General features: G+C 41.0%; 2 protein-coding genes across 3 annotated transcripts; both read left to right on the top strand.

Annotated features, from left to right (window-relative positions):
- The first annotated feature begins 38,122 nt into the window (after positions 1-38,122).
- Positions 38,123-50,715, top strand: MMP8 (matrix metallopeptidase 8). 2 transcript variants are annotated; one of them, XM_065944189.1, is made up of 10 exons: positions 38,123-38,295; positions 40,006-40,250; positions 41,149-41,297; positions 41,385-41,510; positions 44,128-44,289; positions 46,210-46,327; positions 47,104-47,237; positions 47,816-47,969; positions 48,602-48,705; positions 48,864-50,715. In XM_065944189.1, exons 1-10 carry the CDS (start codon positions 38,185-38,187, stop codon positions 48,971-48,973), a joined length of 1,413 nt encoding a protein of 470 aa, XP_065800261.1. In that variant the 5' UTR covers positions 38,123-38,184; the 3' UTR covers positions 48,974-50,715. The 2 variants fall into 2 exon arrangements, with proteins under 2 accessions (XP_065800261.1, XP_065800262.1); XM_065944190.1 differs by having other exon boundaries at positions 38,225-38,315.
- Positions 50,716-54,616: 3,901 nt separating this feature from the next.
- MMP27 (matrix metallopeptidase 27) lies at positions 54,617-67,516 on the top strand. The gene is made up of 10 exons (XM_065944109.1): positions 54,617-54,747; positions 55,544-55,782; positions 56,890-57,038; positions 57,129-57,257; positions 61,712-61,873; positions 62,049-62,169; positions 63,946-64,076; positions 65,034-65,193; positions 65,694-65,797; positions 66,992-67,516. The coding sequence occupies exons 1-10, from the start codon at positions 54,649-54,651 to the stop codon at positions 67,231-67,233; spliced, it is 1,536 nt and encodes a 511-aa protein (XP_065800181.1). The 5' UTR covers positions 54,617-54,648; the 3' UTR covers positions 67,234-67,516.
- The last annotated feature ends 4,573 nt before the right edge of the window (positions 67,517-72,089 follow it).

The following is a 72,089-nucleotide window of genomic DNA, read 5'->3' as shown; positions in this document are numbered from 1 at the left end:
TGTTCCCCTCTGGTATTAGAGCTGTGTATTCTAGGGATCCCTCCCACGTGGACTCCGCATGCCCTTCTGTTGTGGTAGGGTCAACCATGGTGGTCATGCTGGCAGGCTGGGCTGCCCCAGGCCTGGTTGGCTTTGAAGTGATGCCTCATAAAGTGCCTATGGGCAACTAGAGGGTTAAGCCAGCTTCCTCTGCAACTGTCTGTGTGACTGGGGCCCAGCCCACTGGTAGGCAGGAATGGTTCCCTAGTGCTAATGGACAGGAGAGAGTACTCCAAAACTGCACATGCTAGTGACAGTGCTTCAAAGCAGAATGGGCCCTCCAAAATGAATGATTGTAGCATCTCTATTTCCAGCAGGGTCCCTGTTGCCTCTCACTTCTCCAGGAGACTCTCCAATACCAGCAAGTAGATCTGACTCAGGCTCCTTTCAAACTGAACTGGGACTTGGAGTATGCGAGATTTTGCACATGCCCTTTAGAAGCAGAGTCCCCACTAGTGTTCACAGCCAGATGTTTGGGAGGCTTGTCTGCTCAGTCAGGGGCTTCTGGGCTGAGAAGCCCAATATGGGTCCTGGACCCTTCATTCTTTGAGGAGGAGCTCTACAATTTAGATATTCCTTCTGTTACCAGCCCAGAGGTGTGGGTCCTGACTATGCTCCCTCTCTCCCTCTCCCACCCATCCCGTTTTCATTTCTTCCTATGTCTTTAGTTGTGGAAAATCTTCTGCTAGTTTTCTGGCCATTCCCACAGAGTTGCTCTGTAAATACAGTGGATTTGGCCTTTCTGGATTTTAGCTTTCTATCTGTGATAAAGAGAAAATAATACAAACTCTTAAGAGTTTCATGAGGATGGGCAAACCTAAATCACTTAGCTTAGAGCTTCTCATGTATACAAAATGTTGAATAATCGATAACTGGCTTTTCTTTGCCACATTCTCCTCAGGCCATAATTCTTCATCAGTATTACTCTCCTCCCTAACAAACTTCTCCCCAGCAAAAAAGCCCACTGCAACAATGAACCAACCTCAAATGAACCCTAAATCAAATTGAAAATATAGTAACATTACTTATGTATTCATCTACTAATAATAATAGTGAATGATTTAGGTTACAATATATAATCATAATTTCTTGTATTTAAAATGAGCACTGAAGCCATAATTCTGAGATATGTCTAACCTCTACATCGACATGTTTGCCTGCTTCAGCTGATAGTCTTTTTTATGGCAAGGACTGGTTACCTAAATATTTAGAGAAGTAGGAGAGAAAAAAAATAGGTAAAAATTCAGCTATAAACTGCTTCCATTCTAAGCAGTCAAATTGGTATTAAAGTCATAAAACGGAGGTGAACTTCTCATCTGTTTTCATTCTGTGACTTAGCACAATTACTCAACCTAAAATAATATCAAGAATTTCCAATGAAAGAAGTTGCAAAATATTGTAGTTAATATCATACCATACCCAGGGTCAAGTGATCATATCTATAATCTTAGGTTGTTGGATGTTGAAATTGATAGCTTACCCAATAATTGGACATCTATAAGTGAGAATCTGTGATACATTTCTCAATCTTAGTTACAGGTTGTGATGGACGATATTTCTGTCTGTATGGCTTTACAACATCTCTGCAGCACAGGCTGGAGCTTCAGGTGACAAAGCAAGTACGCACGGATCAGCGGAAGCTGAATGAGCCGTAATGACCAGATGAAGTAACATGAGCAGAAAGTTGCCCAGTCGTGTCCAACTCTTTGCAACCCTTGTAGTCCATGGTATTCTCCAGGCCAGAACACTGGAGTGGGTAGCCTTTCCCTTCTCCAGGGGATCTTCCCAACTCAGAATCAAACCCAGGTCTCCCACATTGCAGGCGGATTCTTTACCAGCTGAGCCACAAGGGAAGCCCACATAATCAGACAGTCAGGAGAAAAAGAACAAAACTAAAGAAGTAAATCAAAGGCAAAATTGGGGTCATTTTCAAAAATGAGAAAAATAAACAATGTCAAAAGATGAAACAAAAAAGTTGGCGGAGAGCCAAGTTTCAAACCAAGAAGCTTTTGATAAACATCTAAGTTGCAATGGTTAGAATTTTGGGTAATCACTTAACCACTTAATTTTGTGTAATCCCTTACCCCTGAGCTTGAGTTTATTACTTAATTTTTTGATCCTAATCTCTACTCTGTAAGGTTGTTCTACAGATTAGAAATAGCATATGTTTAGGGCCTGGCATACAGTAACAGCTCTAGACTTAGAAAAGTTTCACCTTTTTTTGAGAAACAATTGTATACTTGGCTGAATGTATATACACTCCAGTAAGTTTAGTAAGCAATAAATAACTTAAACACAGGAGTCTTCTTGCCCCAAGGCATTAGTTTCTTCAGAAGTGATGTTTTAAGTTTGCACACTAACATTATACCCAAGATATATACCAGTAATAATAATAGCTCTTAATATAACTTTAACTTTCATTGCATCATTACCACATAATAAGACCCACCGACAGGATATGTAAACACCAATAAAATTATGACTCAAACAGAGATGAAGCCCCTCAGAGCTTGCCAAATAAGTACCCAAGAGCATTGTCACATATATTTCAGGCCAGTAAGCTTCTTCTAGTAAATATATTGGAGTGAGTAATATACACCAGCATAAAACACATATGATAACCAGGTGAATGATGTTATATTCGCTGCCTTTTATACAGATGGCAAAACAATGGCCCACAGAAATGATAAATTTGTTCATAGTTCATTTGACTTTCTCTAAGTCTGGATGTCAGCTCCCCCTACCTCTGATTTTCAGCTAGCGTCCATTTTGCTCCATTGTGTGGAGCAAACTCCTTGGCTGCATTAAGACACAGGTTGACCTCACTGGTTCAGTGAGTACCCAAGCTTCTCTCCAGCTCTGGCATGGGGCTCTCAGAGCCTCCAGTTTCTAGAAATCACACCTTGTCCAATCTACTTCAAATAGGGTAGAAGTGGCATGTGGTACCCAGATCATTCCTGCACACTCAATTTAGTCTGCTGTCACTTTGAAGTTATATATTTCAGATAAAGTAGAGTTAATTCATATTTAGTGAGAGAAAAGTATAATTCTATACTATAATAATTTTAGGATCCTCTGTATTAATAAGTTAGTTTGATAAGACAGTTAGATGGACTTGGTATGTGAAAAACACTATACTTGGCTGAGAAAAAAAGAGAGAAATGCTACTCCTGGCAAAAGTGAGAGGTTAGGTGGAGAAGATTTTAAATAGTTCCCCATTACAAATCTCAATCCAATTTCCCCTTTTGTACTTGGGGAGGAAGAAAAGATGAAAAGATTTTTTTAAAGCAAGAGGATAGTTTCTTTTTCTTTAAACAGGCTGGACATGAATATTTAAATTCAAGTTTCCAGACCTATTACTTCATGGAAAATAGATGGGGAAACAATGGAAACAGTGACAGACTCTATTTTCTTGGGCTCCAAAATCAGTACAGATGGTGACTGCAGCCATGAAATTAAAAGACGCTTGTTCCTTGGATGAAAAACTATGACCAACCTAGACAGCATATTAAAAAGCAGAGACATTACTTTACTGACAGAGGTCCATCTAGTCAAAGCTATGGTTTTTCCAGTGGTCATGTATGGATGTGAGTGTTGGACTATAAAGAAAGCTGAGCACTGAAAAATTGATGCTTTTGAACTGTGGTGTTGGAGAAGACTCTTGAGAGTCCCTTGGACTGCAAGGAGATCCAACCAGTCCATCCTAAAGGAAATCAGTCCTGAATACTGATTGGAAGGACTGATGTTGAAGCTGAAACTCCAATACTTTGGCCACCTGATGCCAAGAGTTGACTCACTTGGAACGACCCTGATGCTGGGAAAGATTGAGGGCAAGAGCAGGGGATGACAGAGAATGAGATGATTTGATGGCATCACTGACTCAATGGACAGGAGTTTGAGCAAACTCCAGGAGATGGTGATGGACAGGGAAGCCTGGTGTGCTGCCGTCCATGGGATCGCAAAAGAGTTGGACACAACTGAGTGACTGAACTGAACTGAACAAACTAAATTGCAATAAAATGTAAAAAATAGCACAACAATAAAATATTAATGAGGGGTCTTCATCAAAAATAACATTGTTTCATACTAACTTTTGTTTCAATAAACTAGATAAACACTAAAATAAATTGTGAAATTTGGGGAAATGACTAAATATCACAAAAATGACCTTAAAACTATACTTCTTCCATCAACAATATCTGGAAAAATACTACAATCCTTAAAATTATGTGAAAGAATTTATTAGAGGAAAGGACAGTGGTCTTGTGGTTTAAAAAAAAAATACAAGAAATCCAGAGTCTCCTGGGGTTGGAGGTGACAGAGAGGCTGGATTCTGACACCCTGGAGGTGACACGCAAGCCCCGAGATGGGGTTCCTGGCATCGGTCACTTCTGTGTCTTTCCTGGTAAGCCCAAAGAGATGGAGGAAAACTCATCTCACAAGTAATGGGTCCAAAGAGATTTTAGACATAATACTGAGATTTTATAAATTGCTATCACAGGAGAAATAGTACTTTCAATTGTTTTTTTTCATACAGAATTGTGAATTATACACTGGATTTGCCAAGAGACGTGTTGATTCTGCCACTGAGAAAGCTCTGACAGTTCTGGCAGGAGGTGAGACACTTACGTTCTCCAGGATCTATGAAGGAGAAGTTGACATAATGACTTTGCACTCAAAGGTAATAAATAAAATAAAATGTGTTTGTTGATCTGGTGTTGTCTTATTGAAAAAGGGCATAAAGAAATTCTGATTGCCTATATTTCCATCAGTATTTTCCCTCTCCTAGAACTGGGAGACTTTGATCATTTTTATGTACCTGGAAAAGTTTTGGGTCACACCTCTCCACCAAGGCCTGATTTTTATGGAGATGTTCACTTTGATGATGATGAACCATGGGCTGAGGACGCAGTAGGCAAGTCATAAACATCTCTGGATGATTTCAGGAATAATGTCCAAAACTATCCAAGAGTAACCTGATTATCTAGAATGAGCAGTAAATGGAACATCCTAAGAAGTGAAATTTCTGAGTATTTGATGATAACCACCAGGAGCACTCTTTGTTTCAATCATTGTTCAAGAACTTTAGGAAATAAAGTTCTCTGCTGTCAGCATTTCAGAAATGCTGACAGAAAAGAAGCTGCATTTTCTTCTTTGCTGTCAGCAAGCACAATATTGAAGCATCATTTAATCTTATTTTCACAGCTTAGGAATTTGTGGAGGTTTTAGAATGAGCATGTTAACAATTCTTCTCTTTCCTTTTACTACAGATGATTAAAGAAAAATCAATTACATTGAATCAGGTTTGACCCTAAAATGTGCCCTGGGATTTCTTTTCTTACCATCTGGCTTCTTTTCTCTTAAAAATAAAGATCAGAAAAAAATGCCAGAAAATAAATTTCTAGTTCACCTGTTCAAATAAACATGCCAGTGGCTCTAGTTTAGGAGCTTCTCCTCACCTCAAATTGTTTCTAAACAACTTTACTAAATTTTAACACTATGACCAAGATTAACTGTGATTACAATGGTCCCTGGGCATCTGCACAGAATTTGTTGCAGGAGCAACAAAGTGTCCAGTAACTGACTGACTTACTGATGTGAAGCTTGAGAGAGACTTCTAGGATAGAAATTTAGATTAAGAAGTCACCACCAATTAGACAAAATAACTAGTACTGGTCACTGTAATTTATTGGTAGTAAATATAAGACCCAGAAAGGGAGTGGACCAGAGTTATCTACTCATTTATTTTTTCACTCATTCACTCATGCATTCATTCAGGGACTAAATACCACCTATGAAATGGTTGAGATAAAACCAAGACTTCTGTTTTCCACAACAATGTTCTAAAAGCATTTCTAAAATCAAAAATCTTCACTCAAATTTTCTTGGGCTTCTCTTTTCAATAGGAAATGAATTCTGGGCTGTCAGAAGAGTTGAGATACAAGCAGGTTATCTAAGAGACATCCACACCCTGGGTTTTCCTCCAACCATAAAGAAAACTTATGTAGCTATTTCTGATAAGGAAAAGAAGAAAACATGCTTCTTGGTAGAGGACAAACACCAGAGGTAAGTAGCAATAGGAATGACTTCATATGAAACCTAATTGGGAAAATTATTAATTTTTCTTTAAGGATATCCCCTACTCCCACAATCAAAGCTTCTCTAATTTCAAGTTTCCTGATTATGAAGACAACTTATAATCATTCAACTTCCCAGATATAACCAAAGAATCTCAGAATGGCTGATCATTGGATCATATATCCAGACACCTAATGACATCAGCAGAGACCAACTGAGGCCCAGACAATGCACCACCGTAGGAAGCCCAGGTGTATCAGGCCGAACAGCAAGCATGATAAAGAATTGAAAGTTTACTTTAGCCAATGATTTAATTCACTTTGCATCATATGTATACACAGTCCTCAAGCATCTGAGGTGGAAAGACACTTAGGCTCTGTGTGTTTAGACTTAGAAAATTGACCCCAGACACAGTGTATGGTCCCTCTGTAGAGGAGCATGATGTTCTTGTATCTGGACAAAGTTTTATTTTTTTTTTATTTTTATTTTTATTGTTTTATGTACTAAGCTTTTAAGCCCAAGAAAGTCACATATTTTTATAGTAAAAAAAAAAAAATGTAACACTTCCTTACACGATTTTAGAATTTTACCCAGGACTTCACACTGGGACATTAACATGACATCATCCTGTTGCAATGGGGCCTCTGCATAATGTTGAACTGTGTTTCTTCCATTGGTACAGATTTGATGAAAATAGCTAGTCCATGGAGCAAAGTTTTCCCAGACTAATAGCTGATGACTTCCCTGGAGTTGGCCTGAAGATTGATGCTGTGTAACATGCATTTGGTAGGAGGACACTCATTTCATTGCCAATAGGGACACTTCAGGGAATTTTATGGTGTCAAACTGAAGAGGAAACACAAAACAATTTTCAAATAATTCAAGTTTACATCTTTTTATTCTAAACTCTTGAAAAATTTCACTTTCTAATTTATGCAAATTGGGCTTAAACTTTTTTCTTGAATAATTGCTAAGTCGCTGTTTCATCCTGAGCCCTGCATGCATGCTCAGTCGTGTCTGACTCTTTGTGACCTCATGACTGTAGCCCACCAGTCTCCTCTGACCATGGAATTTTCCAGGCAAGAATACTAGAGTGGGTTACCATTTCCTACTCCAGGGGATCTTTCCGACACAGTGATCAGACTGGCATCACTTGCATCTCCTGCATTGGCAGGTGAATTCTTTACCGCTGTGCCACCTGGGAAGCCTCCACTGTTTCACACTTGCACATAAAATCAAGGGATACTTCCTCACATCATAGCCACTTCAAGTCACTGTTTTGGAATAAAAATGCAACCAAGTGTGAGGCAGGTCTGCTAGTGTCTGCTTGTCTTTCTCCTCCAGCGCCTCCTTGTCCATGCTCTTCTATCCCAAGGAGAGATTAGAAGAGTCTGTCTGGCTTTCTGCTGCAGGCTGTCATTGTCTACATTACATATTATTTGTAAATATATTGTAGTCCTTCCATATGCTCAAAAGAGACAAAAGTTGACTCCTGGTAATGAACAGATGAGAAAGCAAAAAGCATGCTTGCTTTTAGGGAATCTGGAGGGAGCTGCCAGGGTTTGACATGCTCAGCCCATAGGGCTATAGATCTTTTTACAAGGTAACTTGGCCTTAATGTTTGCAAAGCAATAAATGGACCTCCAGCGCATTTTATTGATGGCCTGTTTCTCTTGCATCCAGTTGCTTCCCAAACTGTGATTAGTACCTGATGGGCAAAAATGGGATTGGATAGAAAGAGGAAAATGAGAGAGGCAGTTCCTAAGCAGGCTGATAAGAAGTCCAGGGTCCCCAGGGAGGAGAGAGGGGTCTGGAATTCTCAAGGGAGGAAAGGACAAATGTCTTTTTGTTGTTGTTTACATTCCTTAGTCTTAGTCACATAAACGTTTTTGTCTTTTTTATTTAAGCCCAGAACTGATGATTACACAGCAAACAAGTCAATTTAAACTCTGTATTAAGGATTATATAACAACAATGTTTCCTGCTTGAGGACAGTTTCTCCTTCCAGAAAACCTTCTGGCTAATCCTATCATTTGAAAATGTATATTGTGGGAGTGGGTCTGGTAAAACCTTTCTATAGTTAATTCTAATCCCATTATCTTAAAATGTATATTGTGGGAGTGGATCTGGTAAGACTTTTACAACCTTCAGACATTCTTTTGATTTATTGAAATAACCAATTGAAAAAGTATATAATTCCCTTTTCTAAGACGAGTGAGGGGGGCACTCTCCATCCCCCTTCTGATGCCTATGTCAGCAGCATTCTCTGTCCTTTTTCACTTTAATAAAACTCCGCTACACAAAAGTTCTTGAGTGATCAAGCCTGGTCCCTGGCTCCTGGTCCCAAAGCTAAATCTTCTTCTTCAGGGATCACAAATCCGACACTGTTCATGGTAAGCTATCAAAAATAGATTAATGTTTTAAAAATAATCCTGGAATTTTTATTTATTTGAAGGTAGTATAATCTAATGATTTTAGATCACTGGCCTTGGAGTCAGATACTCATGTGCAATCAACAAGAGAATCTACATCCATGGGTGTTTTGTTTACTGTTTAATAAAAATTTTGATTTTGGACCTGTTCCTTACTTTCTAGGATAATTAATTTTCAATACAATGATCACACTGTGGACTGAGCATTTAATAGATGTTCTGCTGGTAAAGATGGGCTATCTTAGTGGCTCGAAAGGTAAAGAATCTACCTACAATGCAGGAGATCCAGGGTCAATCGTTGGGTCAGGAAGATCCCCTGAAGAAGGAAATGGCTACTCACTCTAGTATTCTTGCCTGGAGAATTCCATGGACAGAGGAGCCTGGCAGGCTACAGTCCATGGGGTTGCAAAGAGTTGGACATGACAGTCACTAACACACACATTGCTGGTAAGGGTGGTAGAAACATACTCCCTGGATGGGGCATATTCTGCCATATACTGTCTCCCAACCTCTCCTCCAAGAGGACCTTTATTTTCACCTCCCAGATATTTCAAGTGTTCCATATATACCTATGGAAGAAAAAGTTTAATCAGTAGTTGTCCTATTGGACTGGTTCTGGACAAAATTGGGAAGTAGAATTCTAGAGTGCTGGAGCTTAGGGACCTAGCAAATCACCTTGTCCACCTCATCATTTACAGGTAGGGAAACAAAACTATTTTGGAATCTAGCCCCCTCATTTTTAAGCCGAATGTTTCTTCAGCAGTGCTCCCTGATTGCCCTAGAGACCAGATTTCTCATAACCTTCTCATTGTCTCATTAAAATATTCTCTTATCAGTTTGTATCTGGCAGTTTCTGAGGATAAGAGTTTGTGTAGACATGCCAATGTATGACAGGTCTATCGATGCCAATTTTATGTATCACATCGTACCATTGCCTTAGCAAAGGGAACTCATTGACTCACCAACTAACAAGAAAAGTCTGGGCAGTTTTCAGTTGCAGTTTACCCGGTTTCTTCTGCTGTTCTTTTGGCTCTACATTTTGAATGACAGCTTTATCTTTTAGGCTGAATTTCCCTGTGGTGGCGCAATGACTGGAGCATTACATTTCTGTGGTATATGATCTCTATCCACCGAATAAGATTTCTTGCTCTCCTCTGATTGAAATATCTTTGTCCACATGCCACACAAAATCAACCACTGAGGAAGAGCGAACGAGACTACCACCACTGGCTTAGACCTTGGAAGGTGGGGATATGCTTAATCCCACTGAAATCGCATTGCTTGAATCCATATTCAGTGGAGGAGGAGAGAATTGATACAGAAGTAGCAACATCAACATTTTCCACCAAGAGTGACTGTGAGATGAGAAAGTGGAAAATGTGCACTGTCAATCTTGGGAAAGAAAGCAATCATAAAAATGTTTCTCTTACATTTGTGGGCTAAATGAGTGATTCTGCTGCTGCTGCTGCTGCTAAGTCGCTTCAGTCGTGTCCGACTCTGTGAGACCCCATAGACAGCAGCCCACCAGGCTCCACCCTCTCTGGGATTCTCCAGGCAAGAACACTGGAGTGGGCTGTCATTTCCTTCTCCATGAGTGGTTCTAATGATTGTATTTATTTCGTTGGGGAGGGTGGGTAAAGAAGAAAAAGAACTTCAATTTGTTAACTTTGTTCGAAGTGCTTTATGCATGCAATTCATTTAGTCTTCATAATAATAAATAGTAATGTCTTTCCATTTTATAATTTTGACTCGGAAGGATAAATCTTCCCACAATCCGCAACTGGTGAACAGTCACACCAAGATCCTACTTCAGAATTCTTTAGCTTTGAAGATCTTGCTCTTCTTGACATTAGGTTAACAGATCATAAATCAATCTAATCTAGTATAACTTTGTCTTCATTATACTCTAGTTAATGCCTTTGCTTTTAAGGACAAAAAGGTTTATTGAGACTGGTTCTCTGAGATTGCTATATAATCTCCACCAAGGTGATTCTGATTCTACAGAATACATACATGAAAACAACTGAAAACAGTAAGCACTAAAACTAAAAGAGATTCTCCCTTAGAATCTTGACACTGATTCAGGATTTCCCCTAAGAACTGATGGGGAAGGATTGGCTTCATGGCATTTCTTGCACGTTAGGAGATGTTAGACTCAGCATGATTAGGTGGAATCCTTTAGATTCCTGAAGACAGAACTCTGACTTCCATGGTTCTGTCATTCCCTCAGCATTATGTGACCCTTTCAAACTTGTTCTGTCTTCAGCGTTCCCGGTTCAGATATAGCACCACCTTCTTATATTTTCCTCTTGGAGCAGTCTACTTTGATTTCTTATTTGACTCACAGGCCGCATCCCCTCAGTTGCCATATCCTGTGTGTTCTGTCTGAGCCATGTCTAGGGAGACAGAAAGGGTTTCAGCAGGAGAGCGGCAGAGTGGACAGGAAGAGGCGCACAGAAAGATGTTACTCAGTCTTTGCAATTTTCCAGCTACGTGTCTGTGCCCACGAGGCCCCTACACTCACCAGTCTTCATCTGGATCATTTCCTGCCTCATCCATGAAATATTCTTTTACATAAAATTAACTTCTGGCGTGAATTTGGAAATTCTTGAAATTAATTTTGGCACAACCAATGTCTTAGAGCAAGAAACTCTTCCAGATGCAGGCGCTGATGAGATTCAGTCCAGGGCACAAAACACAGATTCAAGAGGGGTAAAAAAGCCAAGACTGGTTGTAATTTAGTTGAGCAAATGAAGTTTGAAGATTATTCATGGAAAACACTGTGAGGCAAGAAATACTGGGAAATTCAGAAAGGAGGCATGCAGCAGGAACTTGGAAGGTTGTATACAACTAGGTACCTGGGTCCCAACTTTTAGTTCGAGAGCAAAGCTCCACTTCCTTGATGGTTCAGTAGTTAGGACTCTGCACTCCAGTGCAGGGGCTGCAGGTTCAATCCCTGGTCAGGGAACTAATATCCATGCCACATGACACAGCCAAAAATTTCTTTTAAAAAAAGAACAACAACAACAAAAAGAAAAGAACAAAGTCCCAAATTATGAGGCTAGGGGATGAGTAAGGTAGCTTAAATCTGAAGAGACCAATCATAGCTGGCCTAGTCTTAGAACAAGAATTTCTGAGAAGGAACTAAGACAGATCTGAAGTTAAACTATAAGTTACCCAATCTGTAGTTAAAGACTATTGAACAGATTTGGACTCCCATGGTAGGACAAGACCAGCACTAACAGTGAATTGAGAAGAACGCTCAAGAAGAGGTGCAGCAGAGGTTTTAGTGATTCCCACCTCTGGTCAATATTGGTCCTGTAAACTGGAAAAGCTGTAACTGCGTCTTCAGGAAGGGATCAAGTAATGTTAGTGTTGGGGAGATGACGGGACGTTGGGATTGTGAATAGACTGGCACTTGTCAATAGGATGGTGATAACGAGGCAGAACTAGGTGATGCCTTGGGATCCTATGCAGGAAAGCCGTATAAGTCATTGAAGGCAAAAGAAGAGGGCAGCAGAGGATGAGATGGTTAGATAGCATCACTCACTGGTCATGAGCATGACCAATGATCAGGAATCTGAGCAAACTCTGGGAGATCATGAAGGACAGGGAGGCCTGGGTGCTGCAGTCCATGGGGTCATAAAGAGTCAGACATGACTTAGCAACTGACCACCAACAAAGACCCGCATCCCACAGAAACTGAAATAGCAAGGTGTGCTGTGTTAACCCACTAAGTTTGTAGTAACTTTAAAATCAGTAACACAAACCTAATACAGTAAGTGATCTTATGTGCAGTCACAGATACATAACAATTATCCAGATAATTCAGGTCAAAAATCATGCTCAAGAAGCCCTGAAGGCAGAAATATCTCACCACTGTTTGGAGTTCCAAATCTGGCAGAGACACTCAGGACATAGAGAGATGTGTGACTGTGTCAAGGGAGAGTTCAAGGGCAAAATTTTATAGTAGAAAAAATTGGCCATTGATGCCCTCACTTTATTTGGGGAATCTTTCTCTTTCTTTTTCTGTACCTTACCTTTTCATCCGGTCATAAAGTAGCACTGTTACATAGCATTTGTAGCCATTAATGAAATTATAAATGATAGCAAGTCTGATGTGTTTGAGTTACAAAATGTTTTTTTTGTTATCTGCAATTATTAGGGTTCAAATGTTAAATACGCTTGAAAGAGACAGAAAAGTGGTAGAATCAGAGCAGAACACACAGAGAGAAAAGAAAGCAGAGAGACAGAGGGACAGAGACAAAAGGGGCGACAGGAGATGAAAGGTGAGCTGGTGGCAGTAAGTACAGGTGTGGGCAAGAAGGTGCGAACCACACTGAGATGCAGGAAGATGACCCGGGCATGAGCAGACCTAAGGAGGAGAGGTGTGTGCATTGATGAAGGGCAAAGTGAAGAAGAAAAAGGCGAAGATGACATGATTAGGACTACATTAGGAAGTTACACTGGGGCAGGCCACCCGTGAAGCAACCTGGAAATCAGGGAGGGGAGAGTAGCCTGGAAAGCAGTGTTATCCCAAACCCTGAGGTGAGGCTGAGAACCTGCTGGGAGCAACTTTATGCCTTGAAGACCGCAAGCAGAGAGTTAGAGTTGGTGACCTAAGAAGCAAGCCCTGACTGCTAAGTGTAAAAAGAGGTGCTTGCCCGAAACAGTCTCCTGGAGACTGGCTGCACGGCCTCCACTCCTCATTTAACAGGCGAGTGTGAGGTCTACAGTACAAAGGTCGTGGACACAGAGCTTTACAGACGCGGCTCCACTCTTCCGGAGCTTATATCCTCCAGAGGGAGGCGGAGGAGTGAACAGTCTGTGTGATACGGTCCCAAGTGCTTTGGCCATAGCAGGGAAGCACACGGGGCTGTAGGATCACCCAGAAGAAGCTCCGTCACGACCATAACACTGACAAGTCATGGGAAACCACAAGCCATGAGCAGCCTCCTAGGGTTTTCGCCTAGGAGCAACCCCCTAAGTGAAAAATCAAAGAGCAAGAATTTAGGAAGCAAGTGGGCAGGAGGTGGTCAAGGTAGAGAGAGACGACAGTATTGAAAGGTGTTTAGACCTTGTGGTCTAAAGCAGTGTTTCTCAAACCACCGGTAGTGAAGGACCAGTTTCTTAAATTGCCAATAAATTATGGTCTGATACTTTGTAAAATACAATAAAAAGGAATTACTAGGAAAATGGAATGACAAAGATTTTGAGTGCCCGATTTTTAGATTTGACAGACATAAATCTCTCTGTCAAGCTGCTAGAAAAGAGGCTCAAAGCATTTATTCCCTATTTTTGTACTTATCTGACATAATGCAGATAACTACATGGGGTCCGTGGGGTCTCAAAGAGTCAGACATGACTTAGCGACTGAACAACAACAATAAACAATAGCAATATTGTAGAATAATAACAAATCATCCCTGGGCCAGCAGAGAGGACACTGACAAGCACTGGCATATAACATACTATACAAGCAAAGTCTTGCATTAGAGAGAGGAGTAAACATCAAGGAACTCTGCTGCCTGAAGCACTTTCTGGGTGATGCTGGCATTCAGACTACTGAAGGTCAGGTCTAAAATGCACCTGACTGTAGTGTAACAGTTGAATTCTCAACACTCCTAATTGTTAACACCAAGGCTAATATTCTGGTGGAGCTTCCAGGAACCAGAATAGGGATAATAGGGAAAACCTGGGAGAGGAGATGGGGAAAACTTCCCTTTCGGTCTGTTCTTCAAGGCAACTTACTTGTTGCTGTGAATGTCTTCGTACAATAAACTTTAGTTCAGTTTGATTGACTTGGTTAAAAACACAAAGCGGAAGTGAAACACACCACGAAACTCTTCCCACACTCCCCCCCCTCGCTTCACAGCTACCTCCTTGCACTCAGGACTCAGCTCAGAGCTGAGTCTCTGAGATGCTCGCTTTGTTCCCCCAGATGTGCTACGCCATCCTGGGTGCTCACAGAACGCTTTCACTCTCTGTTATAAGTAATGCCTCAGATTTGTCCCGCAGCAGGCTACAACCTCCTTGAATTATTTTCCACTCTAAATTGCTCAAGGGGCTTCCCAGGCGGCTCAGTGGTAAAGAATCCGCCTGCCAATGCAAGAGACACAAGGGAAGCGGGTTCGATCCCTGGGTGGGGAAGATCCCTGGAGTAGGAAATACCAACAGAGGAGCCTGGCAGGTTGTGTAATCCATGGGCTTGCCAAGAGTCAGGGACTACTGAAGCGACTGAACACACGCTCACACTAAATTGCTCAAGGGCACAATAGTTGACATGAAGTAGGTGCTCAGCAAATGAATGTTGAATGGATAAATAAATGGGTCACTAAGTCTTAGAAGGAAGTCGTGTTTGATGCTAAAATAAAGAAAGGGTAGGAGTCGTCAGGCCACCAGTTTGGAGAGGAAGGATGTTCTAAATGCAGAGAACCAGACAAGCAATGGTGTGGAGATATTAAATGGAGTGGCTTGACTGGGGACTCCCAAGATGTTTGGTTAGAGTCAAGAAAATGTAAAGCACTTTTGATGTATAGTTTGGAGAGAGGACTATGAAGCATTCAATTTACAATTAGGATCATGAGATTTTAGTTAATATATATGACAACTGAGTTAAATGCCTCCACAGAGTTCATGTTTAACTTTAACTTGTTTTCATGGTAAACTAATTAACCATGTTTTCATGGTTCATTTACACATTTATTAATTTAATACTCATTCAATCATGGCATCAAATCTAGTTTTGAAGCAAGCAGGATATAAATTTTTTAAAAATGTACTCAAGTCAGCTAAAAACACCAAATTACCCTGTACCACACAATACATTTCTTCAGCAACTCAGCAGACAAACATTATTTCAGTACATGAGCAGTGGAAGGAATGACTTGGCCCCCCAAAGAGTTAATCAAGGAAGATTTTCTGGTTATTTATTGTTATATAACAAAAAAATTCCCAAATTTAGTGGCTTAAACTGACACTCTTTCGTGACTCTTTACGTTGACTGTTTATATCTGTGCAGTTCTTGCTCAGGCTTTTGTGTGGTTGTAGACAGAGGACTTCCGGGGCTGAAGTCATTGCCGGCTCCTTCACTCACTTGTCTGGCACCTGGCTGGAAGGGCAGAAACAGGCTGACCCCACTCCATGCAGCCTCTGCATCTGGCTGACTTGGTCTTCCTAACAGCATGTAGCCTCTGCAAAGATAGATTTTTCCCCATGGCAGCTCAGGGCTCCAAAAGCAAGTGATTTGAGACAGAAAGTGAAGGTGGCCAATCTCCTAAGGCACTATGTCATTTTGGCTTTATTCTTATTATCAGAGCAGTCATAAAATTCACCCAGATTCAAAAGGAAAGGACACAGACATAAACTTTTAAAAGCTGGGGGAACAAAATGCTAAAAACTTGAGGCTACTCAAAAAAAAAAAAAATCTGTCACAGAGATATTTAAGGATCTGTACAAACTTGATCCCCTCAACTGAGAGGTTGGAAGCACAGCTCTTTGGGAAGAGTATTTCCTGGACCATCAACATGGCAGCGGTGAATCTGCTGATACCCAGAAGCTGACTTCTAAGTGATCATATCTGTAAAGCTTTCCCAACAAGATTAACCGGGTGGTATTGCACCATCATTAGTTAAACCGAACGTTTGGGTATACAAGATACTTGAATTTAGGGCAGTTTATCTCTCTTGGAAACATGCCTTTTTATCAATTATTCTTATCAACAGAATCACATTTAACTTGTAGCAATGATGATTGTGCTGGAACATCTGATCACATGGTTGTCTTTTAGGCAAGATTCCTACATTTATAAAGGACATGCTTCACTGTATAGTTTAAAATGTAAATTCAGTTGAAGATAGTTTTTCAGTTTTTTCCTCATTGCCCAGAAACAACTGCCTCAAGACTTACATCCCTTCAGGAAGCTGAAATCCACTTTGAATTTTCTTACTCTATTTCTTGGATCATTTCCCAGTTGTTTCATTTCTAAGAAATAAAACAACTTAGCATTTCTTGATTTTCCCATCTTTCATGTGAGAGGGTTTAATTAGATGACTTATTTTAAAAGCTCTCTTGCAACTCTAAGAGAGTTGGACATCACCAGATGGTCGACACCGAAATCAGACTGATTATATTCTTTGTAGCCAAAGATGGAGAAGCTCTATACAGTCAGCAAAAACAAGACCAGGAGCTGACTGTGGCTTGGATCATGAACTCCTTACTGCCAAATTCAGACTGAAACTGAAGAAAGTGGAGAAAACCCTTAGATCATTCAGATATGACCTAAATAAAATCCCTTATGACTATACAGTGGAAGTGAGAAATAGATTTAAGGCACTAGATCTGATAGACAGAGTGCCTGATGAACTATGGATGGAGGTTCCTGACATTGTACAGGAGACAGAAATCAAGACCATCTGCAAGAAAAAGAAATGCAAAAAAACAAAATGACTGTCTGAGGAGGCCTTACAAATAGCTATGGAAAGAAGGGAAATGAAAAGCAAAGGAGAAAAGGAAAGATATACCCATTTGAATGCGGAGTTCCAATGAATAGCAAGGAGAGATAAGAAAGCCTTCCTCAGTGACCATTGCAAAGAAATAGAGGAAAACAATAGAATGGGAAAGACTAGAGATCTCTTCAAGAAAATTAGAGATATCAAGGGAACATTTCATGCAAAGATGGGCTCGATAAAGGACAGAAATGGTAGGGACCTAACAGGAGCAGAAGATATTAAGAAGAGGTGGCAAGAATACACAGAATAACTGCACAAAAAAGATCTTTATGACCCAGATAATCACAATGGTGTGATCATTCACCTAGAGCCAGACATCCTGGAATGTGAAGTCAAGTGGGCCTTAGGAAGCATCACTATGAACAAAGCTAGTGGAGGTGATGGAATTCCAGTTGAGCTATTTCAAATCCTAAAAGATGATGCTGTGAAAGTGCTGCATTCAATATGCCAGCAAATTTGGAAAACTCAGCAGTGGCCACAGGACTGGAAAAGGTCAGTTTTCATTCTAATCCCAAAGAAAGGCAATGCCAAAGAATGCTCAAATTACTGCACAATTGCACTCATCTCACACACTAGTAAAGTAATGCTCAAAATTCTCCAAGCCTGGCTTCAGCAATACATGAACCATGAACTTCCAGATGTTCAAGCTGGTTTTAGAAAAGGCAGAGGAACCAGAGATCAAATTGCCAACATCCACTGGATCATCAAAAAAGCAAGAGAGTTCCAGAAAAACATCTACTTCTGCTTTATTGACTATGCCAAAGCCTTTGACTGTGTGGATCACAACAAACTGTGGAAAATTCTTCAAGAGATGGAAATACCAGACCATCTGACCTGCCCTCATGAGAAATCTGTATGCAGGTCAAGAAGCAACAGTTAGAACTGGATATGGAATCATAGACTGGTTCCAAATTAGGAAAGGAGTATGTTAAGAATGTATATTGTCACCCTGCTTATTTAACTTATATGAAGAGTACATCATGTGAAATGCTGGGCTGGATGAATCACAAGCTGAAATCAAGGTTGCCAGGAGAAATATCAATAACCTCATATATGCAGATGACACCACCCATGTGGCAGAAAGTGAAGAGGAACTAAAGAGCCTCTTGATGAAAGTTAAAGAAGAGAGTAAAAAAGTTGGCTTAAAGCTCAACATTCAGAAAATTAAGATCTGGTCCCATCATTTCATGGCAAATAGATGAGGAAACAGTGGAAACAGTGACAGACTTTATTTTTCTGGGCTCCAAAATCACTGCATATGGTAATTGCAGCCATGAAATTAAAAGGTGCTTACTCCTTGGAAGGAAAGTTATGACCAACCTAGACAGCATATTAAAACACAGAGACATTACTTTGTCAACGATGGTCCATCTAGTCAAGACTATGGTTTTTCCAGTGGCCATGTATGCATGTGAATTCAACTATAAAGAAAGCTGAGCATCGAAGAATTGATGCTTTTGAACTGTGGTGTTGGAGAAAAATCTTGAGAGTCCCTTGGACTGCAAGGAAATCCAACCAGTCCTGGGTGTTCATTGGAAGGACTGATGTTGAAGCTGAAACTCCAGTACTCTGGCCACTCGATGTGAAGAGCTGACTCATTTGATAAGACCCTGATGATGGGAAAGATTGAGGGCAGGAGGAGAAGGGGATGACAGAGGATGAGATGGTTGGATGGCACCACCCACTCAATGGACGTGAGTTTGGGTAAACTCCAGGAGTTGGTGATGGACAGGGAGGCCTAGCGTGCTGCGATTCATGGGGTCGGAAAGAGTTGGACACGACTGAGTGACTGAACTGAAATGAAGATGTCATTAGCAGTGCCTTGGTGGGCACCGCACTGGCCCAGCCTGCCCCTGGGTGGGGGAGAGCTCGAGGCTGTGGGGGATGATGGGGACCATCTGTCAGAGCTGCACATCTGGTGGTGGCCCAGGGATTTGGCATCAGGAGGGTCTGCTCCAGAGACTGACAAGGAGGGTGCTTTCCACGCATCAGCCTTTGTAGGATCCTCTGTCATTCCCCAAGGCTGGCTGGCTGTGGGGCTTCTGTTCTGTTTCTGTAGTTTTGGGGACACATGTTTCAGCCCATGTGGAAGTCTCTGCTGTGCTGTTACTCCAGTTTCCATGACTGTGAAATGAACACAACCAAACTCCCAGCTGAAAGATCATAATAAAGAAGAGTTTAGTCTGAGCAGCTGTGATCTCTTACTAGCTTTAGACATCTCTAGCCTCCTGGGGTCAACCTCCCCTCAACTTCTCATCCACGTCCACGTAGGACTTTTGTGAAATGAGATGTAAGGCAGGTAAAGGACTTATGTTGGTAGCGGTTACTTTTGTGAACGTTAGGCTTGTGTTCCAAACATAAGAACATCTGTAAGTCAGCCAGATTGAGGGCAGTCAGATAGAATCTGTTATCTTTTTTTAACACACACACAGATGTCTTCCACAAAATAGTTGATCTAAATTTCATTCCTGACTTCTAGACAGTGCTATCAAATGGAGTTGAGATTGCTTACAAAGTTGTTAAAAGAGATACATTTTTTTAAAGGTAAAGCTTCTGACTTTTTTTCTGTCAATATTTTTATGAGTTAGATTTTTCATTAGTTTTTTAATTGAAAATTAAGGGGGTACAGGATACTTTTTAAGCCATGGATTTCCCTTGAAAGCTAACAGTTTCACCTACCAAGTCTGTGACTCTGGGATGGTGATTAAAATTTATGGAGACTGTTTCTCAAAAATTTTAGTTACGTATTAAATGACTGCAATCATAACTTTCCTTACCTACTAATTGTGATACTAGAATGAGGATACTTTGCTCTCAATGCAAACTAAAAATGTATTTTAAATACATTTCACATTATTGGGTGTATTCAATTATATATAGTATATATATATAAGTTGACTTGGTCTGGGTCGGTATATACAAATATATTGATATAAATATTGATTATGTTAATAATATATAAAATGAAAACTTGGCTGGGTCAGTATCTATATATCTATATGTATAGCTAGATAAAGATCTCTATATCAGTATATAGACATAGATACAGACATAGATGTAGATACTGACTCAGATAAAATTTATACATGTATCTATAATTTATTATATGTATTCCGTTCCTTGCAAATGTAACCTGAGTCAATATATATCTTTATATATAAGCATGGAGACTTGTCTTGAGTAAGTATATGTATTTAGATATTTTTATCTATTTGTGTGAAAAAACAAACAATAAAAATATAGAGAGAATGAGAGAGGAAAAGAGTGAGAGAGAGTGAAACCAATTCAGGACATGTTTACAAGAAATATTAATAAAACATATACCTAGATGAACACTTGGCCTAGGTCAGTGGGTCAGTATATACAGATATATGTGTCAATATCTCTAATTCTATATTTATCTATGTCAAGTTTCCATATCTATAGGAATATCTATATACTACCATATCTATTAATATACCAACTCAGGCCACACAGGAAGTGGTGTATATACATATACATGTATATGTGGAAATTTGGTCTGGATCAGTATACATATCTATATCTATAGATCTGTATGCAAATTTCTCTATATAGATATAGATGTCACATTTATAAGAAATGGAACACAAATACTTGTTCTTTGGTGCTCTGAGTGAGTCCATAAATATGCATCATCATCTTAAGCAAGTCCATAAATATGCATCACATCTTAAGGGAGTCACTGTAGAGTGACTCCCCCACCCACTGCCCACATGATAGATGAGCTACAGTGAAATGATGGACTAAATGCTTGGATTTTGCCATATCCAGTCATTCTAATGACCACCTCTTACTTTGTGTTCATTATAATAATGTTAAGATCTTTAAAAGCATTCGGGAGTTTGGCTTTTACATGTACAAAATATAAAGACACTTTAACATGAATGATTTAAATAGTAAAGAATCTTGGAAAATATTGGCTTAAATTAGGACATGGAAGCAACCTAGATGCCCATCAGCAGAAGAATGGATACGGAAGCTATGGTACACCATGGAATATTACTCAGCCATTAAAAAGAATTCATTTGAATCAGTTCTAATGAGATGGATGAAACTGGAGCCCATCATACAGAGTGAAGTAAGCCAGAAAGATAAAGACCAATACAGTATACTAACGCATATATATGGAATTTAAAAAGATGGTAATGATAACCCTATATGCAAAACAGAAAAAGAGACACAGATGTACAGAACAGACTTTTGGACTCTGTGGGAGAAGGCAAGGGTGGGATGTTTCAAGAGAACATCATCAAAACATGTATATTATCTAGGGTGAAACAGATCACCAGCCCAAGCTAGAAGCATGAGACAAGTGCTCGGGCCTGGTGCACTGGGAAGGCCCAGAGGAATCGGGTGGAGAGGGAGGTGGGAGGGGGGATTGGGATGGGTAATACATGTAAATCCATGGCTGATTCATGTCAATGTATGACAAAAACCACTACAATATTGTAAAGTAATTAGTCTCCAACTAATAAAAATAAATGGAAAAAAATTATTTATCTTGAAAATCAGGATTTATATAGATGAAGTTTTTCTAAGGTGGTAATGTGTATTTGTGCAGGGATAATCTGTCTCCATGAATTAAGATTAATTACTATTCTGGGGTAACTAAATGAACAAATACTGAGTGTTTCGCCAAGACCCAGCTGAGTCAAGAGCTGAGCTGCCTTCCAACCAGATGTAGAAGTGTATGTACATTACCTGCCCACGTCTGACACTCCCCTTGCAGCTGGAGAAGTAAGCCGGTCACACTAGCAATAAATGCTCCACTCATGTGCACCTCACTTTGCATAAAGTCCTCCGTCGATTTCTTAGGTGAACATCAGGGGGAAACCCTGGCCACTGTCTTCTAGCATGCATGCTCCGTTGTGTCTGACTCTTTGTGACCCCATGGACTACAGCCCACCAGGATCCACTGTCATGTAATTTTCCAGGCAAGAATACTGGAGTGGGTTGTTATTTCCTACCCCAGGGGATCTTCCCAACCCAGGGATGGAACCCACATTTCTTGCATTTGCAGGCGGATTCTTTACGACTGAGCCTAATCTGTCTTCCAGAATCCCAGGCAAGTTGCTTTCATAGCCAATTTTTAAACGAATAGGCAGTAAATTCTGACTCTTTAAGGGAGATCAGATGCTTCCCAAGTTACCCCAAGGACATCCACAGTTCCTTTGACTTCCCTGGAAGGGTGAGGTAAATCAATGCTGCCGTTCAAGAGGAGGAAATTGGAAAGATGTACTTCTTTGTTGACAATGAGAATTGGAGGTAAAGACAGACCCTTGGAGATCTTAGCACATCAGATCCCTCCTTAGTGGAGGGAAAGTTGCCTTTTAAAATTACTCCCAAATTGGGATAAAGCTCCATCCTCTTCTGTGAATGGACAGAGCCAAGCTGAGTGTCATTTAGTTCCCTGGCTGTTGTCATCATGCCACACCTGTCCTTGGAAGGCAAGGGACTTTCAGGATTGAGTTCCAGAGAATTTTTAAAGGGTTGGAGCCTGAGATAAAATTTGAATCAGATTTTTTTTAGAACCGATGCCTCTTTAAGTACGGTCTAGGCTGTCTCAGTCTCCTATAATCCTGTTAAACCAGGACACTTTCCAGTTAAAATTCCCTATTTTATACCAATGATGAACCCACCCACAGTTGCTTTAACCAGCCATTGGATTTCCGTACAGTGGACATAAAGCTAGCACCTTCCTCTCAGATTTGTTGTGAAGATGAAATGAATTAAGTGTTCAAAGCACTTAGAACAGGGATTGGCACCTGGAAAGTTCTTTGTGAAGGCTAAGTGCTATTTGTTATTATATTAATCACACTCTCTGATATTTTTAATCTATTTTCTACTAGTTCATGGATGCAGATTATCCCAAAGAGATAGCTCAAGATAATTCATATCTCTGGGATTGGCAAAAAAGTTCATACTGTTTTCTCCATTTTTTACTGTAGAAATAACATATGTGCTACTACTTAGATATGAAAGTAAATTCCATTCATGAAAACTTGTATTTTTTTAAGAGTTCATGTGGAAAATCATTATTCATCTAATGTGATCATTATCTTTCATTTTATTTCCAAGATTTTTCTACTTCCTTCATGGAAAAGAGAAGTACAAACCTGATCCTAAAACTAAGCAAGTTTTGGTCTTCCTGAATACTAACAGCTGGTTCAACTGCAGAAATAACTGATTGATATCTCAGTTGATTGATTGATTCTCACAAAGGAGATGGAAAAACTATTTCTACGTCACCCAAGGAAGGTGTGTTTTCTGAGAAACGAGATATTTCAGTACTGTATTTGAATCTCTAGGTAATAACGAGGCACAGACATATAAACACAACCTTGTTTAACCTCAGTCTGGACATATTCCATGTTGTCTAGATTGTACTGGTTTGTGAACTTACACAACTTGGTTTTAATTGAGTGCTGAGCATGTCAAGGTCATAGTTCATCTTTAGGTTTTCATAGAGAAAAACTCTTTACCAATATTCTATGATAGTTCAGTAATTACATTTCTCATAGTAACTACATTTTCAAATATTATATCTCTGTGGTCGCTTCAGTCATGTCCAGCTCCTTGCAACCCCATGGACTGTAGCCCACCAGGGATTCTCTTCCATGGGATTCTCCAGGCAGTAATACTGGAGTGGGTTACTGTACCCTCCTCCAAGGGATCTTTCTGACACAGGGATTGAACCCGCATCTCCTGTGTCTCCTATGCTACAGGAGGATTCTTTACTGCTAAGCTACCGGGAAACCTAAGAACCAAGTAGGTGCTCAACGAAACATTTTACTAAATGTATGCAGAATTGATGCTGGATGCCAGCAAAACTGGGAAGCCAACAACAAAGTGTGTAGTCAGTGTGACGAACTATGAAAGGACTCCTTTCTCTGCCCTTCCTGCCGAGATACTAGAAAGTTACAGACATGGCAGTAACCCCAAAAATGCTTAGGAGCTGAGAGAAAATTTCTGAGTGGTCCCTCATGGGAGGATCCACTGATGAGAATGAGAAATGAGAGCCGCTGGGAGAAGCCTTCATTACCAAGCACCACGTTCCGAGCTGCTTCAATTCCATCCCAGGCCCTAAACCAGCAAAGAGAATGAGCCAGGACCCAGGTCTAACTCATCTGAAGAGGCCAGGGAAACTACAGTTCATGGAAACATGAAACCACCGGAGAAATATGTACTTGGAATGCATATGTATGACAAAGGATTTTCATCTAGAATATGTAAAAGGGCCCTACCAACTGTTAATAAAATGACAAATAATTCACTTAAAAATATACAGAGGTCTTAAATTAGATTTTTGTTGCAAAAAAGCACATATAAATGATCAATAAACACATTAAAAATGTACTTATCATCAGTTATCAAGAAAAAAAAATTCTCATAAGGTGCTATATAAGTGAAAGTCGTTCAGTCATGCCTGACTCTCTGTGACCCCATGGACTCTAGCCCGCCAGGCTCCTCTGTCCATGGGATTTTTCAGGGCAGAATATTGGAGTGGAAAGCCATTCCCTTCTCCAGGGGATATTCCTAACCCAGGTCTGCCACATTGCAGACGGATTCTTTACTGTTTCAGCCACCAAGGAAGCCCAAGAACACTGGAGAGGATAGCCAGCTGTAACCTGCTCTCTAGCCTGTAGCTCCTCGGTCCATGGGATTCTCCAAGGCGAGAACACTGCAGTGGGTTGCCATGCCCTCCTCCAGGATAAAGCCACTAAAACAACTAATATTAGTAAGACTGACAACACCAAATGTTGATGAAAAGCCAAAATATCTACAACTCTCATACAACATAGAAACTGCTCACAAAGTTAATTTACTGAACCTATGATCTTTTGCACATATTTTCCCAAGCTCAATGAGCACATAATATGCAAAAAGCTCTTTCAAGAAGGTCCATGACATTTTTATTCATGATAGCCCAAGTCTGAGTCATACAATAGAATATTATATAAAAATGTAAATGAATGACCCACTGCTACTACTGGCACACCTCCTTTTACTGCACTTTGCAGATCCTGTGGTTATTTTTTTTTTTTTTACAAACAGAACATTCATTACAATCCTGAATCAAACAAGTCTGTTTTCCAACAGAATTTGCTTACTTTGTGCTGCTATGTAACATTTTGGTAACTCTCAAAATATTTCAGACTTTCAAGGTATTACTATATGTGTTATGGTGATCTGTGATCTTTGATGTTACTATTGTAATTGGGGGCACCATGAACCATACCTATATAAGATGGCAAACTTCATTGATAAATGCTGTGCGTGTTCTGACTGCCCCAATAACCAGCTGTTCCCCACCTCCCCCTCTACTCAGGCCTCTCTATTTCCTGAGAACAACAATATTGAAACTAGGCCAGTTTCAATGTTCCTACAGTTTCATGTTTCCTACAATGTTCAATCCTAAGTGTTCAACTTGCATGGCCCTCACTTCAAATAAAAAGCTAGAAATGATTCAGCTTAGTGAGGAAAGCACATCAAAAGCTGACTTAGATCAAAAGGTAGGCTTTTTGTACCAAACAGCCAAACTGTGAATGCAAAAGAAAAGCTCTTGAAGGAAAATAAAAGTGCTACTCCATGAACACACAAATGACAAGAAAGCAAAGCAGCTTTATTCTATTATCACCATATAGCACGTGGGGAAAATTCGGTCACTTTCCTGCTAATTCTGAGAGTAACAGAAGGATGCCTACTATCACTGATATTTATTCAACATAGTCCTAGAACTCTGTCCAAAAATTAAGACAAGAAAAGCAGTGATGGATATAAAGATTAAAACGGAAGAGTCCAAATTACCATTATTTTCAGATAATTAGATCATTTGCATAGAAAAATACAAAAGAACCAAAACTGTTTAGACAGAAATTTCAACATTTTCAAATATAACATAAACATATCAAAATTATTTATATTCCTATATACTCACAATAAAAAAGTAGGTAAAATATAGAAAGTAAAATACTAATGGTTACAGTAAAATCTACAACCTATATAAATAATCTAGAAAAAAACAGACCTTAACCTTTTAAATAAAATTTTAAGAGTTGTTAGAGATACACTAGAAGCCCAAACACCATATTCATGAATGAATGACTTGATACTCTAAAGATAATCCTTTCCCAAAATTAGCTTATAAATGTAATGAAACTTCAATTAAATCCAAACAGTATTATTTGGAAAACAAAAACTGATTTTGAAGCTTTTGTGAAGGAATAGATACAAACAAATAGCTATGAATTTTAACAAAGCATAGAGTTGTACCAGACATTAAGACAGCTCACAAAACCATTATAAAACTAACATAGGAGCAGAAATAGGAGCTTATGGAGCCAAATATGAGTCAAGAAACATATCCTTGATATGATAGAGGAGGCATCACAATTTAGAAGGAAAACAAAGAGTAGTAAATAATGGTTGTAAATAATGGTTGAAGAAAACTGGTATACTATATGGAGAAGATAAAGGTGGATTCTCTCTCCCATTCAGTGTTCATGATTAATGCTCTTTACCACGTATTGGCTTGGCCAAAATGTTCCTTCTGGTTTTTGTAAGATTTACAAAAAACCCAAACACTTTTTGGGCAACTAATATTTCCAGCTCTCCACCTGCTGGCCGCAAGGAAGGATGATATTGATACTTCCTAGTCTACTTGCCGGAGAAGGCAATGGCACCCCACTCCAGTACTCTTGCCTGGAAAATCCCATGGACAGAGGAGACTGGTGGGCTGCAGTCCATGGGGTCGCTAAGAGTCAGACACGACCGAGCGACTTCACTTTCACTTTTCACCTTCATGCATTGGAGAAGAAAATGGCAACCCACTCTAGTGTTCTTGCCTGGAGAATCCCAGGGGTGGCGGAGCCTGGTGGGCTGCTGTCTGTAGGGTCGCACAGTTGGACACGACTGAAGTGACTTAGCAGCAGCAGAGCAGCAGCAGTCTACTTGCAGTAGGTGGAGCCACATCACTAGCTCAGACAATGAACTGTGAGTGGTGGTGACATGTGGCTCTTCTGGGCTGCACAAAATCCTTCGGGTCTCTTTTTCCATCCAACATAGGAAATGATGGAACTCAAAACTATGGCTCCTCTGGAAATTTGGGAAACGGGATTACTGCCACAAGCAGAGTCCCTCTGTCCAACCATGATGGTTGCATAGCATGAGCAAGAAGTAAACCTTTGTTGCTTTAAGAGACATTAAAGGATTCTGGGCTTACAATCACAGAATAATTTAACCTATCCTCTTTGGTATGAACCATGTATAAAGTCAAACTTCGAATGGATTTAGGAATCTCAGTTTTCTTGCAGGTTCTTCTGAACCTCGTTCCTGTTGATGGTAAGTAGTCATAAAGTATTCAACTGTCACTTAGCAGACTTAAAAATTTTCCTTTTACTAGCAAATTGTGCAAACTGTCCAAAGCAAATTGTGACATGTGTGACCACCAGTGTGTCCATAGATGACCCTATCCGTGGCCTTCTAAAGTTGCTCCCCACAACATCACATTAAGATGTTCCTCTGTTAATGGACGACAACACTCTGTGCTCAGGGAGTCTGTGGAGTTTCCCATTCTCTATGCTCACCTTCAGAAATTACACTCTACTGAGCCTTGGTGAGTCTCCAATGCTCAGTCTACCAATCAACCCACCTTATCCAAACCTTCACTAAAGGAGATAACGGCCACCTGTGTTCACATTTGTTTCAGACTATTGACCTGATAGCTCAGTCGGTAAAGAATCCACCCGCAACGTAGGAGACCCCTGGTTCAATCCCTGAGTCAGAAGATCCCCTGGAGAAGGGGTAGGTCACGCACTCCAGTATTCTTGGGCTTCCCTTGTGGCTCGGCTGGTAAAGAATCCACCTGCAGTGTGGGGACCTGGGTTCAATCCCTGGATTGGGAAGATCCCCTGGAGAAGGGAAAGGCTACCCACTGCAGTATTCTGGCCTGGAGAATTGCATGGACAGTTTAGTCCATGGGATCACAAAGAGTTGGAAACGACTGAGCGGCTTTCACTTTCACTTTTCACTGACCTGATCAAGCAGCTCAGTGCCCAGATGGACTCTGCATGCCCTCTAGTGGTTTCATACGCACATGACCACCACTGGCTTGGTTAAGAAGGACAGATCTGTCTTCCATCTTTATTAGGCCTTGTTTGCTACTCTACACGGGCTTCCTTGATGGCTCAGGCTGTAAAGAATCCACCTGCAATGAGAGACACCCAGGTTCAATCCCTGGGTTTGGTAAGATGACCTGGGTAAGAGAGCGGATACCCACTCCAGTGTTCTTGTCTGGAGAAGTCCATGGACAGAGGAACCTGACGGGTTACAGTCCCACGGGGTACCAAAGAGGCAGACAGGACTGAGCGATTCACACACACACTACACCACATAGCCTTGAAGCATTCGATACTTTACACTCGGGAAACTTCTTCTGTATCTAGTAATGACAATTCATCTTTAGCATTAGGACGTAGAAAATTATCTGGATGGAGACATATAAAAATGTTAACAGTGGCCTGAGGAGGGAAGTTGAACGAGTGAGGGGCTTGGGGAATTCACATTTGCGTTTCATACTTCTGAGTGTGTTTTATGTTGTTTGTTTGCTTGTTTAAACAAGTGAGCACATATTCCTGTATTACTTTTAAGTAAACGACCTTTAAAATAAGTCTTTGGAATAGCGCTTTATGGTTTATAGTCTGCTTTTGGTCTGTTATCTCCTTAGAACCATGGCTATCCTGCGAAGTGCTATCCTATTTAGTTGTCAGAGAACTCTTATTGTGCGCCATGTGCAGGCACTTGCCACGCAAATCTATGTTTAATCTTCACAATGTTCCTACCATGTAGGTGTTATTGCCACCATTTTACATAGGAGGAAATCAAGGCTTAGGGATGTGAAATGAGTTGTTCAAGGTTCACAGCTGTAAGTGTCCAGAGACATGAAATAGAAGCACAGAGATGAAGGAACCTGTCAAGTTCAAGCAAATGGAAGAAAGGGATCAAACCCGGGTCTCCAGACTTCCCCTCCAAATCACAAGATAAACTGGCTGCCTGTGGGGCCTTGGTGCTTCACTTAAGCTTCCTCTGAAGTTCTGTCTTCACATGCTAGGCAACCACGCTCGCATAATTTAAAGGAAAGAAGGATCAAAATATTCCTATGGGGACCTTAGTGTACGTTTAAATTAAAGAAGCTAAGGTGAAAGGTGACCTTAGGCTCTGACTTTATTGAGCTTTACTGGAAACAGTTTGAAACCAAACTGTTATGAAACCAAAACAGAATTTCCAAATCCACTTACATTACAAGCCTGCTAGCTATGTGACCTTGGGTAATTCACTTAACCTCTCTGATCTTCAATTTCTGTATTGCTTTAAAAACCCATATAAATAGATTCACATGAAAGTGATCTTGCAAAAGGAACTGCTATAGCCCCTGATTTAGAATGGGTGTTCAGTAAGTACTCACATGATATATTCTTGGTCCTGGAAGTCAAAACAGGGACCAAGGTGGGTGCAGGTCATCCTGGGGTCATAAGGCACGATCTCCTAAAGGACTTTAAAACCACACGCAGACCCACAGGTTCTCAGCTACCGTCCTCTGTGCAATCACCCTCCCCACACTAACTGGCCACTCCTGTCTCTTCCCACTGAGATTTGCTGCCTGTGGTGAGCATGGTGACAGCCCCAGAGATGTCCACACCTGAATCCCTGGACACCAGTGAATATGTGTATCTACACGGCAAACGAGGTTTTACACGTGTGAAGAAGGTTAAAGGCTTCGAGCTGGGGAGAGTATCAAGGGTTATCTGTGTGGGCCCAGTCTAATTACAGTAAGTCCCCTACACACATACGTTCAAGCTGCGAGCTCTCAAGAAGACAAACATAGGTTCACGTGTTCAATCATGTAAGTTAGTTCACGTGTGTGGTGCACATTTTCACACGCAGGCATCCTCTACACGTGGCTGTGCTTTTGTGCACTTTACTGCACAGTAGTGAGGAGAATACAGATTACGCCGTCTTTATTTCAAGCCTAGGATGTCTGGAGGCGAGCCTAACAGCAGCAGTGGTGCAGCTGGTCCTACTGTCCGTCTCAAGGTACTGTAGTGTAAGAGTCCAAAAACGTTTATGTGTTTGTTGTTTTTTGTGTACTATTTGTGTGGAAAGTGTTACAAGCCTACTACAGTACTATATAGCTAGTTGTGTGAGTTGGGGACCTCGGCTAACTTGTGGACTTATGAACAAAATGGACTTGGGAATGCACTCTCGGAACAGAGCGCGTCCACACGAGGGGACTTGCTGCTGCAGAGAACTCCCAGCTGCCGTCAGGGAAGACGTTGAGAACAGAAGGGTTAGAGAGGGCTGAAGGGTTTGAAGACGGAGGAAGTGGCGTCCAGGCCGCCTTGGGAAGCTGAAAGCAGCGAGGAAGCTGATGCCCCGGGGAGCCCCCGGCAGGAGACAGAGCCGCGCTGACTGCTGGATTTTAGCCGGGGAGACCCGTGTCAGACTCCAGACAACCAGACTCCAGGCACAACCGTCAGAGAACGCACTCTCGTCTTACGCTGTGGGCTGGCGGTGGTCGGTTCCAGCGGCGGCAGGAGGCTCACACGTGGCCAGAGGCGGGGAGCGGGTCCCCAGCGGGCGCGCGCGTGCTTCTGAGGCGTTAAATGGGGAGACCCCCGGGCCAAGGCGGGGGGATCAGGACCGAGTGGGGCCCTAAAGAAAGAGAGGTTCATTCAGGGGCGGCCTCGACTCCAAGGGCCCGGAGTCTGCGTGGGGAAGAGATGGGGGAAGGCAGCTGGTTTGCTCTGTCTCTTTCCATCAGGAAGCGTCTGCAGACAGAGGGGAAGGAGTCAAGGCAGGGACAGGAAGAGCGGGGAGAAGGTGGAAAGAGAACAGGCTCCGGGGTGGAAACAAGAGAGATCCGTGGACACGAGGAAGGGCCGTTATCAGGAGTCTGGGATGAGTGAGATCAGCTTGCTTTGGGTTTTTTTTTTTGCACAGAAATTGAAGTAACTTCCCTGTGGTAAGAAGTCATGTCTCTTGATGTAGCAAGATGGGATGTGAGGTCAGACCTCCGAGAGTGGAGAAGATGTGGAAATCACATAGCTCAAGAGAAACACAAACCCAGACACCCGATCACAGAGCTGAACCCCTTGAGAAGGGAAGAGAATTTGGGCAAATGCAGTCAGCAGGGATTCCTCTGGCGGCAGAGCGGTGAAGACTGTGGTCCCAGGACAGGCGGTTACAGTCGATCCCTGGTCAGGGAGCTGAGACCCCACATACCACACGGTGCGGCCGAAAACCAGAACCTTCAGTCAGCAGTTTCCTCCCTCCAGAAAGAGCCACTTGGATCGCAAATGCCTGTCTCCCGTCAAGGTCTGTCCTCAGGAAAGTGAAAGTGAAAGTCGCTCAGTCATGTCCCACTCTTTGCGACCCCATGGACATACAATCCCTGGGATTCTCCTGGAGTGGGTAGCCTTTCCCTTCTCCAGGGGATCTTCCCAACCAAGGGACTGAACCCAGGTCTCCCGTATCGCAGGAAGATTCTTTAACCAGCTGAGCCACAAGGGAAGTCCAACATGGGTCTCTGTCGAATGGTTTTGTGCAGTTATTGAGTATCATCGGGTCATTTTTTCTCCATCTTGTCTTATCCTCAACACGCTCAAGTTGGGAGGGGATGTGAAGTGGTGGCAGAGTCAGGGAGCTAAATGGGAATGTTTGCAATTAAAGCACAAGACGGAGACTGGACCCTAGCTGCCCGCTGTAACCGCCCTCTCGTGAGCCTGGGCGTCTCTGCTCTCAGCCGGGCTCTAGTGGCCTCAGCTGCCTGCTGCGCTCACTGCCCCAGCTTCTGTTTAGTTACCCTCACCTCCTGCAGGCTCAAGCTCTAACCTGGCTCTCACCTGCCATCCTCGAAACAACGGCTCTTCCTTCATGCAGACACCTGGTATTCTCCCCTGCGGATCCCCCAGCGCACATCTGCCACGTGAACGGTCGTCCTGGAGATGAGAGCTGTGATGGCCCAGGCTCCCTTAACCTCGTATCTCCACCACCCATCCTCACACAGAGCGATCTCTCCTCCGCATGTAGGAGGGCCTGTGGCCACCCAGCGTCAGGGCCTGTGGCCACAGCTCTCCTCCCACCCTTTCCACGCGCTCCTCCCCACCCCGGCTGTCCTGGGCACTGTGACCCGCTCAGCCCAGATCATCTCTAGGCCCTGCCACCAACAGAGGCTGCTTGTGGCTGACCTTTTCAATATTCAGCTCCTGTCCTTCCCCCATCTGGTTCCAGCCTACCTTGTCAACCTGCTTCTCCTTATAAATTCTATCCTTCCAACCCCACAACCTTGTTAGTCTCCAGCTATAATCCAAGGTTTCTGTGATGCTGTGATTTATAAGAAATACCTTTTAATATTTGATCATTTGGAGCTGGAGAAGGCAATGGCAACCCACTCCAGTACTCTTGCCTGGAAAATCCCACGGATGGAGGAGCCTGGTAGGCTGCAGTTCATGGGGTCGCTAAGAGTCGGACACGACTGAGCGACTTCACTTTCACTTTCCACCCCTACTACACACAGACATACACACTGAAACTGCATCTCAGAATGCTAAAGACTCTCTGGTCTCTGCCTTTGCTCTTTGTTTCTTCTAATCCCACCCCCGTTCACCTCACCATCGAGGCCGAAATGCAGTCCATTGTTTGAAACTTACTACAAGGTCACTCCCTCCGTGAAGGCTCTGCTGGTCTCTTCAAATGGGTTGCATTGCTCTTTCTCTTGAGCCCTTAACGTGTGAATATTCATGTTCTCTATCCTCTTGGACAAAGGGGTTCTTAACTCATTCTCAGAGTCACTTGGGATGCTCCCTAAAATTATATATGCCTCTGCTCCGCCCCCTAGATTTAGATTCAGGGTCTGGAGCAGAGCCCATTGGTGATGGTTGTTCAGACACTAAGTCATGTCCGACTCTTTGTGGCCCCATGGACTGCAGCACGCCAGGCTTCCCCATCCTTCACCATCTCCTGGAGCTTGCTCAAACTCATGTCCATAGAGTCAGTGATGCCATCTAACCCCTGTTGTTCCTTTCTCCTCCTGCCCTCAATCTTTCCTAGCATCTAGGTGTTTTCCAATGTCACCTCTTTGAATCAGGTGGCCAAAGTTTTAGAGCTTCAGCTTCAGCATCAGTCCTTCTGATGAATATTCAGGGTTGATTTCCTTTAGGATTGATTGGTTTGATCTCCTTGCAGTCCAAGGAACTCTCAAGAGTCTTCTCTAGCACCACAGTTTGAAAGCATTGTTTCTTTGTTGCTCAGCCTTCTTTATGGTCTCACATTAGTACATGACTACTGGGAAAACCATAGCTTTAACTATATGGACCTTTGTCGGCAAAGTGATGTCTCTGCTTTTTACTACGCTGGGTTTGTTATAGTTTTCCTTACAAGGAACAAACGTCTTTTAATGTTGTGACCAGGAAGGATCAAACCTATGCCCTCTGCAGTGGAAGCATGGAGTCTTAACTGCTGGAGCACTAGGGAAGTCCTCCACTTACCTGTGTTTTTAATACAGACTCTGATATAGACCTGAGACTGAGAACTATTGTCTTATTTTGAATTTTTCCTCACCGGGAGAACAAAGGGGGGATTACCAGCAAAGATAAATGGAAAGGAAAGTTTGAATCAGATTTCTGAACCTCAGTTTGGTTACCTTTAAAAGGAGGATAATAACCCCTTCTTCCTTGGTTTATTATGAAGCTTAAGGGAGGCAATATGTAGTAAACATCTAAGACTGAGTCCTACAGAGTGAAGACACTTAATACACACATCCCACTCACTTAATAGTAAAGGCTGCCAGCTTCATGTAGTGTTTAATGAAGCTGGTTTCTGTGATTTTTAACTTAACTGCTTATACTCTATGTGAAGGGTGTGTAAGTTACACCCTGACTGCCCTGAGCTCTGGATGCTGAAGAAAGCTGTATGGAAATTACTTCATCACTCAGTGGCTTAATGTTGAAGTACTTCTCTTTCTGGAAACGTGGAGCTTTTCACCACTGTTGACTCAGTTTACAGAAAGAGCACAAGAAGAAGCATTACTTCATCCCATTTACAGTGCAGAGAAGAGTGCACAGGAGGGTTTACATGCGACTTTCACATGCACTGTCTCATCCAATCTCCCTGAAGCCGTGCAAGGGAGATGTTAGTGTCCCAGTTACATAGATGTGGAAGTTGAGGCCCCGAAGAACTTAGACGATTTGCTAAAAGTTACATAAGTAGAAGTGGCAGAACTGCAAATCGAACCCAGTTAGTATTAGTATGATTTCACGTCTGATGCTTTTTACCTTCACCACAAATGATCCCGACAATCATCTGATCATTTGGTCAGAGGGTGGAGACATCCATGCTGATCATCACAGTTCAAAAATGCGTGATGCAAGGAACAAGTTTGCCTGTTCACAAATGATTCAAAGACGCATCCACTTCACTGGGTGAACTGCACTCGGCGTGTACTCTTGCCTCTACCAGCTCACATTTGCGTTGGCAAAGTCCTACTCAGCTTTGAAGACTCAGGCCTCCCTGAGCACCTTCAGGTAGCTTTCCCTGATACCTATGTCACCCAGCTAGCCAGACATATTCTTCTCCTTTTTTCTTTTCTTTAAAGCTCAAGGGAAAACAAGCTGTATCTATGCAATCAGTTTCTTCTTGGACCTAGAAAGCAGAGCAGCTATAAAATGTTGACTTGCTACCTATTTAGTGGAGTGGCACCTTGGATGGTGAGACGAGGTTGCTGCCTCCAGGGGGTGTCAGGATGGAGACAGGATGGCCCTTGCTGCCTTTCACTGTCTTTGTCCAAAACTAAATTCCCACCATCTCCTTTACTTGCTCTAACAAACCTTCATTTAAAAAAAGTCAGCTTTTTTTTTTTTTCTAGTAAGAAATTGCCTTAAAAGGCAAATGGTTCCCAAGTTCACACTAAAGTGGAAATGACTGATAACTGGTCTTTGCCCAGAAGCAGATTTTCCGAGAAGGGAGGGCCTGAGAGAACTCTGTGTCCTAGGCACCAGCAGAAGGGAGTCGCAGACACCATGGAGGTGTATGTCAGTCAAATGTAGACAAAGGATTCAGAAAACAGAAGCCAGAGACCCTGACAACAAGCGTGGCCTTCTCCACCACTGTACTGGGGCTGGACCTGTCATCTGGGATCCAAGTCCAAAATTTTGTTTCTTTTTTTTTCCTTATATGTATATATTTTTTCTTTTTATTTTTTTTATTGAAGGATAATTGCTTTACAGAATTTTGTTGTTTTCTGTCAAACCTCAACATAAGTCAGCCACAGGTATACAATACAACATTTACGGAAACACTAGAGAACCGAGTTCACTAAAGTTTGGGATTCTTGTCTAAATCATTTCCCATTATGTTCAGGAGAAAGTATATTGACAAACCTTGTAAACAAGACAGTGAATCAAAATAACTCAACACAGGGCATTCTCATTTAGGCAGAAAAGGTTTTTCCACTAAAGACCTAACACATAGAAAGCCACATCATGACTAAGCTGTGTGCCCAGGGAGTGTTAACATGGAGAACAGCTTGAATCACTTGGAAAGAGTTAGAACATGGGGACAAGGATTGGATCCCACATCTCTGCACATCCACATTCTGCTTTCCTCTGAGGACAAGCTCAAATTCTACCTCCCTCAGGAAGCCTTCCCTGATTCTACCCACCCTGCACTTTCTGCCAGACTTCCACAGTATTTCACTTGAACCCCTTTAACTTAGCTCCAATAACCTAGTACTCAGCACAGCATCTGGCACACAGGAAGTGTCAGGAAATACTCCTTGAATGAATGTAAGAATCTACATCATAAACATTTATCTGCTCTATAGATAGGTTCAAACCCAAGCCTTGTTTCTTCGGCTTGTTTTAAAAGCTGTTAAAAGACTTCAGGAGGGAACTGAAGCACTTACCAAAGCCTCTCAAATAGAGATACTATTGACATATTAACATGTTCTGTACATGTTGACATATACATTCATGCACAAGAACAGCCTGCCGTTACAGAATACACTTGACCCTTGACCAACATAGATTTAAACTGTATGCCCACTCACACTTGGATTGTTTCCTTCTTTATCTCTCATTTTATTTATTGGAATATAATCATTTTCCCATGGTGTGTTAGATTCTGTTGCACAATGAAATGAATCGACTGTATGTACACACATATCCACTCCCTCTGGGAGCTCCCTCCCACCCACACGCCCATCCCCACCCCTCTAGGTCATCAGAGCACTGAGCTGAGCTCCTGAGCCAGACAGCAGGCGCCCACCAGGCATCTGTCTGATACATGGGAGTGTATGTATGCTGATCCTAGTCTCCCAGTTCATCCCACTGGATTTTCTCAATAATAAATACTAGAGTATGATAGGCTTGAGCATTGGTTGAATCTGCCAACACGGAAATAAAGATACAGAGGAACTGAGTATACAGTGGGCTCAGTATAAATTATGTGCAAATTTTCAGTTGCATGGAAGGTCAGCACCCCAACCCGCCCGCTTGGTAAGGGTCAACTGTATACATGTATGTGCTTAGTCACTCAGTCATATCTGATTCTTTGTGACCTCATGGACTGTAACCCACCAGGCTCCTCTGTCCATGGGATCCTCCAGGCAAGAATACTGGAGTGGGTTGCCATGCCCTCCTCCAGAGGACCTTCCCAATCAAGGGATCGAACCCAGGTCTCCCGCATTGCAGGCAGATTCTTTACCATCTGAGCCACCAGGGAAGCCCAAGAATCCTGGAGTGGGTAGCCTAACCCTTTGCCAGGGGATCTTCCTGACCCAGGAATCAAACCAGGGTCTCCTACATTGCAGGTGGATTCTTTACCAGCTGAGCTACCAGAGAAGCCCCAACTGTGTGTATAAACATGTGTGAATGAATCTATTCAGAGCCCCTGTGTGGTAGCAGTGGACATGCACATGCAGTCAGAATAATTGGGACCGAGGGCCATTGTTTTAAAAGCAGGTCCAAGGGCCCCTGCCCAGCACAGCTGCTACACAGCCACGTTGTCTGGGAGTCCTCTCTGTTCTTTTCCTTTGGGCGTACACAAGGCATCCTGTGCCCCATCTTGCTGTCTTCTCCATCCACACAAGCCCGGGTCTCCCAGCTGCTGCAGGCCTGGACCTACAGCTCCATCACGGGCCAGCCAAGTGCTAGAGTGGGAGACTGAAAAATAAGCCCTGATGAATCAGTTGTAGCTGCCAGTTCAGCCTCTCCCTACGATTGAATCCTGGCTCCTCCACAAGGTTAGCATGTGAGTTATATTAGCCATCTCACGTCTCTGGATTTGATTTTTATCTGCAAAATGCAGATAATAGTAGCATCCACCCTCCAAGGCCTTGTGAGCATGGGCCAAGGTCATATACATATAGCACGTAAGTCTGGAACATAAAAAATATTTAGCAAACAATCGTTATTATCATTACCATCAGTATTGTGTTCTGTGTCTTTCCAAAGAAAATCCAGCTGGTGGACTGGGGTTTTCTATTGCATTGATGTCAAAACCACATCTTCCAGAAACTACTGTAGGACGCCCTGATGCATCCAACTTGGTCACAGCACCCACAGGCACACATGCTTCTGACCTACAACAATGGGGGTAAGTGCAGAGTTTCTCCAGTCAGACTCCTTAGTCCCAAGACACCTACCACTAATTAAACAATATTCTACTGTTTAAGTTAACACAGCCTCAGTTTCTGACATATCCAGAAATGCTGTTTATTAACTTCAGAATTAGTCTCCTATTCCTTCTCTTTGACAATTTTGCAAAAGTAAATATGTAAAAGCCCCAAAAGCAGAGTAGCAAATTGTACTTTTCTCCATTGAAAGTCTCTCCCATTTGAGGGTACTCGATCACATTATAACATTGCAGAACTGTCAGAGTGTAATTAGTCTGCGTTGCTTCACATTCCTGATGGGGCAATCGTTTAAGACACGGCTTTATAAGGGACCAAATGAAGTGGTGAGTGACATGTGATGCTGTGATCTTCGGGGTACCCATCAGGGGAAGGGGCAGAAGGCGGGCTGGGAGAGGCAGTCTCTGAAGACAAGGCCATGTTCAGCCTGAAGATGCTCCCACTTCTGCTCTTCCTCCACGTGCAGCTTTCCAGGGCCTTCCCAGTGTCTTCTGCATCCCCAGAAGAGAAAAATAGAAACATTGTTCAGGTACCTCAACTATCATTTAGGTGGGTGGATGACTTGCTGGTGATGAGAAAATTGTTTGAGTTATCTTCTCTTTTTAGTTGAAACAGCCTGAAGGAATTACGTGAATGATTTGCTTAAGGCTGAACATCTTGTTTCAATGATTAGGAGAGTTCCAAATGGGCTCTCTGAAAGCCGGGCGTGCAAACACGCTGGACTCTTCAAACACTCGGAAAACATGCCTGCCAAGCTGCTCCAGCTGGGAAAACCTTTTAGAAGGAATGGTTTTAATTACAAAGTGATTTTCTTTCTCACTTACCTAAGATTTCCTTTCTAGAATGTCTGCAATGCAGTTAATACATCACTGGTACTTTCTATATGGACTTGTCTTTGCAACCAAATATCTCAGGTGTACAAGAGAATTATGGGGATGGGAAACCATAAGAAACTAGAAATCAGTTCATCATGCGGTCGTATTTCCTAAAATCAGACTATGGGGCTGTTTATAAACTCTTGGAAGCATTGTAAAAAGCAAGACTGATAGCTTTTTTCCCATTGTTTAGCAGTATGAAAGTCAGGCCAAGGTTTTAAAGAAACACAAAGGAATGTTGTCAGAAATTTGTCATGCACAATTTTCTTAGCATTACAGTTTTAGAAAAGCATTTTTTTCTTGTTGATTCTTTTTGTTTGACTTTAAAAAAAAATATTTCTTACCATGACACAGTAACCCATGGGATGATAGCCAGAAGTGATTAAGTACTTATTCTGCACAGGGTGCCCTGCTCAACATTTCTCAAATATTGTCTCGTTTCATCCTACAGCAACCCTGTGAGGATAGATTATTAATTCCACTTTAGAGATAAAAGTGAATCTTAAATCATCTAAGTGATGTGTCCAGGACACAATTAATCCGTGGCAGAGCTAAGTTTTGAACCCAAAGCTATCTGATCTCCAAGCCTGTGTGAGCACAAAATTGCTGTGTCCTGCGTCACTTGCAAAGTGCCACTTCAGGATGCTTAAGGTGAAAGAAAGAAGCCTCATAATTGGCTCATTAACAACTTTCAGAACCTTTACTTCTTAATGAGTTTCTGGCCCCTCTTGAAGAGTTACTGTGGTGGATAAGAGGCTAATGAGAGTGATGCTGCTATTACTCCAAAACATGTTTGGTGTTTTTCTCAAAATTCTCAGTTCTCATCTGGGAAGCAACATGGTGAATTGGGACCTGATTATCATCTTGGCAAGTTCCTTATTTTTTTGCATCTTCATGTCAGTGTGAATGATTAACCCTCCTCTACAATAGTGAAAAGAGGGTTAAGAAAGAGAATCTGCATGCTGCAACTAATACTTCAAGAAGTCAATAAATGTTTATGCTGTTTTGTTTTGTTTTGCTTTTTAATAAAAATAAGAAGGCAATCTCCTAACTGTATACCAGCATTTTGCTTGAGATGTCGATCTTACCCCTAATGAAATACCTACTTTTATGAATAATATTAATTGTAGCACTGAAGGGATGAACTATTCTTTCCAGTAGGCACTTTTCTGTCAAAGTCGACCAACAAATTTGTGCTTTTATCTTTGTGGCGATCAGGTTATTAGCTGACCCTGGTCAGCTAATTTCCCTGGTCAAACCATTTCCCTGGTTTGACCTCTGCACTAACTTAAAAAGGAATGCAAAACCCCAGAGAACTGAAGGTAATTTCACAGCAAATCCCTTATATGTCTGTCTTTTTCCAGGATTACCTAGAGAAGTTCTACCAGTTGCCAAGGTACAAATATAAGTCTGAAAGGAAGAGCAAAACTAATGTGATTGTTGAGACCCTTAAAAGAATGCAGCGATTCTTCGGGCTGAATGAGACAGGGAAGCCAAATGAGGAAACCTTGGAGATGATGAGAAAGCCTCGCTGTGGAGTGCCTGACTCGGGGGGCTTTATGAGAACCCCAGGAAACCCCAAGTGGGAAAAAACTCAGCTGACCTACAGGTGACATTTCTCGAGTTTCAGAGTTTATTCACAGGGCCACTGTTCACTGAATTCTTGCTGGGTTGGGCACTGATACGGAACTTGGAATCCACTAGAGACAAACAAATGTCCTTGTTCTTACACAGTTTAGATTCTAGTGAATGAGTGAGAGGATAAAGTGGTGAAGATCCCATGGGTTCTTGTCAATCCAAAGCCTACCACTTTTGGTCTCCTTTCTCTAACAGTGTAAAGAGATTTGTGGCAAAGTTAGGCTGCCTCTCTAAGAACTCATGTCGGTGGTTCGTGGTTTAGTCACTTGGTTGTGTCTGACTCTTTATGACCCCATGGACTGTAGCCTGCCAGGTTCCCCTGTCCACGGGACTTCCCAGGCAAGAATACTGGAGTGGGGTACCATTTCCTTCTCCAGGGGATCTTCCCCATCCAGGGATCAAATCTGAGCCTCCAGCTTTTACAGGCAGTCTCCTGCATTGCATGCAGGTGAATTCTTTACCACTGAGCCACCAGGGACCCCCCAAAAGACTTAATCATTGCTGGAGAGAATCTAGCCTCACCTTTCATCCATTTTGATGATATTAACTAATAATGATACCCAGTATTTATTGAAGACTACTATATGCCAAGTAGTGAACTAAATGCTTTATATATATTTACTCTCACAAAAACCTTATGAGAGGTGTACTATTTTACCATCCTCCTTTTATGAATAAGGAAGCTGAGTTTAAAGACATGTAGTAACCTGTCCAGAACCCAGGTCTGTCTTCAACCCTAAGTCCTTCACCCCCTCCTTACACAGTGTTCAGTGGTAGCATGTCACACGAGCAACAAACTCCAAGCTAGAGCAATTTAATGTACCGAGGGGCTGCTGTTCTGAACAATAATGAGCCTTCTCGTTTTGAAGGATTGTGAACTATACCCCGAGCTTGACAAGGACGGATATAGAAGCAGTTATTGAGGAAGCCTTTAAAGTCTGGAGTGACGTTTCACCCCTGACCTTCAACAGGACCTTGGACGAAGAAGCGGACATCCAGATTTCTTTTGCCCAAAAAGGTGGGCTCAAGGAAGCCAGGCACGATTGTGCTTTCCCTGGCTAACCTGAAACTTGGCAAATACCTAATACAAATTGTTTTATTTCAGATCATGGGGACAATTCCCCATTTGATGGACCCAATGGAATTCTTGCTCATGCCTTTCAGCCAGGCCCGGGTATTGGAGGAGATGTTCATTTTGATGCAGAAGAAACATGGACCAAAACCCCTGAAAGTAAGTTAACCAAGGGACCACATGTAGCTTCTAACTGAACTTTTTCAGGTTAGAATTTGCACTCCTACACACACACACACACACACACACACACACACACACACACACACATTATCCTTATTACCTCAAGATACTAAGGTAATTTCGGTTTAGAAAAAATCTTAAAAGCTAAATCCTGACCTTGTTTCCTAAGGCAGGAATCAGAAAACACAAATCATGGCTAAGTCCTTCCTGTTCCTATTTGTATACATGGAGTTTTATTGGAACAGGGCCACATACTCTTCCTTTTATGTATCATCTACGTCCACGTTCATGCCACAATCTCAGAGTTTAGCAGTTGTCATAGAGACCTCATGGCTCACAAAATCTGAAATATTTACTATCTGGACTCTCATAGAAAAAGTCTGCTTACCACTGACTTACTATTTAGGGCAAATCTTTATTTTAATATTGTGAAATTTTATGATGTTTGAAAAGATTTTTTCTTTTGCAAATTCAGAAATATTTAGGTTTATTTAGAACACTGTCCTACCTAGGAAAGAGCAGCCATCTACATATTCTTGTTTATCTAGTTATTTCATCTTCATAGAACTATTTTTTCAAAGATATGTTCCCATATAGCAAACTACCCCTTTCAGGAGAAGACTCAGGATAAGAATAAGATCACCTGAAGGAAAGAACTGAGTATAAGAAGAGGTATATTCAGACCATATGGTACTTTAAAAGGTTACAGGGTAACGAAAGGCCTTGGAACACTTTTTTGAAAATAATAAGAAAGGAACATTTATCTTCGCTTGGGACCTGTTCCTCTCACCATTTCCTCAACATCAGTGATCTAAGTATTTATTCTACCTAAATCCCTGTGCTTGGAGCTGTGTGTTCACAAAGATAATAAACTCTCCCCATGACTTCAGCTTCTTGTTGCCCTCCCCACCAGTTCAGATGGTCATTACCGCTCACCTGATCCAGAGTCCCACCTGGACTGTTCGCTTCTATTCTTTGTCCCTCTAATTCTCCCCAACACTGCAAGAAGTTTTGTTCTTGGAAAGCCCATGTCTACATTGGGAAAGCCCAGTATTTACATTTTCTAGGCCAGATATGTCCACTTGACACTGAAAGCTCTTGGGGATCATCCAACATCATCTTTCATGGCTTGTCTTCGCGTTTCACACAGAGCAGCCACACTGCAATTCACAGTTCCCAGATGACAGCGTCTGCTCTCCGACCATCCTGCACTGGCTCACGCTGCTTCCTCTTCCCGAAATGCACTTGCCCACGCCCAAAGCCCCACCTTTCAAAGGCTCTCTTTTTCCATACTATGTCAACGGTATGGAAACACCCCATTTTGTCTTCTTCTGAGAATCCTAGTAGCTTTTGTTTTGTCTTCTCTGACTTTCCTCCTCATTATTCTGTGCATTCAAGTTGTTTGCATGTGTCTCCCTGTCTAGTCTATGCAGATAATAAAAATCCCCCCGAGTTCCTTGCCCAGTATTTCAGGCACTCAAAGATGCTTTTTTTAAGCATTCATGAATGCAAAGGTGATAGGATGTGATGATCAAGAGCATGACTCTTGGAGCATGGGTAGAATATTCAAGGCTAATTATCATCAGGAAGTGTTGAACACTGTGGTAAGGGCACAGGTCTTGCTATCACAACCAGGTTCAACCCCAGCTCTACCACTTATCAGTTGCAAGACGAATAACAAGGTTCCAAAATCTCTGGGCTTCAGTTCCTTTCTTGTAGAAGTATTATTAGAAATAATTCCTAAGAATGTTGTAAGATTAAATATTATTACAGTGACTATCATATAAGAAAGTGCTCTGCAACTATGATTTTTTTAAAGTAGGCAGTGTTAGAAAATGCACTGCGTGTTTGTGAGACGACATGTAGACCAGTTGGAGGGAAGGGTTCACATCAGAAATCCAGTCCTCAGACGTCTGCTGGAGCCAGATTCAGTAGTCTTGGACTTGGCAAAGGAGCTTGGGCTTTATTTGACAGGAAGTGCAAGCCTTGAAAGTTTTTCAGTTCCTAGTTATGAAAGGCACGGTACTCATGGAAGTCAAAAGATAAGAGTAGGAACCAATAAGGGGTTTATCTCTTTCTGGTGGTAAATTCCTGATGCTTCCTGGAGAGCTCAGAATCAAGGAAGAGCCGGCGCTAGGCTCTGGGTGGTTGGAAGCCAAAGGGAGTCAGCCCCGCACAGGAGGCCCGTCTTGTGGGCTGACCGGCTTCTTTTCTATGCGCCTCTTCACTGCGACTCTGCTCGTGGTGTTGTGGGTCTGGGAGGCTGGCGAGGAGTAGGTGTGGGGACATGGCGGGAGAGGGTCTCTGAGAGTCTTGAGACCTATGATGGCCTCATTATCATTTCCCTAAACCTCAGGTCCTTGAACTATAGGAACTAGAAGAAAGGCAGTCTAAGGCCTGATGAGGCGCTCATTACTCCTAATCTCAACCTATGACTCCTGCCTTGTTTCCTTCTAGTCTCTATTTCATCAGATAATGAAGAGGAAAGGGAGAAGTCAGGTAGTTTGGGCCTGGAAGCTGCATTCCTCGAGATCCTATTCCCACCACCCTTCAATCCACTTCAACCCATTCACCGCACACGCTTGCATTTCAGATTACAACTTGTTTCCCGTTGCTGCCCATGAATTTGGCCATTCCTTGGGGCTGGCTCACTCCTCTGATCCTGGGGCCCTGATGTATCCCAACTACGCTTTCAGTGACCCCAGCACCTACTCACTGCATCAAGATGACATCAATGGCATCCAGGCCATCTACGGTAAGGTCATCTTAAGTACATGGTGATGCCTGGGCACGTCAGGGATGCTCACTGCAGTCTGCTGTGATGATAGATGTTGGAGGGCACCTGGGAACCCATCAGGAGGAGAACACACAGGGAAAATGTGGTGGATGCAGACCATACAGTAATGTGTAGCCCTGAGAAACTCTGACTCAGGTGGGCACAGATGAGTCTTTTGGAGAAAGAAATGCAGCCCACTCCAGTACTCTTGCCTGAAGAGTTCCATGGATGGAGGAGACTGATAGACTACAGTCCCTGTGGTCGCACAGAGTCGGACACGACTGAGCAACTTCACTTTGTTTCTTTCTATAGTTCCTTTTGGAGGAGGAAATGGCAACCCACTCCAGGGTTCTTGCCTGGAGAATCTCATGGACAGAGTGGCCTGGTGGGCTACAGTCTATGGGGTTGCAAAGAGTTGGCCATGACTAAGCAACTAACACACACACAGATGAGTCTTAAAACATTGTGATTCCTGGATAAGAAACAGAATGATACATATCACACAGTGTACAAATTTTACAATGTGTTGAATCCACACAAATTAAGAATGCATATAGACAAAGCAAAGCATTTTCAAGAAACCTGCTACCAAACATATATTTATACATTTATGTTGAACATATCAGGATAGTTGTCTGTGACAGAAAGAAGGAAGTGGGATGGAGTATGGAGAGACAGAAACATTTTTTGAAGCAGAGACATACTTTTCAGGTTTCAGGGAGGGATATAGAGGCCTTTGGCCCTGTCTAAGTGTGGTCTGGACTGTTCCATCTCTCCTTCCTCTTGCCCTCCTGCCCCCTCATAGCTGTAGGAACAAGAAGCCAAAGAAAGGTTTGCAGCTCTTTCTCTTAAAAAAAAAAAAGTGTGGATGGGATAGTAGTGTTGTGGAGTCACATTGGGTAAAACATTCTCCCTTTCTGGTAAGACAGCAGTATCAAAACCAAGCTTGCTAGGGTCCCACAACTATGAATTTTTTTCATGACAGTAGAATTTTCAGGAACAAGGAGACCTAGTCTATGACTACCTCTCCTTCCCAATTCCTTTTCCTCTGAAAACACCTCCTTTCCTCGCTCACCCATATTTTAACTGCTTGCAAACTTTTGTTCTGCAATGAGAAAATACATTGCAGTTTAAATATTTATAAGAAAAATATGTCTAAAATTGGACTTAGATTTATGCTGTTTGGCAGAAGACTGATAGATAAGAGCTTCCTGAAGGTGGATTTTTGGGAAAAACGAGAAAGTAGATACCGAGTGACTAAACATGCAGAAAGAGGAGCCAAGAAGGGAAAGAAATATGGGATTCTGATTTTAAACTGGCAGAGGGGAAGAGGAAGAACTCACATTTCTTTGCTTCACAACCTGGAACTGTCCCTAAAGTCACCACTACTCTTTTCTTTATTTTTTATCCAATCCTTCAGGCGTGCTGGGTCTCGAGTTTTCTCTAGTTGCGGCGAGAGGCGGTCACTCTTCGCTGGGGTACACGGACTTCTCACTGCAGTGGCTTCTCCTGCCGCGGGGCACAATCTCCAGGGTGCTCAGGCTGCCGTGGTCACGGTCCGTGGGCTCACTTGTGGCAGTTCCCAGGCACTTCAGTGTGGCAGACGGGCTTAGCTGCTCCGTGGCATGAGAGACCCTCCCAGACCAGGAATCAGACCCATGTCTCCTGACTTGGCAGGTGGATTCTTTACCAACTGAGCCATCAGGGAAGCCCTGTGTAATTTTTTAATTATAAAAGAAAAAAAAGACTTTAAAGAGAGCCTAATATGTGATTACTTTTTAACAGCTTGTAGGATAGTCAGGTAGCATTTCTTTTCATACGAAGACCCTTCAATGACCTGAGATGTATCGAATATACACCCTGGGCTTATGTTTATAGTAAGTCTTTTTTAAATTTCAGGACCCTCAAGCAACCCTGTCCAACCTACTGGACCAACCACCCCCACAGCCTGCGACCCCAGACTGACGTTTGACGCTGTCACCACACTCCGTGGAGAAACACTCTTCTTCAAAGACAAGTATGAGAATGAAATATTCCTTCTTTTGACTTCTTTATTGACTAACTTAAAACTAGATTCTAATTAAGTCACATGGTACACATTGCTCAGCTTTTCCTTTAATTCTATGCATGTGAATCTCAATGGAATTGGTAGTGTTTTCTGGGTAACTCAAAACATCCCAGAAAAGAAAAAATAGTTTAAACATTTGTAAATATTCAGATGTTTCTGAAGATGTAAACAAACATGGGCTCTAGCTGTTGGAAATTCTGTGGCTGGGTTTCCCCGAGACCAAAATAGTATTCAGTTCTACCCAGATTCCGTCAGGTGAATGGAAACTGTCCCTTAATAAGATCCCGGAGAAATTATCTGACTGAATTTTTCAGTCTTCCATTGGCTGTTTTGTGATTGTGGACCCACAGGCTGAGTGTGTTTGTATTCTAAATATCCTCATCATATCATAGCCCCAGGGATGAAAGGGCCTAACAACAAAAGACTTCTCAGTTTGTGAGAATGGCGGTAGCGTAAAATGTGACCGAGTAAGGCCGCTCCTGTCGCTCCTCTGACACCTGCAGAGCGCTCACCAGGTGGACAGGGTCACCACAAAGACTGGTCACATGCTGGCCGCCGAGCTGCCAGCATCGCCTTCGCGTGCGTCATATCCTGTCAGCAGGGGTACAGGGCCACTCCCGTGCGTCATATCCTGTCAGCAGGCGTACAGGGCCACTCCCGGCCCCGACCCGGAGAAGCCGCCTACGTGGGTGGTCACGCGTGCTTCTCTGCTTATGTTCCACTAGGTACGTCTGGAGGAAGCACCCTCGGATGCGAATGATCGAATTCAATTTCATTTCTCTCTACTGGCCTTCCCTGCCAAACAGCATACAGGCCGCTTATGAGGATTTTGACAGGGACCTGATTTTCGTATTCAAAGGTAACTGCCCGAGGTTGTCCTCTTCATTTAGTTCCTGGTGGAGGGAAGGGCAGGAGGCCTTTGTGCTCTTTTCCAGGTTCAAAGAGGTGAGTCAAGGAGAGAGTGTTGACGCTGACTGCGTTTTTGTCGAGAGACCTGGGTTGGGTCCCCTGTCCACCACTAACTGCTGTGTGAACTTCAGCAGGTTGTACCCTCTTCAGGCATTAATTTCCTCATTTACAAAATAAAAACACTTCATTAGACCAGCTTTAGCATTCTTCCACCCTCATCCCGGGTATAATTCTCTAACATTACCCCAAGGTTCTAGTTAAATCTCTGGATAGCTGTCACATGAGATAAGACATCCAAGTGTGGGGCCCTGAATGCCAAGTTAAGAAGTTGGGAATATTTTATTACAGGTGCTGGGGAACCATGAGGGCTATCATAGCCCAGTGATCTTAACTTGACCACCTTTTTCTTCCCAAGACTATTTTTTCCATTTTTATTCCTATGATGAATTTACGCAAAGGTTAAGAAGTGATACACATTTTGTAGGAATGGAAAAACTTTATCTGACATACAATCTGAATCATTGACAGGCACGCAGTACTGGGCTCTGAGTGGCTATGACACTCAGCAAGGTTATCCCAAGCATATATCAAACTATGGCTTCCCGAGCAGTGTCCAAGCAATTGATGCAGCTGTTTCCTACAGGAGAAAAACATACTTCTTTGTAAATGACCAATTCTGGAGGTAAGATTTGTTTCCATTAGAGATTGAAATCTGTGTTTTTCACCCTGTCTAGAAACCATCAATGATCAGGTATCTGAAGGTTTAACATATCTAGATTGTTTCTGATGAGCATTCTTCTTCACAAGATGATTGATGTTGCTATGGCTTTTGAAATTTTCATCAAGTTAAGACGCCTGCACAATGGTATTGAGCATGCTATATCCTGAAAAAGAGCTAACTTTAATAGAGCACTAAAGTGGGATACAAAGGAAAAGTTAGGCTAAGTCTCATTTATTCACGAAATTCTACTGCACTCAAGCAAATGCTATACTGAACTTATATTTATTCAGATAGAGATGATGAATCAATTAAGTAAAAACCTGAGAAACATAAGCTCTCTTTTTTGAAAGTAACACTGCACCAGCAATCAGAAATCTGCCTTAGTATTAGTGATACTGGTATATTTTATAAATAGGTATGTACCCTTAGGTAAAGAAATTAACCATCATTAGTTCCAGTAAATAGGATATTGTGAAGGACTAATGAGAAAATATGTGTGAAGGCACTTTTTAAAGTATATACAATTTAAAGAAAATCATTATCATTGTATATTGTGTTGGTCTTAAACTATGGAACGATTTTTTTCTCATCAGATATGATGACCAAAGTCAATCTATGGAACCAGGCTATCCCCAAAGCATAGAAAGTTTTTTTCGAGGAATAAAAAGTAGAGTTGATGCAGTTTTCCAGGAGAATTGTAAGTAGAAAGTGAACTTAATAAATTTGTTTAATTTTTTAAAAATATCTCATTTGCATTTGATAGTTATAATAGGACTAGAGTGGGGTTTTTTAATTGAAAATATCCAAGATCTTCTACTAGCTAATTCAATATATTGTATCTTTTTTTTTGTATAGCCTTCTTCCTTTTCTTCAGTGGACCAGAATATCATGCATTTGATTTTCATGCTCGTAGAGTTACTAGAGTCGACAGAAGCAATATATGGCTTAACTGTAGATACGGTTGAAGCAAAATTAAATGTGATTGTATCCATTTTCTGAATATGGAAGGGAAGTTTAATTTGCACATCTATTACACTGTCTCCTATTTATATTTTCTGAATAAGAAATAATGTTGTTTGCTATCACTGTATTCATTGGACCTGTCCTCAGTGAAATTACATTTGGAGTATCCACTGTTTGCAGAGGTTGATTTGGTTCTCATACATTCCATCTCATATTAGTGAATCCATCACAAGAAGGAGATTAAGTCCTCTTTGCCACCTCAATCAATATTCATTATTTCCTTAGCTTGTTTATTTGACTTTTAAAATGCCCATTTATTCTTAAGTCTTTTAAATATGTCTTAAGTATACCTGATACATGTAACTTAGCACTGTGTTTTGGTTAGAAGTAAGGATTATGACCACAGAGAAGGAAATAGTAACCCACTCCAATATCCTTGCCTGGAAAATCCCATGGACAGAGGAGCCTGGCCAGCTATAGTCCATGGGGTCGCAAAGAGTAGGACACAACTCTTTGAGTGAATAAACAAGTGTTATGAACAACATAAGCAGTACACATTGCCTTGGTCAAAAGTGTGATGCTATTTTCTACTCTTGGAAGGAAATATTGTTGATACCTGTTGTGGATTGAATTGTATCCCCCCAAAAATGGTATATTGAAGCCCTCACCCCAAGTACCTATGGAACTAGCATCTCTGTTGATGTAATTAGTTAATATGAGGTTATTCTAGATTAGGGCAGGCCTAAAAACTGATGTATTTATAAGAAGAGCAGACCCTAGACACCCAGTTGAGAAGGCCTTGTGAAGATGGAGCAGAGTGGGAATGATGCATCTACGTGCCAAGGCTTGACGGCAACCACCAGAAGCTGGGAAGAGGCAAGGAAGGATCCGTCCTAGAGCCTTCAGAGAGGAGGACATGACCCTCCTGACTCCTTGGTTTTGATTTGCAGCTTCCAGACTGTGATAAAAAAAATATTTTCTCTTGTTTTAAGCTACCAAGTTTGTGATACTTAGTTACAGCAGCTCTGGGAAGCTGAAACAGTACAGCTGCACTTAAAGAAATGAATCAGTATAGAAAGACAGAATTGAAACCCCAGTAAAGATGACTGGTATCTTCCCAGGAAGCAGCAAAAAGGAGGGGTACCACCTCCTCTCCTGCCTCCTCCTTGGCTTCTAGAGTCTGAGCAAATGGGCTAGTTAGATCTGTTGTTCTTTATTTCTGTTTTCCCTGAGCTCCTCAAAAGGACACCCTCTACAGAAAACTAGGGTTTGCCACACAAACAGAACTGTGCTGGGCACAAAATTCAGTAACTCTTATTTAATTGAATTAAACTGAGATGAGATGCATAAATTTGCTAATGGATTGATTTTCTATTAAGAACTTTAAGATTCGTGGGATCATAACGGTTAGTCCAGACATTAAAATCATTATAATATCCAGGGAGCTCAGGCTGGTGCTCTGTGATGACCTGGAGGAGTAGAATGGGCCTGGGGAGGGAGACTCAAGAGGGAGCGGACGTGTATATAATTATGGCTGATTCATGTTGACATGCAGCAGAGACCACCATAGCACTGTAAGGTAATCATCCTCCAATTAAAAAATCATTATAATAAATTGGCAGTTGTTAGAATGCAGCTATAAGCTGCATGTTATGCAATAACATAATAAATATGTGAACTATAAAATATATTTAACACTATCATATACTTTGTTCTTTTTCTGTTAAAATTTTTAAGCCCTGCAGATGATTAATTTAGTATAATTTGATACTTAATTTTGGTTCAAAATTTATCTATTAAGTGAGTTCAAAATAAATATTTTAAATGACTGACTTGTGATCTACTGGATTTCTTAATATACTACCACATAGTTAATCTAAAGTATAAAAAGAGAATTTTCAATATATTTGTGGGTATATTCCCTTATCAGAAATATTATACTATTGATTTTACACTTTTAGATATTGCTTCATAGGTTAATGAAATATTTTGTCAGTATTCATTGTCTTCAAAGAGTCTCTTGAGTATGTCAATACTTTATTCTCAACTCATTTTATGAGATAAAATAAAAACTAGTATATACTATAATTTCATTTATTCACTTATTCTACAATTAATCACCTACCTGTTCCAGGTACTGTGCTAAGGAAAGTGATGGAAATGGATAAGCAATTCATTGCACCAATGTCAAATGGCAAAAGGACCTGTAAGAATTTGAGATTTCATTTTTAAGTGTCAATTTCAGACTATGGCATCTTCTAAAACTTCTTACGAAATCAGTTTTTACAGGCACAAAGATGGGAAATTCATCTCAGAACACCTGCTAGGTGCACCAACTATTTATGACAGATTCTTGGCCCAAGCCTCATCTGTGCATTTTCAACCCAAGAACTGAATTCATGTTATTTCTTTAACCATATTTCACAGGCAAAGAAAGTGAACAACAATATGAAGTAAAGTAAAGAATTTTAAACATTAGCCTTTTTTAAGGCTTTCTTCTGGACAACATGTGGTATCTTCTGGATACTATGCTGAAGTTTTGAGTACAAGAGATGTGAGAATCTAAACTTAAAACTTAAGAATGATATTACTTTTATCCTAGATTGAGTTCCTTCCAAAACAAAGGCTAAGGCAAGACCTTGGTGCAGTCATTTTATTGGGAACATGTTCCCAGGAAGCAAGAGTGAGGTTGAGCAAGCAGAGTGAAACAGAAAGAGGGAAAGTTCATTAATTCAAGTATGTGTCGCTGAGGTTTCTGCTACAGGAGCTGGGGCTTAATTCCAGGAGGACTTACTGAGAAACTTACAGAACCCCTTTCAGTTGTTCACTTGTTCTCCCATGGATGGGAGGCTGAAACATCCGTCCTTCAGTCCCCGCCCCACCACCAGGTAGCTCTAAGTAACTGACCTGTCAGCCACCATGGCAGCTCAAGGCCCCGAGCAAAAAGCACAAAGACACCCAGTGTGTGGTCAAGGGTGGCCTGTGTCAGTAAGGTGAGTTTTGCAGACCTGTCCACAGCTGCACAGCTAAGCTCAGAGGTGTGCTGGGAGACTGTCACACAGGCACAAGAAGCACCTCCTGTAACTTTGCTGCTGGGAGATCAAAGTGGGGAATTGGACGAGTCTTCTCTGGGGAAACTTACTCACCCAGAAAAAGGATTCGCCGATACCCAAACTATAGAAATCTCAGCAGGGCGAAGACTTACTAGTTACCTCTATTAACATGATCCCCTCTTCCTTTGCTGCAGTAAATTTCATTTGAGGTAGCAATGCATCCAGCTAAAAGACTGTTTTGTAGCCTCGCTTATGGCTAGATATGGCCATGTGTTTAATTTCTTGCCAAAAAGTGTAAGCAGAATACTGTATGGGCTTCTAGAAAGAGACTGGGCATTTACTTTCTCTTCCTTCCTCTTTCCTGCTGCCTGTACATGCTAAGTCACTTCAGTTGTGTTCGACACTGTGCAACCCCATGGACTGTAGCCTGCCAGGCTCCTCTGTCGTGGGATTCTCCTGGAGTGGGTTACCATTTCCTTCTCCAGCTATCTGTAGTACAGACACAGCTGCAGAAGCTTGAGAAGCCACCTGGACCGTGAGGCACTGGCCCTGAGAGATGGTATTGCCAGGTGTCTGCTGCTTACATCCCTGATGATGTGGTATTGTCACACAAGCCTTGGACAACCAAATCTGGACTTCTCTCACGTGAGGGAGAAAGAAATGTTTCTTAATCATTTGGTACTTGGATTTTTTTCTATTACATTTCAACCAAATAGTCCAACTAATAGATCATATGAAGTGTCTGGAACCCACCCTACCACCCTGCAGTATAGGTCATTGACCAGCAGCCCTGCCAAAACACACTAGATTCCAGCCAGCTTTCTTGTCTCTCAATATTAAACAGATTGCAGATCACATCTCCAGACATTTTTTAAAAACTTCTAATATCAAAAACAGACACCAAAACAGAAATTTTGAAGAAATAAAGACAATCCTGGAAGCAAAAGAAAATGTCAAAATAAATGAAAAAATACTTAACATTCTTTAAAAGTAAGACATAGCTTATGTCCAAAAAAAAAAAAAAATTAACAAAATACAAAAAAAAAAAAAAATAAAATAAAAGGATACTCAGAGAACTAGAAAGAGCTCTTGGACATTAAAAATATAACTAAGATAAACTCAATAGGTGAGCTGGAAATAAAGGTGATGGAAAGTAATAAAGATATATTGGAAACACAGAGATTCAACCCAAGAATTCCAATAGCTATATATTCCAGAAAGGAAAAGAGGAAACTAGGTGGAAAGAAATTACCAAAGAAATAATAGAGGAAAATTTCTTTGAAGTTTTCATAATGAAAGAGCTCTCTTATTGCCAAGCAATGTTAATGCAAAAAGACTCACATTAAGAGGTATCTTTATAACATTTCAGAATACCTGGGTAAAGAGACTTCCAAAATTGTTCAGAAATAAAAAGAAACATACCAAGAATAAAAGGCTTTTCAACAAAAACTCTATATTCTAGAAAAAAAATGGAACAGAAACTTCAAAATTCTAAGGCAGATTGATTTCAGCCTGATATCCCATAACCAGACACACTCTCTGTAGAGTGCGAAGACAGAATAAAGGGTATTCTAGACATGGAAAGACTCAAAACATGCACTTTCCTTGCACCCTTTCTGAGATCCCCACCCCATTGCCCATGGCTGCCTACACGTGCATTTGCTCCAGTGTGGTCAGACTTCCTACAGCTCATCTCTGCCGTGGTCCCTGCTTCCTGTGGCCTCCCTCCACTCATAAGCCTTCTCCTTTCCTCTGTGAGAACCAATCCTACACACTCTTCAAGAGACAGTGCACGTTCAACTGCTTGAAGCCTGTAGACCACACTCGTCTGCAGTGATCTTTCCAGCTTTTGGGCCATTTCAGTCTTCAGACTCTTTACTGTGCATTTTGCCACTTTTCTCCATTTTACCTGGCGTTAGTCTGTGTATGTGTCTGAATTTTCCAACAAGTTTGGACCAGTGTCTTATTCTTTCTTGCATTAATAGTGACAGGCAAATCGTGAGTACTCAATAAACATCTGATATTTACCCAGTTAATTAGGATAATTTGATTCCTAAATATATTGTCTTTTCACTATACCATGCTTTTTCTTTTTTTGAAAAACAGACATGCCTTGTTTATTAGAACACAGGAATTAAGGAAGTATCTATATCAAGAGCAAGACAACAGGTGAAATCATATTCCTCAGAAGGAGCAAAGAATTACAATTTTGCAAGCATAACAGGTGATTACAACAAAAGATAAAAATTTTTGCAAAGAAAATTATCTTGTTATACAAATATTGTGGGCTTTCATTCAAATGAAAATTATTCAACTCACAAGAATTTATGTATAGGAAAGCCTCCAACTTTGCAAGGACAAAAGTAGCTTGGAGCCTCACTTCGTATTATTTTAAATTCAGTAGTAACAGTGACTATATTTACCAAACAAATCATAGATCACGATTGTGAAATCAAGTCAACCTAAGAAAAAAAAGCATATCATGACACATTCCATGGCAAAAGTCCTTTTCTGTTTTTAATTAAAGGATAATACAAGCCGATTCATGCCACGTCTCACTATTATTTTCTAAATTCTATGAAAACAGAACGAGGCTTCAACTCGTTCTCTCTGGAGAGAGAGGAATGAAGAACCATCTTCTGCTTTTGGTCTTTGTAACACTGTCCTCTGCATTTCCTGTAGACCAAAGGATGGAAGGCGACGAAAACCTGCAATTGACTCAGGTACTGTCTCAGTAAATGTCATTCTTGGCTATCCATAAAAATTTCACTTTACTGATTGTCTGAGGACCTAAAAAGACAGCTCATTCTTACCAAAGAGTCCTGAACTCTTTTGTGAGGAGGTGATTTTCCTTTGCTTGGCCCTAAAGACATCAGGAATGGTGCGGGGTGGAGAGTGGCGTGGGCTGGGAGAAAGGCAGAAGTTGCTATTTAAGCATTGGATACAAGTGAGGAGAGAGTGAGCAGAGAAACGGTCAGCTCTGCAAGAATGGAGATCTCCGTAAAAGCATCTGAAGACCAGCCCGGGGGACCCAACTGTAGTTTGGAGCTCCTTATCCTACATGTACGAACCCCACACTGCTTTGGAGATTCCCTCTAAAAATCAATCCAGTTACTTTGCCATATTTGATGAAATTACTTAAATGTGATTACATGTGAATAATCATATTTTCTCCATAATTTATTTCAAGGAAACATGAAATGAAAGTAACAGTAAAAATGTGTATGACACAAGATCATTCAACACACAGAAGGCTGCTTCTTGTCTGTTAAAGTTTGGGATCCCATAGCTCTATGGGTTTAGCCGGTTCTGGTCACACACAGCTCAATGAGCTCTTGGAAACTGAAAGAGAGGGTAACTCTTCTCTTTCCTCTTTGTCTTCTTCCTCTCCCCTTCCTTTCTCTTGTTATTTATTTCTTTTCCCTCCTACTGCCGAAAAAGGATCTTGGAAAGTTTGGTTATCCTGAGATGGAGGTCTGCTCTCCTGTAGTCTGTACCTTTTTTTGTCTTTTCGGTCAGGCATATCTCAACCAGTTCTACTCTCTTGAAATAGAAGGGAGTCATCTTGCTCAAAGCAGTAACAGAAGTCTCATAGATGGCAAAATTCGTGAAATGCAAGCATTCTTTGGATTGACAGTGACTGGAAAACTGGACTCGAACACTCTGGAGATCATGAAGACACCCAGGTGTGGGGTGCCTGACGTGGGTCAGTATGGCTATACTCTCCCCGGGTGGAAGAAGTACAACCTCACCTACAGGTAATGCTCCTACTCTTAATCTAAATGAATGTGAATATTATCTCTAAGAAGCAAAGATAATAATGGCTTATTTTACCCAGCACTTCCTGTGTGCATAGTACTTGATAGGTTTTATTTTTCCCACTCTCTCAAAAACTTGTGACATAGTCACCCCTGTTATTACCACTTTAAGCACAGGAGAAACTGGAAGGAAAAAGAAAAGGCTTGTTTAGCACAGTCCAGTTTGCACAGCTCGTCTCAGCAGACTGGCTCTGCAAAGATGCTCTAACCTCTAGCCTCTGCCATCTCCATAGAAACTCAGGACCAGAACCACTATGGTCTGACTGCAGATGCTTAAAGGTACACTTGAAGTGTGCTCAAGGGAAAATGAGAAAATGGAGTACAACCAGTTCCTGTTGGAGACATGTATGAGTTGGATAGTCAAATCTCAGGTGGACCTCGGATATCGCAAACAAAGGAGCTGGCTTATCGGCAGAAAGGTGTTGAAGGGTACCTGTGACCTGAGATAGAGGCAGCGGCCTTGACCACTGCTCTAGAGCTCTCCTGGCTGGCCTTAAAAAGTCTAATAGTCCTTCCTTCTTCTTGAGCTTTAGGGATTGAGGTAAAAGTGGGTTTAGCAAAACAGAGAATATAAACAAAAGGAAGATCTTTTCCTGAGAAACAAACTCTTTGTGGCTCTCAAGTGAGACTTAATATATGACACATGCATAAAACTGATTTCTATAAGCTGTTTGAGAAAATGAATCTGTTCTTTTCAGAATATATGTATCATACAGTCATATACACAGCAAATCCAAGCATAAAATGAATGATCTTCCACTCAAGATGTGACCTTAGGGAAGTCATTTAACCTCTTAGAGCCTCATTTGTCAAAGTGCGATAATACTACCTGATGAATAGCACAGATGAAAGCCTGAATTATTAACATATAGCATATGTAAAAGTACCTAATTTAAATGGTAAAGAATTGTACAAATGTAGCGATAGCACTGTACCAAAAGTTACTGCACCATGTGATGGATAAGATAGAAAGTATTTTCTTTTCCTACTATGTGTGTTTCCATGCATGTATAACAGCCAATTGATATATATCTGTTAATTTGTAAGAATTGTAAACTACACTCCTGATATGGCTCGAGCTGATGTGGATGAGGCTATCCAAAAAGGTTTAGAAGTGTGGAGCAAAGTCACTCCGCTAATATTCACCAAGATTTCCAAAGGGATCGCTGACATCATGATTGCCTTTAGGACCCGAGGTAAGGTTTTCAGCAGAGAAAGCAATATGACTATTTTCATCTCGGGAGCTTTGACAAGGCTGATCTTCCCCCTCTGTGACTGTTTCCCAGTCCATGGTTGGTGTCCTCGTTACTTCGACGGCCCCTTGGGAGTCCTCGGCCACGCCTTTCCCCCTGGTCTGGGACTGGGTGGAGACACTCACTTTGATGAGGATGAGAACTGGACCAAGGATGGAGTAGGTGAGCCCAATTTTCTTTATGAACAAAATGTTACTATTCATACAAATCCCTGAAAGGAATAGAATTAGTTGCTTTTTACTTCCCAGTTTCCCTATGATGTTTCATATTCCAGATGACATTGATGAAAGTGTTCAATGTCTATTCAGACAACTGTGCTTGTACGGTTCAGAGTTTTATCCACACAGCACTTTCATAAAGCCACTAATCCTGTTACAATCAGAACATTCTTCCCTTACTCATTTGTTCATTCATACATCTGCAATGCCTGAAGGGCCACTATGTGTCTGGAACTATGCAAGGTGTAGTGCAGACCACAAAGTTGTTCCAGAAAAGTTCAGAGTTTCATGGTCCTGGGTGATGTATAAGGCCTAGACCCACTCACCACCATAAAAGGCAAAAAGTGCTGTGTATTACACCAATGGCAGAGGGCATCTCTAGCTTGAGGATTGAAAGAAGACTCTGGGAGGTAGTAATTCCAAGTTAGTGATTGAAGGAGGCTATGTGGATACATGGTCCATAGGACGTCCATTTATATGCATGAACCTCTTCATCTAACTCTTGCTTGCCTGCCAGAGAATTAGACCCTGGTCTTTATATTTGATTTATTTCTTTAGACCATGGGCAGTGATTTTATTTCTCTTAATGGGCCTCCCTGGCATGAAGACAAGAGATATTTTACTATGTTTCAAATAAAAAAACAAAATTTGTTAAAGTAAAAATATGTACCTCTAACAAAGGAGCAGTTCAGCAGACTCTCAGGTTCTCCCTAGTGTTTTTTTTTTTTCCTATCATTGACCACAGTCATTGTGTCTCTGGTTTCTGGTTTCCAGGGTTCCAGGAAAGAGGATGCTGTGGCTTTCTGGTGGGTGGTATGCAAGGCCACAATTCAGTCCTAACCACATAACTCTATGGAGCCTGTGAGTCAGTCATAGTTTCTGCAAAACTGAAAGCCAGTGACTCAAAATAACGCATGGGTTCTCCTTGCTAAGTCTGAGCACGTGATGGAAGTGTTCTTCCAAGAGCTCGGAAACAAAGAAGGAGAAGGACTCCGTGCTGGCTGGACTTCAGGGGGAGTTTGAGTTGGCTGCTGCACTTCCACATGAGGTAACATTACAGCCAAGAAAGTGAAAGAGGTAGGGTGACCCCAGGATCCAAATGACAGAGGAGTTGGAGACCAAGTCCATCTCCTGCTGAGACGTGTTCCAGTGTTTTCCTGGATTTGGCCTAAAGGTCTCGTGGATACATTCAATCAGGCAGGTATAGGAAATACTCTAGTGCTCACCAAAGTCAGAATGACTCCCCTAACTCAGCCAGACTTTACTTGCATATCTAGAAGCAGAGATTAGTCTCAGGTTTCACTGTCATTCTTTAAAAATATTCATTTATTTATATTTAGCTGTACTGGGTCTTACTTGCAGCAAGTGGGCTCAGTTGTTCCATGGTGTGTGGGATCTTAGTTCCCTGACCAGGAATTGAACTCATTTCCCCTGCACTGCAAGGCAGAGTTTTAACCTCTGGACCACCAGAGAAGTCCCATCATTATCATTTTATCCCTGTTAGTTTCAGTTTGTTGCTGTTTGTCGCTAAGTTGTATCCGACTCTTTTGCCACCCAGTTGACGGTAGCCCACCAGGCTCCTCTGTCCATGAGATTCTCCAGGCAAGAGTACTGGAGTGGGTTGCCATGCCCTCGTCCCGGGGATCTTCCCAATGCAGGGATTGAATCCATGTCTTCTGCACTGGCAGGCAGATGCTTCCCACCTGGGAAACCCATTAATTCCAACACTTAGTGGTAAAAGTACTATTCCCCACACTGCAACTGGCCCCTTGCCAAAGGGGATGTGTGGAATGGATTATGAAAAAATCCAGAGGGTCCTGGGCTCCAAGTTGGCAAAACTTGCCTGAGCAAAGCAGAGGATAAACATAGCACTCCATTAAGTTCTGGGTGGATAGCCAGGCAACAAAACTAAAAAGGGGCATTTTGTAACTGTTTTATTATAATACATTCCCTCAGGGTTGAAATTTTTGGCCCTGGGGGGATCCCTAATCTTGTAACTCTCAGCTTTCTGACCTACACGGGAAAATACTTTCCTGTTCTCTAATAAAAATGTAAAATCTCAAGCATCTGTAACCTCTAATCAAATGGATTTTTTAAAATAGAAAATTTGGCAATAATGTATAATATATGATTACCTTTTTATGTATATGTGGGCTCTCTTTATGCAAAGGGCACAGAAGTCTTAGTGTAACTCCGTCAAAAGCAATAGACAGCAGTCATCTGCTAATCCCACTGCTTCCTAAGGGGTTGGAAGTCACTGCATGGTGATATCAGAGAGACGAGCACATGGAGAGAGTTTCCTGGGAATCTCCCAAAGTGAGGCTAGTTTCAAACCTGTGTGTGAATGTTAAACCTTCATGCATGCACTGGCACCAGGCAACGGAAGCAGACCTCAGAGACCACTGCAGGCGCAGGGCTGGGACGGAGCAGAGCGATGGTCTGTGGCACGGGGGAGCTCACATGCAGCAAGATGACACAACTTATCTGCAATAAAGGCAGAAAAACCTTGCAAGGCACCAGTCCTTAGCAAACATTCGGAAAGTGTTTGACACTGATAATTATGTTGGTGATTATTAATACTAATGATAATGGTGATGATTAAGTGATTTCTAGGAGAAAAAAAATTCACAAAGGTACTGATGTATAATGCCCAAACTTATCTATTTAGTTGCATCTCCAAGAAGGCAGAAATGAAATATTTTTTCTACTGCATCATACATCCTATAATAGTCAGTACATGAGAAATGTTCTACAAACAATAGTAAATGAAGCCTTTCAACAATCCTTTACTCAAAATCTACTCTAATCCACGCTCTGTAATAGAAATGGAATATACAATAGTGTACAAGACACAGACCCTGCCCTCCAGGGGTTTACAGTATAGATGGCACACTCTATCAAATGGCATTTAAAGTTAGTATGATCAACCTTAGGATAAAAGGAACTATGGTAATGTAATAGGAGCACCTAAAAGAAATTCCAGCCCATATACAGAGGTCAGGGAGGAAGTGACACCAACTGAGACTTGAAGGCTCTGCAGGAATTCTGAAGCAAAGTGGAGTAAAAAGTGTTCTAGACAGAATAACCCGACCAACTCAAGTACTAGAATTTTAATGGAGCAGAAGGCTAAAATGGTGTAGGTTAGAATCCTATACAGAGGGTCTTGAGAGCCACAATAAAAGTTTGCACTTCGTTTAAATGATCTGAGTTTCAATGACTTTTTTAAAGAATCACTTGTCCCATTCCTGTCCAAAAGCACACACAGTGATATTGCCAGCCAGACAAGGGGAGGCAGCAAAAGCCAGAGCAAAAAGCATGAGAGTCCATGAAATAATTATTTGCCTTTCCATGTTTGTTTTATGCAAACATCACTGGACAAGGCTCCATCACAAAAGGCTCAGCATTTTCCTTAGTATCCATAGGCTTAGCTGCAAGTCCAAGGACAGTCTTTTTTAAATACTTAGAAGCTTACAGACTGTAGGAGAGACAGACAAATAAAAGGGCAATTCCAGCCATGCATGGTATGACTTCTGGTGTGGGTAAGTACAGGGTACTACAGTCTTGTCCAGGAGGAACATCTAACCATCCTTTCATCCAAATAAAAGCCTGGATATCCAGCACCCATTACTAAGCTGTTTATCAGTCCCCAGGAAGATGATTAAGACATGGTCTCTGGACTGAAATGGTGCACATTTAGTGAAAGAAAGAAAGAATGCAGTACTTATTTGCAAAGACAGAATTAAGCTCAGTCTATAGAAGTGGAGAGAGGTGCAATTAAGTCAACCTGGATAGGAGCTGGGGGAAAGAAGTTTCATGAAGGAGATGACTCTGAAGGGGATTCCTAAGGACTAAGTAGGACAGATGAGTGAAAGGGGGTGAGAAAGGTTATACTCAAGGCAAGAAGTGATAGAGATACAAAGACACAGATTAAAAAGAGTATGGCATAGGTGAGAAATGCAAATGATTCCACATGGCTAGCTCAGGGAAAACGAAAATAAAATATGAGGCTGGGGAAAAAAGCAGGGACTAGTTCATGGAAGGCCATGTTTAGGTATTTGGACTTGATCCTACAGCCAATGGAGAATCTCTGAAGCACATAAGTAGGGGAAATATGATCACATACAGACGACTAACAACAACCCAAAACTGGTGGCTTCCCCCCCACCCCCACTACCATCCATTTTGAGACACCTGCTTTCTGCCATCTGCTTGCTCTGGGTTACATTTCTCCATGATGTGACTAATACCAATTATCAGTGTTGAAAAATTTCCCATATAAATGATGGTTCATATGTTGTAACAAGCCTTTTTTTCGTTTCTCTCAGTTACTTCCTAATCTCAGATGCAATCGTTCTCCTGATTGACTAACGTACTCGTGTTTTCCCTATTTTTGTTAAGGATTCAGCTTGTTTCTCGTGGCAGCTCATGAATTTGGTCATTCACTGGGGCTCTCTCACTCCAGTGATCAAACAGCCTTGATGTTCCCAAACTACGTCTCCTTGGATCCTAGCAAATACCCACTTTCTCAGGACGATATCAAAGGAATCCAATCCATCTATGGTGAGCAACAAATCTGAATATATGTGAACTGAACTGAAGGCTTTCAGGAAGGAAGTTGAGAAAAATCACTTCTTGAAATATTATTCTGAAGAAAATAGTCTCTTGGGAAAGATCCTTCTGTAGGCATTTCCACATGCCTTCTTAACTCACTGAGGTATTTCTTTTCTCATCAAAGGAGAGCCACCTAAGTTACCTGTGAAGCCAAAGGAACCCACTGTACCTCATGCCTGTGACCCCGATTTGACTTTTGATGCTATCACCACTTTCCGCAGAGAAGTAATGTTCTTTAAAGGCAGGTAAACCCATTCCCTTAAACACCTCAACTTCCTGTGAAGTTTTTCTTTTCAAGAGATTTGGGGATAAGGGGGTTGTTGGGATAGTGAGAATGTGTCTTTGCTTTTTGTTTTATAACTGTCTACATAGCTTGAATGTTCTACTCTGTGCACATATCTCTTACCTGTTTGATAAATTATTTTTTTTAAATGACAATTATCTGCTTAATTTTTTGAGTAACTGCCATTCCACTTTCCATAGAGGTGGCACCATTTTACATTCCTACTAGCAACAACCAATGTTCCAGTCTCTCCACATCCTCACCAATACTTGTGTTCTGTATTTCCATCCCTGCTGATGTCATTTCCCAGAGAATGTGTTCCGTGACATTTCTGTCTACCCTCCCAGGTAGAGGTGAGCCACTCTTTCTTCTGTGATACCATTGTTTTCATTTACACCCCATCCCTTCCCCTATCAGTCACCCAGTAGCTCTTGTCAAGTCCTACTGCACATACATCTATGGTCTATACCCACTCCCTTCTCTCTGTCTCCACCACCATCTCCAGCTCATCCAAGCTACCATCATTTCTCATCTCCTACTCCAGAAGCCTGTTTAGTGACTTGCTTGTTTCTGCTCCCATCTTTCATACATGCAATAACCAAAGGGATCTCACATTGATAAATTAATTTTTAAGTGTTTTTAAGCAAATTTTTAAATTGCCATTGAACCGGAGTCTACTTTCAGTAACCTCTTAGCTAAAATAATACCCCAATCGCAACCATGTCCTGGACCTGGCTTATACCATTTTAGGATCCAATTATTAAATTTTCAAGAATTTTGTAAACTAGCTCATATTGATTTAGTAGCTTGAAATTGACCTTGGTTGGAGTACCTGCACCCTGAAAATCACCAAATGGTAAAAACTAGGTCTTTTTCCTGCCTGGAGAGCCAGTTGTGAAATATGCATCAATGGACCATTCCTCGAAGTTGAATCAACAAAGTGTTAGCTGTGGTAGGAAATCTTTCCTCTCACTCTGTAATTACTGCACTTAACTTGCAACATGGTGTGTCAGTTATGTATACCGTGGCCACACTTTCAAAGTGTCAGGACATATACCGTCTGACAGATATGGGGGCAAAGGGAAAGAATATGTGAAATCAGACTCCTTCTACCCATGACTACATGGCACTACAGTTCATGGGGTCACAGAGTCAGACACACCTTAACAACTGAACAACAACAGCAATGACATGCTCTCATATCATGCTCCTAATAGCTGAGGCTGAAAAATCACTTGTCAGGCATGGGTTCCCAGCATGAGAAGAAAAATGAACTATAAGGACTTTTCAGGTCTTGCTCACAGGCTCAGAGCTTTGCAGCCAGAAAGTAAATCTGAGGAAATATTTAGCAATGACAATAATAACATTTTTTTTAATTCTAGCAATCAATACCAGAAATGTTTTCTTAGAATGCTTGGTGTTGACTTAGAATATTGGGAATTGTTGCTTTGGCAAAAATGAGGTGGCTGAGTACACTGAGAACTGTTAATGAGACTTCCATGGGTGGTTTGCTACTCTAAGCACCCAAAAGAGTGGGCACAAAGGCATGTCCTGACTTTGGCAGTCCAAAGGGTAGAACTGAACTCATAACCACCTAAAATTGCTGAGGAAAATTGTGCTAATGCTATCAATTGTTTGGGGAAAATATCAACCAGTTAGATAAAGTCAAGTCTAAGTGGTTTCATTGAAATAGATACACATAGACTGTATATAAAGTATGGTTTCCTGTCTAACACAGGCACATATGGAGGATCTATTATGACATCACTGATGTTGAATTTGAATTAATCTCTTCATTCTGGCCATCTCTGCCTGCTGATATTCATGCTGCATATGAGAACCCCATCGACAAGATTCTGGTTTTTAAAGGTAATGTTGCCTATCACTATGCCTCTTCTCCTTATGTATGCCTGAACTAGTTAGCAGATACTTTAATTCAAGGAATATAATCTTCAGGCATGAGCCAAAAGGACAGGGCTTCCACTCTGACCTTAAGTTCCTATTATAAGAACAACTATCCAAGGATTCTTTCTGGCCATAAAGATAAACACCATCCCAAGTGCACAGGAGAACAGAAACCTATATAACAAAAACTAAAAAGTCTTTTTTCCTGCCAAATAAAGGTAACCCATCTCTCTTCTTATATTCCCTTTTTACTAGGGCTGCTAGATGTGGCAAATAAAAATACAAGATGCTTTGAATTTCAGACAAATAAAAAATAACTTTTTAGTTTAAGTGTGTCCATTGTAACATTTTGGATACACTTATACCAAAAATTAGTCACTGTTTACTTGAAATTCAGATTCAGATTCAATTAGTATCTTATATTCAATCTAGTAACCCTACTTTTTAGGTGGATTTTATCAGATTACTTGCCTTTGAGAACACTAGGGTGTGGAAATTTAGGAGAACAAATATACTCGATGGTTTTGTCAGAATTAGAAAAGAATCAATATAATGAACTCAACTGACATGGGTATGCATACTATTAACTATGAAAGTGAGAGTGAAAGTGTTAGAGGCTCAGTCATGTCTGTTTGTGACCCCATGGACTGTAGCCCGCTAGGCTTCACTGTCCATGGAATTCTCCAGGCAAGAATACTGGAGTGGGTAGCCATTTCCTAAGTATATATTATTTGTGTAGTATTAATGATATTTAAGCAGCTAAAGAATGTGGTAAGAATAAATGAAGACACAAGATTACTAAATCTTTAAGATTTGAACCTGAAAGGAACTAGGAATCTAATTATTTCCAAGCTTCTTAAGATGTCTATTTCTCCCTTTAGGAAATAAATCATAAAATACTGACTCTCCCTCTCGTCCTAGATGACAACTTCTGGGTGATCAGAGGATATGCTGTCTTACCTGATTATCCCAAATCCATCTATACTCTTGGCTTTCCAAGACGTGTAAAGAAAATTGATGCAGCTGTGTGTGACCGCAGCACAAGAAAGACCTACTTCTTTGTGGGCATTTGGTGCTGGAGGTAAGTTTGCTGACAATTGGCCCCTTGTTTTATTCTGGAGAAAAATATCCACAAAGTATCACTTTAACAGGTCTTTCAAAAGTGTATTCACCAAACAAAAGAATGTTTCAGTCAGGTCAAAGATCTTTCTCCAACTTATAAAAATAAAGATAAAATAATAAGGCTGGTGGTGCCAACCAAGCTGCCAGTGACAAATATATTCAGTCAAAATCATTGAAACTCCGGAAAGAGTCCTTTGATTTAACAGTTCCTGAGAATAGTATCATCTGACAAATTATGTGGCTTTTTTTCCTCATAATTCCTTGTTTTCAAGACACTGTCAGTGATCTGACTGAACATACTTTTGGCCATTTTTTAACTATTGATCCAACTAGTTTTCTTCCAATAAGACTACTCTTTTTAAACATCTTTTCTTGACTCCAAGTTGTGCAGTAAAAAAAATCAATCCTCTCCCCCTGAAACAAAGGTCCCATGAAAACCTTCCAAATCCATGTCTCCAGGTATGATGAAGTGACCCAAACCATGGACAAAGGGTACCCACGGAGAGTGGTAAAGTACTTCCCAGGAATTGGTCTCCGAGTGGATGCCGCTTTCCAACACAAAGGTAAGCATCGGCACCTGACTCTTAGGATACTTAGAAGACTTTACTGACTGTGAAAGAATTCAGCATGAAAACTTAAATGTTTCCATTTTAATGTCATTTTACTGCTTTGAGTACATGTAATAATAAACTTTGAGGAGCTGATCAAAATTGAATAGTAAGTTCTGAGTTATATTCTCTGACATACTACTTCAAAACTATGCAAAAGGTACCAAAATTATCACTGATCATAGATGTCTGATAAAGATACCCCTGAAGAGTTTCAAGTGTGAAACAATGACTGAGCATCTGAACAGTGATTCTCAAGCCTCAATGTATATAGCATATACACAGTTTAGGGTTTGTGTATGAAGCGACACGGAGAAGGCAATGGCACCCCACTCCAGTACTCTTGCCTGGAAAATCCCATGGATGGAGGAGCCTGGTGGGCTGCAGTCCATGGGGTCGCTAAAAGTCGGGCACGACTGAGCAACTTCACTTTCACTTTTCACTTTCATGCACTGGAGAATGAAATGGAAACCCACTCCGGTGTTCTTGCCTGGAGAATCCCAGGGACAGAGGAGCCTAGTAGGCTGTCATCTATGGGGTCACACAGAGTTAGACGCCACTGAAGCGACTTAGCAGCAGCAGCATGAAGCGACAAGTTCCTTAGAGTTTCTGAGGCAGTAGGATTGTGGGTAAGATCCAGGAATCTACAGTTTTAAAAGAACCTCAGGCAAATTAATGAATCAGTCCAGCTACTATATCTTCAAAGACAACAAAGCAGACCATGGAGTAAGCAAGTCTAAAGATATTTTTGAGTATTGCCATCTTTTACTAGGGAAATTAACATGGAACCTCAGAACTTAAAACAGATAAACCAGAGCAGCTTAGGAAAATGAAATAGGGCCCAAGGCCATACTCACAGAGGCCTCTTTCTCCCCCTCACTGAGACATTGTTTGAAAGTCTAGTTTGAGAACCTCTGGTATAAACTACAGCCCCTTGAAATTCATGTTTCATACCTTGGCTTTTTCCTCAGGGAAATAAAACTAATATTTTTTTATGTGACTGGGTAAAGTAAAATATATGTATATAGTTATACATTTATTTTCTTTCCATATCATGTTCAATTATTGTATTCTACATTCATAAAATTGAAAAGTATGGAACAGTTATACAGTTGCATAAGATAACTAATCATGATTCTCTCTCTCTAGGATTCTTCTATTTCTTCCGTAGATCAAAACAATTTGAATATGATCCTAAGGCAAAGACCGTTACCCGAATAATGAAAACCAATACTTGGCTTCAGTGTAAAGAACTGTTAAATTCATCATCTGATTTTACTATCAGTGGGGAAAAAGTACATTCAGGAGTGGAGATGTTTCATTGTAAAAACTTAAATTTTCTTATTTTTAGTATTGTTCACATGATGAACAAAATCTACAGTTACCTATAAATTCATAGACCGAATATAAACCTCAAGGGATCTTTTAATCTCAACTCTGCTTCAAATTAGAACAGAACTGTTCTTTAATGTCAAGTCACCAGGCCTAGTTATAAATATCTATTGAATGAAGAGTGAAACAGCTATTTTGAGCTGCCTGATTCTTTTTACAGGAAGTTATGTATAAACAAAACTCTCACTGGACTTTAAGCGTATTTTATGTTTTGTAGACTTGAAGAAGTAAGCTCTGTGCCTTGTAATAACAAAATACCGAAAACATTTATTAAACCAATCTTTAGCATTCTATTTTGTCTGGACCAGTTGGAGAGGCTCAATAAACTGCAACCCACATCCCTACCCATGTTTTGAATCTGCTGAGAAATATACAGTTGGGAGAGTATAATACCACCTTTATTACTGAAAAGCTCATGCTAGAGAATGTATCTGTGGACGAGCAATCTTCCTAATATCAAATTCTAGAGTGAGACATACTTACTCACGTGTCATGGGAAGAACTGGAAAGCACCCTGCCTCCCCAAGGAAGAGTCAGCTACCTGCAGACTGCATGGAGCCCAAAGAGAAAGAAGTGAGGATGGAGGTACATGTACCTAGTTTCTGCTCCCAAATTCACAAATCAAATAAGCTCTTCTGACTCCCAAAGAGAGGAGTGAGAACCTAGAGAGATGCAGGAAGTGCTACACTACAAATGACCCCCCAACAATTCAGAAACTAGCAGGAGTAGGCAAGTAATGTTCCCTCCAACCCTCACCCTCCAAGCAAAGACCATTGAACCATTCCTCAGAAAGTTTAAAAGCAAGTTTTGTGCACACTGTCCTCATATATCATATACAAGAACTGTGGAAATTTCTTGTGTTTCCTGTGTATATGGGTCGTGTGTGTTCAGTCGTGTCTAACTCTTCACAACCCAGTGGACTGTGTGTAGCCCACCAGGCTCCTCTGTCCACCGGATTTTCCAGGCAAGAATACTGGGTTAGTTTACCATTTCCTTCTCCAGTTTATGGGTCATCTGTCCTTATACCTATTGGTAGAATGTTCCTGTCCTCTGTTATACCATGTGCATGTTGGACTTCTAAATTCTTGTGGTTAAGTTTTGCCTTTACATCCTCAAAGCTAAATGCTTAGCAAAGCTCTACACAAGTTTTGTGACCTTTCAAAAGATGGGTGGTTGTCAGTTGAAATTGAATCTGATTAGGTGATAAATTGAGTAGGTGTCAATTGATAGAAAGTGAGAACAGAAAATCTCGGGAATTCCTACAGCTAGCCCTCCAACTCACACACTTTTCCTTGAGTTAAGTATTATCAGGTTCCTAAAAGAATGGGGTGTTCTTTTATCCCAAAGAAAAAAGTAGTTGCATGTTTGAAACAGTAAGTTTTAAGAAGTACAGTTTAATACCTAGCATATAGGAGATAGTAGGTCAGTCTTTGGGAAAAAAAAAAAATAGTGCTGGAATAATCAAATATCCAAACACATAAAAAACTTAGATTAACTCACACTGTTCACAAAAATTTACTAAAAATGGGCCATAGACCTCTAAATAGAAGAATTAAAAATATAAAGCTTCTAGAAGAAAATATTTTTTAAATGTTGTAGCTTTGAATTAAGCAAAGATTTTTAGATTTTTCAATAGGACATAAAAAGTGTGAACCATAAAAGAGAAATTGGTGAATTGAACTTCATGAACATTCAAAAACTTTGCTTTTCAAAAAAAAAAAAATGAAACACCACACATTAGGAGAAAATATTTTCAAAATATGTGATTAAGTACTTATATCCTGAATATGTAAATAATTCTTACAACTCAAAAATAAGAGGACAAACAGCTCAATTTTTTCAATGGCTAAAATACTTGCTATGAGTGGCAAATAAACACATGGAAAGATATTCAACATCTCAATCATTAGGAAAATACTAATTAAAACCACAGTGGGATACTACTACATATCCACCAGAATGATTAAAATTTAACACTGAAAATACCAAATGTTGACAAGATGCAGAGTAACTGGAACACTCTAGAGTGTTGGTGAGAGTGAAAAATGATGCATCCATTTTGGAAAATGGTCTGGCTGTTATAAGCTAAACACATACACATCATGTGACCCAACGACCTCGTTCCTAAATGCTTAAGAAAAATGAAAACATGCTAACATAATTAGTTATACAGAAATGTTCATGATAGTTTTATTTATATGTAAAACCTGGAAACCACCCAAATGTCTATCAAACTGGTACATCTAGACAGTGGAAAACTATTCAGCAATAAAAAACAATATATGAATGATACATGCAACAATATGGATGCATCTCAAAAGTATCATGGTAAATGAAAGCAGACAGACACAGAAGACTTCATATCATATGATTCCATTTATATGAAAAATTTTAAAAGGCAGACTGTAGTGATAGAAAACAGATGGCTGGTTGCCAGTGGTCAGAAGTGGAAGAAAGGATTGACCACAAAAGAATATATGTGACAGAAATGTTCAATATCATGATTATAGTGGTGGTGACACTACTGAATATATTTTTTAAAACTGTACACCTAAAATTAGTGAATTTTATTATATGCTAATTCTGTTTCAACATTGCTTATTAGAAAAAGTAGTGCAGCCTAGTACTTAACATTGGGCTTCTCAGGGTGGTGCCAGTGGTAAAGAACCTGCCTGCCAGTGCAGGAGACATGAGATGGGGTTCTATGCCTGGATCAGAAAGATCCCTGGAGGAAGGCATGGCAACCCACTCCAGTATTCTTGCCTGGAGAATTCCACTGACAGACGAGCCTGGCAGGCTAGAGTCCACAGGTTTTTCAAAGAGCCGGACATGACTATATAGCAACTTAGCACGCATGCAGATTTTCAAATATTCATCAAACTTCCTTTGTTTCCTTACATTTGTTCTCAGTTCTGTGGCATAAACACCTGGGGTATTTAAGGACATCTGAAATTGCTTATATTGATTGAAATATATATTGATTATAGGCAGTTACTTTCTCCTTAATTTTCAACACATAAATCTAAATATAGGAATATCTAAATACAGTTTTCCAAGGAATCTATGTTGACTATTAGAGCTTTATTAAAGATTATAAGTATAACTCAAAGATCAGCTGATTTTATTAATTCTTTGAAATTTTAATGAACATCATTTTGAAAAGCCTCTGGAGTTTTCTAAGGCCCACCAGTAAGCTATTGGGGGAAAAAATTCATATTCTTAATGTCCTTTACCCAACCCACCTCCAGTCATCTCACCAGTCACTTCTCCCCTGGATTCTACCCTCCTGCTCCTCTGTCTGACCCCCTCTCTGCTTTGCCCTCTGTGAGGAACCCCAGCTCCTCCTTACTGAATTATTTTTCTCTTTAAACATAAAGCAGTTAAGCTGTAACTTCATTTGCTGTCTCTTAAACATGCCATCAGGGCCTCCCTTTACTTGGAAAAGCAGCTTATTTTTTTTCTCCAAGAGAAGAGGACCAAAATGCACTTTCAGCTTGCTTCATAAAGAAGATGATTTGGTTTCCCTTTACCAGCTTGGAGGCAGGGGAAGAGTATGCGCTCAGGAGCCAGGTTGCTTAGACTTGCAGCCCACTTCCTCTGCTTAGCAGCTCTGGAAGCTTGGGCAAGTTACTGACTTCTCTAGACCTTGGCTTCTCCATTTGTGAGAGAAGAACAGGAAAGGACCCAGATGCTGAACAACTAGTCACATACAGCAGGTAGAATTAGCACTTGAGAAACACTGCTTGATAACTGTGAGCCATCATTATTGGAATTATGCAAATTAAACTTTATCCAACAGTAAGTTAAACAATTTATCCAAAAGTACAAACAATTGGAAAAACTAGAAGCCTGCTATATAAGGGGATAAATTAACTGGAAGAACAAACTTTGTTCCAGTTTGCTGTGTCCTTTCTGATTTTCTCAAGGACCTGTGCTCAGGTTTTCGAAGAAAGAAACAGCTTTACAAACAAGCATGAACAAGACTATGTTAACAAATATTTATTCATTTTGGAGATTTGAGCAGCTGAGATGGAACAGAATTAAATTCACAGGCAGAGAATGTTTTGAATTATTCTTGCCTTGGGACAAAGAGAGAAGCTCATCATAATCTTTCTGTTATTCATCATGGACGGACTCTCCTTAAGAGTGTCATCTAAATGAATCATCTGTCCCAGAGGAAAACGCGATGATTTGTTGTTTTTGGTTTTGGTCTTGAAGTTATTTTGAATTCAACATCTCCTTAGGTTGAAATTCAGTCCCTTGTTTGTCTTCAGGTATAGAGAATCTTAAAAAGGAAGATCAACACCTACAAAATATTTTCCACATACTGAAACTGGTCACAAAATCATTCATTTTGGGTCTTTATTCACTCCCCAATACCACTATCTATCTGCAATTTCCACAAGAAAATAAAAATCCACTTTGAATCACTTAGAATTTTATCTCTAGGAACATCAAGAAAATATAAGATAGTTAACAATGAATTTAAAATCTCCTTACAGTTGTAAGTTCCCAGAACAAAGAAGTGTTTCTGTCTGACCACTACGTATAGTTTTATGCAGTATTTATTCCTTAATTGACCATAAAACCAGATTTTATTTTAAACTTGAGCTTTGATTAATTAATGATTTTTGTCCATTTTTGTGGATTATAGTGCTCAGTTTTATTAGTAACAAATAGAAGCATTTATTTCAAAGTTCTTGTATTTTTTATCACACTGAGTTCAGAATTTCAAGTTTCTTGAACTATTTGTAAAACTGAGAAGCAAATAGGAAATTTCAACTGACAAATTCATGAAGTTGAAGTGGAAACAAAATGGGTCTAAAAACCTCAAGAAATATGATACTAAGGATCT

This window comes from Muntiacus reevesi, chromosome 9 (assembly GCF_963930625.1).
Source record: "Muntiacus reevesi chromosome 9, mMunRee1.1, whole genome shotgun sequence".
NCBI lineage: Eukaryota > Metazoa > Chordata > Mammalia > Artiodactyla > Cervidae > Muntiacus > Muntiacus reevesi.
Note: the sequence above shows the minus strand (reverse complement) of the source record. Positions and strands in the feature narration are given on the sequence as shown.

What these genes read in the sequence shown, in the direction of transcription:
- MMP8 (XM_065944189.1), top strand. Translation starts at nt 38,185, where the DNA reads ATGTTCAGCCTGAAGATGCTCCCACTTCTGCTCTTCCTCCACGTGCAG. An exon ending in AAAACTCAGCTGACCTACAG is followed by an intron (nt 40,251 to 41,148) that starts GTGACATTTCTC and finishes CTCGTTTTGAAG; the next exon opens with GATTGTGAACTATACCCCGA. An exon ending in TGCAGTTTTCCAGGAGAATT is followed by an intron (nt 48,706 to 48,863) that starts GTAAGTAGAAAG and finishes TTTTTTGTATAG; the next exon opens with CCTTCTTCCTTTTCTTCAGT.
- MMP27 (XM_065944109.1), top strand. Translation starts at nt 54,649, where the DNA reads ATGAAGAACCATCTTCTGCTTTTGGTCTTTGTAACACTGTCCTCTGCA. An exon ending in AAGTACAACCTCACCTACAG is followed by an intron (nt 55,783 to 56,889) that starts GTAATGCTCCTA and finishes TTAATTTGTAAG; the next exon opens with AATTGTAAACTACACTCCTG. An exon ending in GATTGCCTTTAGGACCCGAG is followed by an intron (nt 57,039 to 57,128) that starts GTAAGGTTTTCA and finishes ACTGTTTCCCAG; the next exon opens with TCCATGGTTGGTGTCCTCGT.